This window comes from Mustelus asterias, chromosome 12 (genome assembly GCF_964213995.1).
Source record: "Mustelus asterias chromosome 12, sMusAst1.hap1.1, whole genome shotgun sequence".
Classification (NCBI taxonomy): Eukaryota; Metazoa; Chordata; class Chondrichthyes; order Carcharhiniformes; family Triakidae; genus Mustelus; species Mustelus asterias.
Genome location: NC_135812.1, coordinates 50,806,718 through 50,878,806, shown reverse-complemented (window position 1 = coordinate 50,878,806; position 72,089 = coordinate 50,806,718). Strand labels below are relative to the sequence as shown.

At 45.5% G+C, this 72,089-nt stretch overlaps 2 protein-coding genes across 4 annotated transcripts in view; one reads left to right on the top strand and one right to left on the bottom strand.

Annotated features, from left to right (window-relative positions):
* The window catches only part of rabep1 (rabaptin, RAB GTPase binding effector protein 1), a 122,841-nt gene extending 93,784 nt beyond the window's left edge, over positions 1-29,057 (top strand). The window contains exons 14-18 of the mRNA XM_078226029.1: positions 183-372; positions 23,699-23,754; positions 25,011-25,109; positions 26,443-26,559; positions 27,210-29,057. Coding sequence (XP_078082155.1) covers positions 183-372; positions 23,699-23,754; positions 25,011-25,109; positions 26,443-26,559; positions 27,210-27,311 — 564 coding nt within the window. The 3' untranslated portion in view covers positions 27,312-29,057. The remainder of the gene's footprint in view (positions 1-182; positions 373-23,698; positions 23,755-25,010; positions 25,110-26,442; positions 26,560-27,209) is intronic.
* Positions 29,058-44,556: 15,499 nt separating this feature from the next.
* aurkb (aurora kinase B) lies at positions 44,557-65,314 on the bottom strand. 3 transcript variants are annotated; one of them, XM_078225201.1, is made up of 9 exons: positions 63,914-64,144; positions 61,097-61,232; positions 54,042-54,102; positions 52,942-53,130; positions 52,292-52,430; positions 47,563-47,711; positions 45,891-46,065; positions 45,489-45,654; positions 44,557-44,877 (listed from the first exon to the last, which is right to left on the bottom strand). In XM_078225201.1, exons 1-9 carry the CDS (start codon positions 63,962-63,964, stop codon positions 44,864-44,866), a joined length of 1,080 nt encoding a protein of 359 aa, XP_078081327.1. In that variant the 5' UTR covers positions 63,965-64,144; the 3' UTR covers positions 44,557-44,863. The 3 variants fall into 3 exon arrangements, with proteins under 3 accessions (XP_078081327.1, XP_078081328.1, XP_078081326.1); XM_078225202.1 differs by lacking the exons at positions 44,557-44,877; positions 63,914-64,144 and adding an exon at positions 65,232-65,314 and having other exon boundaries at positions 45,336-45,654; XM_078225200.1 differs by lacking the exon at positions 44,557-44,877 and having other exon boundaries at positions 45,336-45,654.
* Between the last annotated feature and the right edge of the window lie 6,775 nt (positions 65,315-72,089).

Below are 72,089 nucleotides of genomic sequence, written 5' to 3'. Positions count from 1 at the left end.
GTGGAGCCCAGAGTAAGTGACAAGAGCTTAAGTTGTCTTCAAGATGCTTGCCGTATGACAATGGCGGCCATCTCTGAATGGGGCTGGACTGGTGGTAATAGGTCTGCCTTCTCAGCCATTTGCTGATGGGATCTATTAGTGAGTGCTGCACTGCTAAAATTACACCTGCCACTTTATTTCAGGAACTGCATGAATTAGTACAGAAGTATCGTGAAAATATAATAAGTGTTCGGACGGCAGCTGATCACCTTGAGGAGAAACTAAAGGCAGAAATCCTTTTCCTGAAGGAGCAGATTCAGGCAGAGCAATGTCTGAAGGAGAACATTGAAGAAACGCTACAACTGGAAATAGATAATTGTAAAGAGGAGATTGGTAAGTGAGAAGAAAGAAAATGTGCTGTGCATCACTAATAATAGTTAATATTTGCACTATCTATTATCTGGGTGTATCAGTATTTTGCAGACAGATTTTTAATGTCCATTGTAAACTAATTCAGCAATGACTTTACTTGAAGTGGGGGATTTATCAAGTGATTAATTTTAAACACCATTGGGAGCTGGATAGTTTGCTAGGCCATTTCAGAGGGGTTTTAAAAGTCAAACATATGTCTTTGAGCCTGAAGTCTCTCTCAGGCTAGGTTGGGTAAGCACAGCAGAGGACATTAGTGAACCTGATGAGTTTTTAATGACACTCTGGTAGTACCATGGTCACCGTTACTTATACTACATTTTAATTCCAGATGAACTGAATTTAAATTGCCCAGCAGTTGTGGGGAGAAATTTTAATTCCTACCTCTAGGTCAATATAATGATGTTATGATAGAGCTGTATAAAACACTTGTTAGGCCATAGCTAGAGTACTGTGTGCAGTTCCGGTTGCCACACTATAGGAAGGATGTGATTACACTGGAGGAGTTCAGAGAGGATTCACCAGGATGTTGCCTAGGCTGGAGTGTTTCAGCTATGAAGAGAGACTGGATAGGCCGGGGCTGATTTCCTTAGAGAAGACTGAGGGGGGAGGGGGGCGGGGGGGGGAACCTGATTGAGTCATAGAGGTTTACAGCATGGAAACAGGCCCTTCGGCCCAACTTGTCCATGCCGCCCTTATTTTTTTTTAAAAACCCCTAAGCTAATCCCAATGGCCTGCATTTGACCCATATCCCTCTACACCCATCGTACCCATGTAACTATCTAAATGTTTTTTAAAAGATAAAATTGTACCCGCCTCTACTACTACCTCTGGCAGCTTGTTCCAGACACTCACCACCCTCTGTGTGAAAAACTTGCCCTTCTGGACACTTTTGTATCTCTCCCCTCTCACCTTAAACCTATGCCCTCTAGTTTTAGACTCCCCTACCTTTGGGAAAAGATATTGACTACCTTGTCTATGCCCCTCATTATTTTATAGACCTCTATAAGGTCACCCCTCAGCCTCCTATGCTCCAGAGAAAAAAGTCCCAGTCTATTCAGCCTATCCTTATAACTCAATCTATCAAGTCCCGGTAGCATCCTAGTAAATCTTTTCTGCACCCTTTCTACTTAAATAATATCCTTTCTATAATAGGGTGACCAGAATTGCACACAGTATTCCAAGTGTGGCCTTACTAATGTCTTGTACAACTTCAACAAGACATCCCAACTCCTGTATTCAATGTTCTGACCGATGAAACCAAGCATGTCGAATGCCTTCTTCACCACTCTGTCCACCTGTGACTCCACTTTCAAGGAGCTATGAACCTGTACCCCTAGATCTCTTTGTTCTGTAACTCTCCCCAACGCCCTACCATTAACTAAGTCCTACCCTGGTTCAATCTACCAAAATGCATTACCTTGCATTTGTCTAAATTAAACTCCATCTGCCATTCGTCAGCCCACTGGCTCAATTGATCAAGATCCCATTGCAATTGGAGATAACCTCCTTCACTGTCCACCATGCCACCAATCTTGGTGTCATCTGCATTGAAGTGAATAAAATTATGAAAGACATAAATAACATAGATAGGAAGAAACGTTTCCCCTTGGTTGAGGGGTCAATACCAGGGGGCATAGATTTAAGGTAAGGGGCAGGAGATTTAGAGGGAATTTGAGAAAAAAACATTTTCACCCAGAAATTTGGAATTCAATGCCTGAAAGGGTGGTAGAGGCAGAAATCCTCGCAACATTTAAGAAGCATTTAGATGAGCAGTTGAAACACCATAGCCTACAAGATTACGAACTAAGTGCTGGAAAATGGGATTAGAATAGATAGGTGCTTGATGGCCGGTGCGGGCACGATGGGCCAAAAGGCCTCTTTCTGTGTTGTAAAACTCTGACTATTATTCAAGGCCTTTCGATAACTGGGCCAAGAACTGTTACTGTTATTATAATATTTAAACATACATGGAATTTATATTTTCTTTGACAGATGGTGTTAGGAAATAGGCCTCTTTTATATTCCGTTACCAAGAGCAGGTAACTTGAGTTTATAGAATTTCAGTTTGGCTCACTGAGTTAATGTGAGCTTAGAATCCTGTTCTGCAGTTGATTAGTTTGAATCTATTGCTGTGAGGGTTTTTCTCAAGATGTGGGCTAGTGATGTAACATTACCACATCATGGGATAAATTAGACGATGGAGTGACTTCTGCTTACTCAGCCTGTGCCCTCTGACGTGTGATTTTTGCTGTAGAATCAGAACCAAGGTCGTTTGGTTGGTTTTATGCAGTACTGTAAAGTGAAAAGTCTGTCTGCAGTCAGCAACATCAGTCAACAGGAGTAATAAATGAATGCCCAGCCTGAGTTTTTCTCCATCTTGTTTTGCACATTTGATCCCAGTGTATTGAATCCACAAGTGTCTTGTACTGGGTCAGACCCCTCTTTAAAACAAAAAGCAATACCACTTTTGGATTTGACCATGTTTGATGTGGAGAGTGTGTACTTCAGTAAGTTAAAGGCCTCTTTGGGCTTTTTTGCACGATAGCAGCTTGGCATGTCTGATAAAAGGTAACTTTTAAAGGTAGTCGTGCCAGGTGAATAATAGCTGTTGCACTCCAATATCCCATTGATAAGTCATGGTAGTAGAGGATATCATCAAAAACAATTGGAGAATTTGAAGCATTATTAACTATTGGGGAATTGATTATCATTGAGACATGGTTTAGGTTTTAACAGGTCTGGGAAACTGCTATTCCTGGTTATAATATTTTCAGGAGTGGCGGCGGGTGGTGGGGAGGGATTGGGGTGGTAATGCTAATGGATTCCAGCACAGCATTAGATCATCAAATTTGGAATATCCTTGCATGGTCAAGTTTTTAGATGTGGAGATGCCGGCGTTGGACTGGGGTGAACACAGTAAGAGTATTAACAACACCAGGTTAAAGTCCAACAGGTTTATTTGGTAGCAAATGCCATTAGCTTTCGGAGCGCTGCTCCTTCGTCAGATGGAGTGGAAATCTGCTCTCAAACAGGGCACAGAGACACAAAATCAAGTTACAGAATACTGATTAGAATGCGAATCCCTACAACCAAACCCTACATGGGAATGGGAAGGGAACCCTACATACGAATCCCTACAGCCGTGTAGGTTTTGGCTGTAGGGATTCGCATTCTAATCAGTATTCTGTAACTTGATTTTGTGTCTCTGTGCCCTGTTTGAGAGCAGATTTCCACTCCATCTGACGAAGGAGCAGCGCTCTGAAAGCTAATGGTATTTGCTACCAAATAAACCTGTTGGACATTAACCTGGTGTTGTTAATACTCTTATCAAGTTTTTAGAGACAAGATGGGAGTTAGAGCAGATCCAAGGAGAGTAAAATGTTTTCCCTGTCCTCTATCCTGCCCTCCTTGCCTCCCTGCCTGCCACCACCCTGTCATCAGCTCTGACAGTCATATCTGGGGTCTCCTTGCACAGCTCCAGCTGGCCACTTGATGTGTCACAGTGGCAAGAGACCAGTCCAAGAGAAATGGTGAACAAAATGGAAATGCTATCTTGTGGCCTGAAGAGGTGTTAGATTCCATTGACCTTAGTCAAACATACACAGATTCTGCAGCTAAAAATCCAAAGAAATGTTACAAATAAAGAATTTCTAATAAAGGCAAGAGTAAGGATCTGATCTACATCCTCGCCACAGGAACTGGGTTAAATATTAACAGGAACCTTGAAGTAAATATGATATTTTGAAAATGTAACCTGTTATGTTGTGTTTTGTGTTTATGTCTCTAATATCTTTCCTGTATCTGTTCCTATTATTGACTGTCTCAACTTCTAGACATCTTGGAAGGTATGAAGCCTATGAATGCTGCCTTTCACTTTATCTCTCAGCTAACTTTGCCTGCTAAAGACTTGCTTAGCTGGCTAACTAACTATAGTTAACAAGTCACGATACAGTGTGCAAAACCTGCAAAGCTCACAGTGCTATTGTCATTTTCATCATAAAGCATAATGCACAGACAGCAAAGGGTGAATCAAAAGACCAGAAAAAAAAACATTGGACATTAAGTTTGTGCCAAATAGCCAATGCCTCTAGTCTTCAACCTTTCTTACATTATCAATAAGGAAGAAAAGAAAGATGATAATATTAAGTGTCTCACTGAATTTCACATTCATTCTAAATTTCAGAGAAATGAACTCATTCTCTCCAAGTCTTCATGGGGTTAAAGTCAATGTCTTCCCATTTTTCATACTAACTTGCTCTTCAGTTCTCCTTGTAGAGGGGACTGTGTTCTCAGTTGTTTCTTCCTCCTGAAATCTTTACGGTTTCGAACCATGAACTTTCTCATTATTTAATCACTTTCTATTCTTTATTCCTTTTCAACATTGGCCATACCTTGTCCCTCCCTAGTCAAAACATTGTGCATGATGCACAATATTGAGCCATTAAACAAATATTGAGCTTAAAATGGAATACCTTACTGACTAATGTTAGATCGTAAGCTTACAGAATTGACTTGCCCAACACTATTACTTGTCTTGATCTCCACATTATCCTACTTGATAGATCTTTTTCCTCAGCAGTGGTTTAATTTCAGGTTTTTCCATTTCTTTACTGAAGTAATTGAAAGTTGGGTGTTTGTATTTGTGATAAAGCAGACTTTATAAAGGTTAGTAACCTAAGGCCAACGAACAATGAACGTTCTGCTGCCTTTTTAGTAGTGATTAATGAATATTTACACAGCTTGTGATGTATGCCTACAGTATCCATCTTACAATACTGGCCATGCTGCCTTTAAAATGTCATCATCTGTAGGTTAATCACCTCCCAAGTCATAGTCATACAGCACAGAAACAGGCCCTTTGGTCCACCATGTCTCTGCCGACCATCAAATACCAATCTGTACTAATCCCATTTACTAGCACTTGGACCATAGCCTACTATGTTTGGTGATTTAAGTGCTCATCCAGATACCTCTTAAATGTTGTGAGAGTACCTGCCTCCACCACCTCACAAGGCAATGTCTTCCATATTTCCATCACCCTCTGGGTAAAAATAACTTTTCCTTAGATCCCGTCTAAATCACTTATCCACTTTAAACCTATGCCCTGTGGTCTTAGACACCTCTGTCATGGGCAGTTCCTGACAGCTGGCTTCAGGGCAGGTTTAATAGACACTGGGGAATAGATTAGCAGTGTTTCCTCTTGGCTCAAAGCGATGCATGGCATAGAGAGTAAAATATAACACAAGTTCATCGATTGCCAGTGAGGTGGCATTGAATTTATTTCAAGGTCAGGCAGCTATGATTTACATAATGCTGAGAGTTGTGCCATTTATTTGCCAGGAACAATATATCCTGCTTGGCATGGAGCTAAGTTTGCAGAAGCACCTGAATTTGAGGTGTTAATCTCTGTGTGACTGCATCGTGATACAAGTGACTTAAAGTAAAGCACAAGTTTCAGACATAAAAACAGAAAATGCTGGAAAGACTCAGCAGGTCTATGGAGAGAGAAACAGATAACGTTTCGATTCCAAGTGACTGTTTTGAGCTGAGGATGGGTAGAAAGTGATGGATTATATAGTTGGAGAGTGGGTGGAGAAGGCAAAGCAGAATAAAAAGTCAGGGACAGGTGGGAGCTAAAGAGAGATTGACAAAGATGTCATGGACACAAGACAAAGGGAATATTAATGGTCATGTTAAAGACTAAAGAAGGTGCTAATAGTGATATAAAGGTAAGGTGTGTTAATAAATCTGTTAATAGCAGAACAAAGGTCAGCACTCTCTGAAAACAAAATAAGTTACAGATGGCCCTGTGGGGGAGGGGGAAGAGTAGAAACTTTAAAATGGAGGAGAGGGTTTATGGTCTGAAGTTGTTGAACACAACATTAGGTTCAAAAGGAATGTAAACTGCCTAATCGGAGGATGAGGTGTTGTTCCTCCAGTTTGCGTTGGGCTTCACTAGAATATTGCAGAAAGCCAAGGACGGAAATACAGGATCAAGATGGTGAGTTAAAATGGCAAGCGACAGGGCGGCTGAGGTCATGCTTGTGGTCTAAGTAAATGTGTTCCACAAAGAGTTCACTCAATTTGCATTTAGTCTTAAGGGAGACGATGGCGCAATGGTATTGTCGCTTAATTAGTAATCCAGTGACTCAGGATAATGCTCTGGGGACTTGGGTTCGAATCCCAACATGGCAAATGATGGAATTTAGAAGTTCACTAAAATATCTGGAATTAAATGTTTTACGATGATCATAAGACCATTGCCAATTGTTATAAAAACCCATCTGGTTCACTAATGTCCTTTGGGGAAGGAAACCTGCTGTCCTTACCTGGTCTGGCCTACAGGTGACTCCAGACCCACAGCAATGTGGTTGAATGTCTGTATGGAGTTCATATGTTCTCCCCATGTCTGCATGTGTTTCATCCTGGTGCTCCGGTTTCCTCCCACAATCCAATGATGTGCAGGTTAGGTGAATTGGCCATGCTAAATCACCCCTTAGTGTCCAAAGATGTGTAGGTTGGGGTGGGTTAGCGGGGTAAATGCATGGGGTTAGATGGAGTTGCTCTGGCAATCCTTTACATTGACTCTGGACGGAGACTTACAGCACCATGTCAAACATTGGCAAGAAAATCTCCTGCTGATTACCACATACCATCCCTCCTCAACTGCTGAATCGGTGCTCCTCCATGTTGAACACCACTTTGAGGAAGTGGCAAGGGCACAAAATGTACTCTGGGTGGGGACTTCAATCTCCATCATCAAGTGTGGCTCAGTAGTGCTATCACAGACCAAGCCAGCCGGGTTCGAAAGGACGTAGCTGCTCAATCCACATCAGTGCAAAAGATAAGGCTGAAGCATGTGCCACAATCTTCAGGAAGTGCTGAGTGGATGATCCGTCGCGGCCTCCTCCAGAGATCCCCAGCATCACAGTTGTCAGTCTTCAGCCAATTCAGTTCACTCCATGTGATATTAATAAACGGATGAAGGCACTAGATATTGCAAAGTCTATGGGTTCTGACTATATTCCAGCAATATTACTAAAGAATTGTGCTCTCGAACTTGCCGTGCCCCTAGCCAATCTGTTCCAGCACAGCTACAACACTGGCATCTATGAAACAATGTAGAAAATTGCCCAGTTATGTCTTGCCCTCAAGAAACAGGGCAAATCCAACCCAGCTAATAACTGCCCCATCAGTCTATTCTTGATTGAAGGGGTCATCAAAAATGCTATCAAGTGGCACTTACTCAACAATAACCTGCTCACGATGTGCGGTTTTGGTTCCACCGACCTTGGTTCAAACATGGATAAAAGAGCTGAATGCCAGAGGTGAGAGGAAAGTGATTGTCCTTGATATCAAGGCCTCGTTTGAGCGAGTATGGCATCAAGGAGCCCTAGCAAAACTGAAGTCAATGGGAATCGGAAGAACCCCCCCACTGGTTGGGGCATACCTGCCACAAAGGAAGATGGTTGTGCTGGTTGGAGGTCAATCATCTCAGCTCTAGGACATCACTGCAGGAGTTCCTTCGGGTAGTGTCCTCGGCCCGACCACTTTCAGGTGCTTCACCAATGACTCTCCTTCCATCATAAGGTCAGAAGTGGGATGTTCATTGATGACTGCACAATGTTCAGTATCTGAATCGTCACGAATGATACTGAAGAGGTTCATGTCCAAATGCAGCAAGACCTGGACAATATCCAGCCTTGGGCTGACTAAAGTGGCAAGTAACATTCATGCCACATAAGTGCCAGGCAATGGCCATCTCCAACAAGAGAGGATCTAACCATCATCCCATGACATTCAATGGTATTACCATCACTGAATATAAGAACATAAGAAATAGGAGCAGGAGTAGGCCATCTAGCCCCTCGAGCCTGCCCCGCCATTCAATAAGATCATGGCTGATCTGACGTGGATCAGTACCACTTACCCGCCTGATCCCCATAACCCTTAATTCCCTTACCGATCAGGAATCCATCCATCCGCGCTTTAAACATATTCAGCGAGGTAGCCTCCACCACCTCAGTGGGCAGAGAATTCCAGAGATTCACCACCCTCTGGGAGAAGAAGTTCCTCCTCAACTCTGTCCTAAACCGACCCCCCTTTATTTTGAGGCTATGTCCTCTAGTTTTAACTTCCTTACTAAGTGGAAAGAATCTCTCCGCCTCCACCCTATCCAGCCCCCGCATTATCTTATAAGTCTCCATTAGATCCCCCCTCATCCTTCTAAACTCCAACGAGTACAAACCCAATCTCCTCAGCCTCTCCTCATAATCCAAACCCCTCATCTCCGGTATCAACCTGGTGAACCTTCTCTGCACTCCCTCCAATGCCAATATATCCTTCCTCATATAAGGGGACCAATACTGCACACAGTATTCCAGCTGCGGCCTCACCAATGCCCTGTACAGGTGCATCAAGACATCCCTGCTTTTATATTCTATCCCCTCGCGATATAGGCCAACATCCCATTTGCCTTCTTGATCACCTGTTGTACCTGCAGACTGGGCTTTTGCGTCTCATGCACAAGGACCCCCAGGTCCCTTTGCACGGTAGCATGTTTTAATTTGTTTCCATTGAGATAGTAATCCCATTTGTTATTATTTCCTCCAAAGTGTATAACCTCGCATTTATCAACGTTATACTCCATTTGCCATATCCTCGCCCACTCACTCAGCCTGTCCAAATCTCTCTGCAGATCTTCTCCGTCCTCCACACGATTCACTTTTCCACTTATCTTTGTGTCGTCTGCAAACTTCGTTACCCTACACTCCGTCCCCTCCTCCAGATCATCTATATAAATGGTAAATAGTTGCGGCCCGAGTACCGATCCCTGCGGCACGCCACTAGTTACCTTCCTCCAACCGGAAAATCACCCATTTATTCCGACTCTTTGCTTCCTGTCGGATAGCCAGTCCCCAATCCACTTTAACACACTACCCCCAACTCCGTGTGCCCTAATCTTCTTCAGCAGCCTTTTATGGGGCACCTTATCAAACGCCTTTTGGAAATCCAAAAACACCGCATCCACCGGTTCTCCTCCATCAACCGCCCTAGTCACATCTTCATAAAAATCCAACATGTTCGTCAAGCACGACTTTCCCCTCATGAATCCATGCTGCGTCTGATTGATCGAACCATTTCTATCCAGATGCCCTGCTATCTCCTCTTTAATAATGGATTCCAGCATTTTCCCTACTACAGACGTTAAGCTGACCGGCCTATAGTTACCCGCCTTTTGTCTCCTTCCCTCACTATTAACATCCTGATGTTACCATTGACCAGCAACTGAGCTGGATTAACCAAAATAAAACTGGCTACCAGAGCAAGTCAAAGGCTAGGAATCCTGCAGCGAGTAACTCACTGCCTGACTCCCCAAAGCCTGTTCACCATTTACAAGGCACACGTCAGGAGTGTCATGGAATACTCTCCATTTACCTGGATGGGTGCAGCTCCAACAACACTCAAGAAGCTCGACACCATCCAGGACAAAGCAGCCCGCATGATTGCCACCCCTTCCACAAACATCAATCCCTCCACCACCAACGCAGTAGCAGCAGTGTGTACCATCTATAAGATGCACTGCAGGAACTCACCAAGGTTCCTTGGGCAGCATCTTCCAAACCCAAGACCACTACCATCTAGAAGGACAAGAGCAGCAGATACCTGGGAACATCACCACCTGGAGGTTCCCCTCCAAGTCACTCACCATCCTGACTTGGAAATATATCACCGTTCCTTCACTGTCGCTGGGTCAAAATCATAGAACCCCCCTCCCTAACAGCACTTACCACCACCTTCTCAAGGGCAACTAGGGATGGGCAATAAATGCTGGCCTAGCCAGCAACACCCACATCTCATGAATGAATTTTTAAAAATATACAGGAGACCACATTTTGACAGCAAATACAGTAGGCTAAACTGAAGGAGATGCAGTTGAAACACTGTTTCACCTGAAAGGTGGTTTTGGGGCCTTGGACACTGAAATGGTAAAGGGGCAGGGGTTACACCTTCTGCGATTGCATGGGAAGGTTCCGTCAAAAGGGGATAAGGAGTTGGGTGTGATGGAGGAAGGGACCAAGGTTTCCAGGATGTGGAGGCTGGTGAGGTGGAAAGTGAAGATAAAAGGGGAACCTTTCATGGTACTGGAGGGTCGGGAAAGAAATGAGAGCAGAGGTGCAGGTGACAGGTTGGACACGGTCAACATCAGTGGCGGGAAAAGGGGAACCTTGACTCAGATAAAAGGAAAATGTCATAAGTGCAGTTTTGGACAGAGCATCAGAACAGATGCAACAGAGGCAGAGAAACTGGGAGAGTGGAATGGAGTCCTTACAGGAATGGGTGTGAAGAGCTGTAGTCTAGATAGCTTCTGGAGTCAGTGGACTTGTAATGAATATTTGTAGACAGTCAATCACCGGAAATGGAGATAGGGTAGTGTCAGAGATAGATTATGTGAAGCATACACAATCTCCCTCTCTCCAGCAACCTCACTTTTACATGAGGCACCAACATAATGGGAAGTGAGAGTTTTATGTTGGTACGCAAGTGCTGTTCCTGTTACTAAAAAATGAAACACCACAATCAAAATTCAGGAAATTAACCCTACATTGACTGCATGTGGCATCTTAAAATGTTGATCTCTAACAACAGCCATTGCCCTGTGGTCCCCAAACAGTCACACTGAATCATTCCTGGTCTAGCTTACACACCTGCCACATTTTAACCTCTGGACTCAGCTGTGCTTATTTACAGCTGCAGTCTGCATCTGGAGTCTCTCTGGTTAATGCTGCCCAGACTGATATAACCTCAGTCTCTCTCTCTCTCTCTCTCCTTCACTCACATATGCAGCAAGGGTTCCTGGATGTGCTCGAAATAGTTAAAGCTGTAGTTCAAGATCCGTCACATCCTCAGTAGAAGGACGATGTGACCCAGGCTATGATTCATGGTTGGCTGCTGCTCCTTCAGAAGCTCACTTCTCTGGACTCTGCCCATTAGTTTAAAGTTAACTCCTCTGGTTCTACTTTAATTCCACTTCTGGGTTTATCCTTACTCAACCATTTTTATTTGTACTTCAAAACGTGTTTTTTGCACTTTTCTTCCTCTTTCCAGTGTGATGCACATCTTTTTATAGCTAGTATCTTGCACTCAAGAACAAAGAACAAAGAACAATACAGCACAGGAACAGGCCCTTCGGCCCTCCAAGCCCGCGCCGCTCCCCGGTCCAGGATTGAATCCTGAATCCAGGATCCCCGCCCAATTTTCCAGCCTATCTACATACCAATATCCTATCCACCGAGCTGTCCCTCACAGCTACGATGCTTTGTTCATTACAACCTATTAACTTACCCCCACCCCCCCATTCCAGACCATGTGATCTCCAGGGAGAGGCGAAAACCCAGAGTGAAAAACCCCAGGGCCAATATGGGGAAAAAAAAATCTGGGAAATTCCTCTCCGACCCCCTGAGGCGATCGAAACGAGTCCAGGAGATCACAATGGCCCCGATCGGAAAATGCTTCCCAACCCTAGTCATTTCCACTTCCACAAACACCATATGAATTCCCTGCCCCCGAGACAGGTTCCCAACTATCCGCAGTCTCACTCTGTACTGGCACCAGTCATGATCAGAGAATGAAGCCTTGAAACGAGAAACCAGGAACAATTAGCCCGCGCCGCTCCCTGGTCCAAACTAGACCACTCTTTTGTATCCCTCCATTCCCACTCCGTTCATATAGCTGTCTAGATAAGTCTTAAACGTTCCCAGTGTGTCCGCCTCCACCACCTTGCCCGGCAACACATTCCAGGCCCCCACGACCCTCTGTGTGAAATATGTCCTTCTGATATCTGTGTTAAACCTCCCCCCCTTCACCTTGAACCTATGACCCCTCGTAAACGTCACCACCGACCCGGGGAAAAGCTTCCCACCGTTCACCCTATCTATGCCTTTCATAATTTTATACACCTCTATTAAGTCTCCCCTCATCCTCCGTCTTTCCAAGGAGAACAACCCCAGTTTCCCCAATCTCTCCTCATAACCAAGCCCCTCCATACCAGGCAACATCCTGGTAAACCTCCTCTGTACTCTCTCCAAAGCCTCCACGTCCTTCTGGTAGTGTGGCGACCAGAACTGGACGCAGTATTCCAAATGTGGCCGAACCAACGTTCTATACATCTGCAACATCAGACCCCAACTTTTATACTCTATGCCCCGTCCTATAAAGGCAAGCATGCCATATGCCTTCTTCACCACCTTCTCCACCTGTGACGTCACCTTCAAAGATCTGTGGACTTGCACACCCAGGTCCCTCTGCGTCTCTACACCCTTTATGGTTCTTCCATTTATCGTGTAGCTCCTCCCTACATTATTCCCACCAAAATGCATCACTTCGCATTTATCAGGATTGAACTCCATCTGCCATTTCCTTGCCCAAATTTCCAGCCTATCTATATCCTTCTGTAGCCTCTGACAATGTTCCTCACTATCTGCAAGTCCTGCCAGTTTTGTGTCGTCCGCAAACTTACTGATCACCCCAGTTACTCCTTCTTCCAGATCATTTATATAAATCACAAACAGCAGAGGTCCCAATACAGAGCCCTGCGGTACACCACTAGTCACAGGCCTCCAGCCGGAAAAAGACCCTTCCACTACCACCCTCTGTCTTCTATGACCAAGCCAGTTCTCCACCCATCTAGCCACCTCCCCCTTTATCCCATGGGATCCAACCTTTTTCACTAGCCTACCATGAGGGACTTTGTCAAATGCTTTACTAAAGTCCATATAGACAACATCCACGGCCCTTCCTTCGTCAACCATTTTGGTCACTTCTTCAAAAAACACCACCAGGTTCGTGAGGCATGACCTCCCTCTCACAAAACCATGTTGACTATCGTTAATGAGTTTATTCCTTTCTAAATGCGCATACATCCTATCTTTAAGAATCTTCTCCAACAACTTCCCCACCACGGACGTCAAGCTCACCGGCCTATAATTACCCGGGTTATCCTTCCTACCCTTCTTAAATAACGGGACCACATTGGCTATCCTCCAATCCTCTGGGACCTCACCTGTGTCCAGTGACGAGACAAAGATTTGCGTCAGAGGCCCAACTATTTCACCTCTCGTCTCCCTGAGCAGCCTTGGATAGATTCCATCAGGCCCTGGGGATTTGTCAGTCTTTATATTCTCTAACAAACCTAACACTTCCTCCTTTGTAATGGAGATTTTCTCCAACGGTTCAACACTCCCCTCCGAGACACTCCCAGTCAACACATCCCTCTCCTTAGTGAATACCGACGCAAAGTATTCATTTAGGATCTCCCCTACCTCTTTGGGCTCCAAGCATAAGTCCCCACTTTTGTCCCTGAGAGGTCCGATTTTTTCCCTTACAACCCTTTTGTTCCTAACGTATGAATAAAATGCCTTGGGATTCTCCTTAATCCTGTCTGCCAAGATCATTTCGTGACCCCTTTTTGCTCTTCTAATTCCCCGTTTGAGTATTTTCCTACTTTCATTATACTCCTCCAGAGCTCCCTCCGTTTTTAGCTGCTTGGACCTAACATACGCCTCTCTTTTCCTTTTGACCAGTCCCTCAATTTCCCTGGTTATCCACGGTTCTCTAATCCTACCCTTCCTATCCTTCTTTTTTACAGGCACATGCTTGTCCTGTAGCCCTAACAACCGTTCCTTAAAAGACTGCCACATACCAGATGTGGATTTACCCTCAAACAGCCTCTCCCAATCAAGAGCTGCCAATTTCTGCCTGATCCCAATAAAGTTAGCCTTCCCCCAATCCAACACCTTACCCTTGGGACACCACTCATCCTTTTCCATCACTATCCTAAAGCTAACAGAATTGTGGTCACTATTTGCCACATGTTCCCCGACCAAAACTTTGAAGACCTGACCGGGCTCATTCCCCAGCACCAGGTCCAGTATAGCCCCCTCTCTAGTTGGGCTGTCCACATATTGTTCCAACGAACCCTCCTGTACACATTTTACAAATGCCTCACCATCCAGAGTCCCTGCCCTCAGCGATTTCCAGTCTATACCAGGGAAATTGAAGTCTCCCACTACAACAACCCTATTTTTCCTGCACCTATCCAGTATCTCCTGACATATCCATTCTTCCACTTCCCTTGGGCTGTTGGGGGGCCTGTAGTACACCCCCAACATAGTGACTGCGCCTTTTCTGTTTCTAAGCTCCACCCAGAGTGACTCGCTACACGACTCCTCCGAATTGTCCTCCCTCTGCACCGCTGTAATATGCTCTCCAACCAATACCGCTACTCCCCCACCTCTTTTGGCCCCTCCTCTGTCTCGCCTAAAACACTTGTACCCTGGAATATTCAGCTGCCAGTCCTGTCCCTCTTTCAACCAAGTCTCTGTCACCGCAACCACATCCAAATTCCTCGTGCGCATTAAGGCCCCAAGTTCGTCTGTTTTACCTGCTACGCTCCTTGCATTGAAGTATAAGCACTCCAGACCCCCAGGCTCAGTGAGGTCGTCCTCCCCCAGAGTGCTCTTCTTCTTTGCCAGCCTTGTCCCAGCCCCAAGCTCGTCCCCAGCCACCACACTTATAGACCTAATAGTTTGATCCCCACCCCCCTGCCATACTAGTTTAAACCCCCCCGAACTGCATTAGCAAAGCTCCCAGCCAGGATATTTGTGCCCTTCCAACTTAGTTGTGACCCCTCCCTCTTGTACAGGTGCCATCCTCTCCTGAAAACCTCCCATTCTCAAGTAAGGTTTGGCCAGTATTTTGTGAAGCCAAAATGTAATCTCTGTAGAATTTGTTCTACAGTTCTGGTTACAAGTCCTGGCATGAACAGTTCAACTTTACTTAACGATAGTGTTGTCGCTTCTGAATAGCGGTTGAGGACTCTGGGTCTGTACTCGTTGAAGTTTGGAAGGATGAGGGGGAGATCTTATTGAAACTTACAGGATACTGCGAGGCCTGGATAGAGTGGACGTGGAGAGGATGTTTCCACTAGTAGGAAAAACTAGAGCCAGAGGGCACAACCTCAGGCTAAAGGGACGATCCTTTAAAACAAAGCTGAGGAGGAATTCTTTCAGCCAGGGAGTGGTGAATCTGTGGAACTCTTTGCCGCAGAAGGCTGTGGAGGCCAGGTCATTGATTGTCTTTAAGACAGAGATAGATAAGTTCTTGATTAATAAGAGGATCAGGGGTTATGGGGAAAAGGCAGGAGAATGGGGATGAGAAAAATATCAGCCATGATTGAATGGCGGAGCAGACCCGACGGGCCAAGTGGTCTAATTCTGCTCCTGTGTCTTATGGTCTTATGAATAAGCCCGCATTCTAAGACTTAAATTTATAATCTAGGCTGACATCCAGTGCAGTACTGAGGGAGTGCTGCACCATTGGAGGTGCTGTCCTTCGGAAGAGACAAAACCTGTTCCATTGTTCAGTGGATATTAAGGATCCGGCAGCCTTACTGAAAGAATCAATAGATTGACTAATAGCCAGCTCATTGCTACTCTGAGGACCACAGAACGTCATCGCCGCAAAACTCATGAAACACTTGAGAAATGTGGCACCTTTATGTCTATTTGTTTACCAAACACTGCTCAGTTTACTCATTAAGTTCCCTGGTAATTTAACCAATATTGTACAGCACATTTTTTTCAACTAAAACCCAGTACTTTCATTTGTCACATAATTGATCCATTTTCTTAGTTGTACCTAATATTTCTATCACTTTTATTAGATAATTTAAGTAACTGACTGTCAGAAATGCAAAAAATGTTGACTCCTTTGGGCCTCCAATCAAAAACTCCCAAGTCCAGTCTTATATCTCGCACTGATATCCTGTTTCCTATTCTCTGGTGAATTTCTTTGCTGTGTCATTTGGTTGAATTTGAAGTCTTTCATGTAGAACTTTGAAGAAAGCATTCTGAAGGATTTAAAAACTGGGAGGTTCCACCACTAGTTTCACCACTAATGTAATTAAAGAAGTTGAGGAATTTAGTCCGGGAGGATGTTCCCCTTCTAAAATGCACACTGGAGATTAAGTTATTGCTCTATAGACACCCCTCCAATCTATCCCTTAGAATGAATTCCATTCTCTCAATTGATATCATCCCATGGTTATTTGATTCATTTATTAGTCTATAGTTGTATAAATGCCACTTAATTTGGTTAATAAGTGATAAAACACATCTCTTGGAGTACTGATAAAATTAATTATTATCTGTAAAAGCTTTCCCACTGATCTCAGGCAAATGGCCTGCTAGGTTCATATCTCTCCTTTTTATTTAAACTAGGGTAATATTTGCAAACAGCCAGTCCTCTGGCATCACCCAATTACATGAGAGTGTTGGGAAAATGTGGCCAGTATCTCCACAATTTCCATATTTATTTCCATCTTTATCCAGGATGCATTCCATCTGGACCTGGTGACTTTTCTACTTTGAGAACTGCTGACAATTTTAATACGTCGTCTTCAGTTAGTTTTATCATAGCTAATATCACATCTGCTTCCTCTGTTACTGCCACATTGGCAGCAGCCTCTACTCTGATGAAGATCAGAGTAAAGTACACAAAGTGCCTCAGTCATTCTTTCTGCCTGTATGAGGTTGTCTTTTTTGATCCCTAATCAGCTTACTATTTACCCTGATAAAAGACTTTCAGGAGCTAAACTATTCTCATTCTGTCTCATTGCCCCTCTTATTCTCTGTTTTAGATTTCCAATGTGCTTTATTTGTTTAGACTGGTTTCTTTCTGTTAGGAGCCACATAATATAGGGTTAATTTTCAATCTCTTTTTCCTTAGACATCCAAGGAACTCTAGCTATTCCAGAAGGTTGAGCCACTCACAGACTTTGTCAAAGAGAACCTGTCCCTTTGCACGCTCTCAATTTCACCAATTTCTCCTTGAACAATTTAAGTAGTCCTTACCTCATAACCAAAAATCAATTCAGATGAACTGAACTCTAGCCTTTTCCCCCAACCTAGATCCCTGCCTCCCCCCCACTTCATCTTCAGCCACCCTAGGAAATTATTTTTATCTTGTACCCAAACTTCTTTGTCTTTGAAGATCTCACGTTATTCAAATAACTGTTGTGCCTACCTATTGTTCCTTAATTCTAACTATATAGACTGACTATGACCTTCAATTAAATCAGTCCCCTGCAGTGCTGTGTTAATTTCTTTGACCAACACTGTGAGGGCCTCCATGGACACCGATACCAAACCAAAGATGTGCTGGTTAGGTTGATTGGCCATGCTAAAATTGCCCCTAGTGTCCTGAGATGCATAGGTTAGAGGGATTAGTGGGTAAATATGTATGGATATGGGGGTAGGGCCTGGGTGGGATTGTGGTCGGTGCAGACTCGATGGGCCGAATGGCCTCTTTCTGTGCTGTAGGGTTTCTATGATTCTATGGAAACCCATCTCAAACTGCTTCGCATTTGCCCCGTGTCTGACCCTGAGTGTGTGAAATAACTGATGATTATAGAACACCATTGATTTCAAATCCTTTGTGCAAAGTCAGAGTATAAGTGTGGAGTTAAATGAACTGGAAATCAAAAAGGATCACAAAATTGAAACCATTCAAACACTGAATTCCAGGTGTCTTTTTAATGTACCTGGTGTCAGTTACCTGCCACCTAACACCGAGTAGTGTGGTCATGTGGCAAAGTCGTGTGACAGAGTGAAAGCCAGCTATTCAGTAACTACTGTGAGAGTGAACAACACATGATGCTAACAGTTTAAAATATTTCTGATGTTTTTCCCTAAACCTGTGCTATTCTGTGATCAGTTGGGCCCTGTGTTTTTACAACATTTAACTTTTAAAATTTGAATTTGAGATACTTATCTTGCAAGGGCTGACCCCTCATGGGGCTCCCCAGAAGGCTCACCTCTGACACTTGGACGTGATTCTCACCACCCCCAGGGGGTATACTTACCTGTATGCCCCTGGCATGGCCATAACGACTTGGTGCAAATCCCATTTTTGGCCCCTCGTGATATTAAGCAGCCATTACGGGGTTTGCACCCAAGGTTAGCACAGCCACTGAATCATGGCCATCAACTGTTTCTTTCTTTCTTTGCCTTTCTTGTTAAAGACAAATACAAAGTATTCATGTAATATCTCAGCCCTGTGCTCCACCTCCATGTGTAAGTCTTGATCACTATTCAGCCCCCCGGCTTCTTTTACAACACTTTTACTGTAAAAGACTTTTGAGTTCCCTTTTGTATTAGCTTCCAGTCTCTTTTCATACGCTCTTTGCTGCTCTTATTGTGATTTTTAGTTTTCCGTCTGAACTTTCTGTATTCAGCCTGGTTCTCATTTGTGTTATATCTTTGGCCATTCAGGTCCGCACCTCTCTCCAAAAGAACATCATACCCGGGCCCACCCTGCACTATTTGTGTAACCCTGGGCATTTACCGTGGCTAATCCACCTAACCTACACACCTTTAGACTGTGGGAGGAAACTGGAGCACCCGGAGGAAACCCATGCAGACACGGGGCAAATGTTTCAGGAAGATTAACAGAGTAAATACGTGGGGTTGTGGGGATAGGGCTGGATGGAATTGTTGTCCGCGCAGGCTTGATGGACCCAGGTGGCCTCTCTCTCAACTGTAGGGATTCTATATTCCATGAAATAAAACAGTCCAGTTCAGTTTTTCTCTTCCAACATTGAACATTCCTTATCCTTTCACAGTCGTGATAAAGCATTGACAATCACTTCCTCTCTTCCTTCTTTTCTCGACACACTGCCGTTGTTTAGCTGCTTCCTCTTCCTTTTCAAAACTTCCTCCTTTTTGATCCAAGTCAGAGCTCGATTCCAGTGTCATGATTATAAATTCGTTCTGGTGATGTCCTCAGAGAGCTGGGCAGGATCAGGAGGATAAAACTTTACGTTGAATGAAAACTGGCACAACCCACTTTGATTTGTGTTTTAATGTCCTTCGCTGAGTCCTAACAGTTCTTTTTATTTTCAGTGTCCCGAAATGTCAAAACAAGCAATCTTTTTCCAGAAGGTTGAGCCACTCTCAGACTTTGTCAAAGAGAACCTGTCCCTTTGCACGCTCTCAATTTCACCAATTTCTCCTTGAACAATTTAAGTAGTCCTTCTTACCTCATGACCAAAAATCAATTCGAATGACTGAATTTAGTTGATTGATTAAGTGCATCCCAAATTGCAAAAAATACAAATGGAATTCCTTTATCCTAATGCTCTGGATAATCTTGACTATAGGCACTCAACAGGGTCTTTAAGTTAATGCCAATGTTCCCTACGATTCTGGATGATATACAATTGATTTAAATTGTTTTACTCCTAAGCTATCCATAACTTCCCTGAATAATTTGGACATAAAATTTGACCCTTGATCTCATTGTATTTCTGTGGGCAGTATCTCATTTAAAAAATCAAGTAACTCCTGTACAATTCTTTGAGCTGCAATATTGCATAATGGAATGGCCTCCTGAAATCTATCAGATATTATCCATTATAGTCAACAAATACTAATTCCCACTTTTTGTTTTAGGGAGGGGTCCCACACAACCTATTAGGACCCTTGTAAAAGGTTCTTCAAATGCCAGAATGGGTCTTAAAGGTGCTATTTGATTATTGCTTTGAGTTTTCCTATTAACTGACATGTGAGACGTATAGCAAAATTCTATTATATCCTCATGCAGTCCAGGCCAAATAAAAATGTTTTTGTACTTTTGCTTGCATTTTTCTTACTCTTAAATGACTTCCTACTGGTACCTCATGTGCTATCTGCAACACCTCCTTTCTATAACCCACTGAAAATACAATTTGACGGACTTCTGCCCATTTTTCATTTGCCTGAATATATGAAGGTCTCCACTTCCTCATTAAGTCATCATTAATGTAATAACACTCTGGTATGCACCCAGATTCTTCTTCAGTGTATGCTTTCTGATATAACTGTTTTACCTTTATATCTTTCTGTTGCAATACTGCCAACTTTCCTGAACTAAATATATCTGCTTCATCCTCCAACTGTTCTTGTTTGTTCTCAACCATCTGATTAAATATAGTTTCTGCTAAATTAACCTCAGTCTCTTTCTGTTTATTCTTTGATTTCTCCTCCTGTCTCAACCTCTGGCTTTGTGACCTTGTTATCACACAGTTAGGAAATATCCCAGGATATGCTTCCTGCAACACCTCAGTTGTTTGATTTTCCACTGGCTTTTCAACCACAGTAGGCATCACTCTCACTTGTGATCCAGCTATATCGTCACCCAGGATAAACTGGACAAGACAATTTCTCTATTAGTGCTACCACCACTTTTCACTGGACACTCCAATCTTACTTTATATAATGGAACACTACTCTTTTCACCAGTAATTTCACAGAATTCCACAAAGGTGGCACAGTAGATGGCACTGCTGCCTCACAGAGCCAGGAACTTAGGTTTGATTCCTGTCTTGGGTGACTGTGTGGAGTTTGCATGTTCTCCCCGTGTCTGCATGGGTTTCTTCCGGGTGCTCTGGTTTCGTCCCACACTCCAAAGATGTGTGGGTTAGGTTGATTGGCCATGCTTGGTTGCCCCTTAGTGTCAGAGAGATTAGCAGGGTAAATTTGTAGGGTTACGGGGATAGGGCCTGGGTGGGATTGTTGTCAGTGCAGGCTCGATGGGCCAAATGGCCTCCTGCACTTTAGGGATCCTATGATTATTTTCTGGCAAGTACACATTTTTCCACCTCTCACCATGATCCTGTAACTCTTAAAATCTTAACTTCTTTACTTACTTACTCCTGGTACATGAGTAAACCTTACCCACACAAGTAAATTGGAGAGATCTGGCACTTGCTTACCAAACAAACCCTGATCAGGCTGTAGATTCTTTTGCACCTCTTCAGCTTCAACTATGGTTTCCTTTACCACTTTAACAAACTCCACTAGCTTATTCTGTTATACCTTATCTGCCTTCCTAGTGCTTTTCTTAAACCACCAACTTTGTATGTCCAACTTTATTACAGTGAAAACGTCAGAGGTGAGCTGGCAAGGTGGATACAAACTGGCTCGGTCAAAGACCGAGGGTAGCAGTGGAAGGGTGCGTTTCTGAATGGAAGGCTGTGACAAGTGGTGTTCCTCAGAGATCAGTGCTGGGATCTTTGCTGTTTGTAATATATATATATAAATGGTTTGGAGGAAAATGTAACTGGATTGATTAGTAAGTTTGCGGACGACACAAAGGTTGGTGGATTTGCGGATAGCGATGAGGACCATCAGAGGATACAGCAGGATATAGATCGGTTGGAAACTTGGGCGGAGAGATGGCAGATGGAGTTTAATCCGGACAAATGTGAGGTATTGCATTTTGGAAGGTCTAATACAGATAGGAAATATACAGTAAATGGCAGAACCCTTAAGAGTATTGATAGGCAAAGGGATCTGGGTGTACAGGTACATAGGTCACTGAAAGTGGCATTGCAGGTGGAGAAGGTAGTCAAGAAGGCATACGGCATGCTTGCCATCATCGGCCGGGGTATTGAGTTTAAAAATTGGCAAGTCATGTTGCAGCTTTATAGAATCTTAGTTGGGCCGCACTTGGAATATAGTGTTCAATTCTGGTCACCACACTACCAGAAGGATGTGGAGGCTTTGGAGAAGGTACAGAAAAGATTTACCAGGATGTTGCCTGGTATGGAGGGCATTAGCTATGAGGAGAGATTGGAGAAACTTGGTTTGTTCTCACTGGAGCGACGGAGGTTGAGGGGAGACCTGATAGAAGTCTACAAGATTATGAGAGGCATGGACAGAGTGGATAGTCAGAAGCTTTTTCTCAGGTTGGAAGAGTCAATTACTAGGGGGCATAGGTTTAAGGGGCAAGGTTTAAAGGAGATATACGAGACAGATTCTTTACACAGGGAGTAGTGGGTGCCTGGAACCTGTTACTAGGGGAGGTAGTGGAAGCGGATATGGCAGTGACTTTTAAGGAGTGTCTTGACAAGTACATGAATAGGATGGGAATAGAGGGATATGGTCCCCGGAAGGGTAGGGGGTTTTAGTTCAGTCGGGCAGCAGGGTCGGTGCAGGCTTGGAGGGCCGAAGGCCTGTTCCTGTGCTGTAATTTTCTTTGTTCTTTGTTGTCTTTTATTTCTCTGTCACCCTCATGTTTCCTTTTTAACCTGAGGTGAACTATCTTTACTATCTTCACCACCTGAGGATTTCTCCTTTCCCCAGTATTTATTCCTCACAGATTGGAATTGATGTTGAAAACCAATCCCTGTTTCATAGAACATAGAACAGTACAGCACAGAACAGGCCCTTCGGCCCACGATGTTGTGCCGAGCTTTATCTGAAACCAAGGTCAAGCTATCCCACTCCCTATCATCCTGGTGTGCTCCATGTGCCTATCCAATAACCACTTAAATGTTCCTAAAGTGTCTGACTCCACTATCACTGCAGGCAGTCCATTCCACACCCCAACCACTCTCTGCGTAAAGAACCTACCTCTGATATCCTTCCTATATCTCCCACCATGAACCTTATAGTTATGCCCCCTTGTAATAGCTCCATCCACCCGAACCAGTTCAAATTCAACTGCCCTCTTTGCTGCCACAATCGCAGTTTTATACATTTGCACATCTAACATTTCAAGTTCAAATTGTCTTTCCAATTCCTGAAGTTCTAATTCTGCCTTTTTATTTTTGTTCTGCCAGTGCTAGTCTTTCTTTTCCCGACTTGACCTTCGGACCAGGGTCAGTTGGCGATCCCCAGCTCCGCCCTCTTCTGGCCAAAGCCAGCTCGGACACTGTCTGCAAAGTGACCTTCTCCCAACATATACCCCTGTCCCACAGTCTCAATAAGAAGTCTAACAACACCAGGTTAAAGTCCAACTGTTAGGCTTCTTACTGTGTTTACCCCAGTCCAACACCGCCATCTCCACACCACAGTCTCAATCCAGACAACCTCAATCATTCTGTGCTTAATGTTAGTTAACATTTATCAAAATAATAAGGAATGATATGAATTAAGTAAGAATTTCCAAATACTGGTAAACTAAAATAAAAGCACTGGAGATTAATAGTAGCTTCATCAAGAGCAGCAAAGAGAATAAAGTCTTCCAGGTTTTGCCCTTAGCCTGAGGGTGGGTTAAAATACTAACCCCATGATGGGCCAGCTCTGATTATTGCACTTGCACTATTACATTCTTTATCCATTGTGTTCAAACACTGATTAGCTTAACATGTTTGCTGCTGTAAAGCATTCACAGTAAAATGTGCCATTCTTCACTATTTACAAAAATGTTGGATTAAACAATCTCCTCTTCTTTTGTCTTTCAGCATCTTACTCCAGTTTAAAAACTGAATTGGAGAGAGTGAAAACAGATAAAGATCAGGTGTGGGATTCTTTCTTTTCAATGTTTCTCTGCTGCCGAGTTAACACTGGTCACTGTCATGTGAATGCTTCTCACTGAAATGACCTTGGAATTAGAAAAGCTGCCTTTGTTGTCTTGATTTACTGTGAATCTTCTCCAGGGAACATTAGCTGATGGGGCCCTAACTGAACAAGCAGCTCATCTTGTTCTGTGCTGTCTGCCTTAAACTTTTGTGCATGTACAGAATTTAAATGTAAAGCAGTTAAATTTACAAATTACAAAGTTGGAAATGCAAGAGGAACTTTTTTTGTCACTAAAAAGGATGATTGATATGTGGAACACGTTTTAAGTTTTATCTATTAGTCACAAGGAGGCTTACATTAACACTGCAATGAAGTTACTGTGAAAATCCCCTAGTCGCCACACTCCGGCGCCTGTCTGGGTACACTGAGGGAGAATTTAGCATGGCCAAGACACCTAACCAGCACGTCTTTCGGACTATGGGAGGAAACCCACGCAAACACAGGGAGAACATGTAAACTCCACACAGACAGTGACCCAAGCTAGGAATTGAATCCGAGGGTCCCTGGCGTAGTGCCACCATGTCGCCCCATTGCTGTCATAGATGGTAGAACAGGCAACCGTAACAAGTTTCAAGAAGAAGCGAGGCAAAATTTACTCCACAAAAGGGATTTGACATTTATTAGAAATGGACAGATGGGCTGTTAGTTTTCCCCTCAAACTGTGAATCTTTCAACTCATAAGTGTGTTTTGACTTTGTCAAATGACTAAAGTTTATATTGTGAGTGTTTATGCATAACATTCAGACAGAACATGATCCACACACAGACCTATCTGGCTCCAAATAGTGTAAGTGGCACTTTCCTGATGGTTTGCATGGTTTCCAAGAAATGCCTGGTTGTTTGGCCCTGAGATTAGCTAGCTTTGTCAGCACCACCAGCCACAAACCACAGTTAAGCAGCATTTGCTCCAATGGCTATTGTCTTCAATGTGACCTGTAACTATTCAGAAACCCATGGTTGAAAGAATGACATGGGGGCAGCACATTCTTCAGAGCATGTTCTACCCTCGCCCCGGAGAGCAGAGGTGTGAATGGGGGAAACTTCCTTAAAGACTCTAAACCATAGCTAGCGCTTACTGTTGGTACTTTTATTTTCAATTCCCCTATTTATACTACTTGTTCACTAGTTCTTTCTGGAGGAGGAAATTTCGACACACATTCTGAGCTTGTTTTTGTTTTAAAACTTTGTTTTTAGCTGGAAGCCAGAGTACAAGAGAAGATACAGCATCTCGAGAATCTTGAAGAAGTGAATAACAGCTTGCAAGAACAACTGAAGAGAGAGGGTGATGCAAAGGTGAGACATAAAGAGTGTGAAAGTTCGGATTGGCCTGTAGCTTCCCTCCCTGAATGAGCATTTCTTTCAGGATCGCCATTGTTAATGTGCTATATACAGAAATCTGTTCAAGGTGAATTTAAGGTTAACCATAGCACACTGTGCATTCCTAACATAAATACCAGGCAAAGCCATTGAGTCTGCATTGTTTTTTTATCCCATGTGACTAGATTGGGTCAATTGAAGAATATAATCCTACAGACATGGGGCTAATTAAAACCTATGTGAAACCCCTTCAACTCTCCAGGCTGGTTAAGATTAGGAAAGGATCAGCATCAACGTTGCTAGCATTTCATTTCTGTGTTGTTCTGTGGTTCGGGCCACGTCCCATAGCATGTACTCCAGGCTGGCATTCCAGTGCAATACTGAGTCAGTGCTGCATTGTCAGAGGTGTTATCTTTTGGATGAGAAGTCTCTGCCTTCCCTATTAATTGAACAGAAAGATCCTACACCGCTATTTGAAGACGGGTAGGGGAGTTCTCCACAGTGCCGTGTCCAAATGAATTCCAGTCTCCATGCTCAGTGTAACATTGAGCTGTCAATGATGCTGACTGCTTACCTGCTGAAACCAGCCCCTCTCCGCAATTAGCAGGTAGAACAAGTTAATTTGTAGTGAAGCTTTGCCTGGCCAACTAGATTCATTAGTCTTCCTTTATTTAATTCTCCCGTGTACTGCACTGGGACATTCTATTGCTTATGGAATTGGATCAGCCTCTGGCTGTCTGAAGAATGGTGCTGAGTTGATTCCCATCAGTCTGCTGCTCAGTTCAGTAACATGCTCTGGAAGAGACTGTCATTCCTTACTTACCAGGCTTGGTAAATCCAACTCATGACTGGAAATAGCTGCAACTCCAGGTTTACTCGCCAGGTTTAATCACTATTCCTTTATGTTCAAACATACTGCAGCAAACTGAAAATACAGGTAGTTCCAGAATTTGTTTCATGTGATGTGGATGTTGCTGGTTAAGCCAGCATTTGTTGCCAATTCCCAATTGCCATGGAGAATATGGTGGTGAGCTGTAATTACCAAAGATGGTACAGGGCAGTGTCGCAGTGAGTGTGAAAGACGGGACAGTGTTGCCGTGGTTTTGAACTGTTGTTCTGTAGTCAGAGATGGGAAGTGTAATTTTAACGACAAGAGGACTCTGTGAATACACTATGATTTTACCCAGGTAGCAGGATTAAATGTCTTGGATATAGATAACCAGGACTGACCATGAGAGTAATTCTGGGGTGTACAGGACAATAGTATTTAGAGTTGAAATCAAACAATGGTTTTCTCACTCATTTTCAGACGAGCTTGGAACAGTTGCTGTATGAGGAAAAGAATAAAGGTCAGAGGTTACAGACCGAACTCGATGTTAGTGAACAAGTTCAGAGAGACTTTGTTAAACTCTCCCAGACTTTGCAGGTAAGGAATTGCTTTCTCTACCAATTCCAGAGTGGGGTAGAAATGTCCCCCATAGAGCTGAAGCTGCACGGGAGGTAAAACCTCTAGCATTGAATACTATAGTTTACTGAGACTTCCATTGAGACACAGACACATTTTGTGTCTCTGTGCCCTGTTTGAGAGCAGATATCCACTCCATCTGACGAAGGAGCAGCGCTCCGAAAGCTAATGGCATTTGCTGCCAAATAAACCTGTTGGACTTTAACCTGGTGTTAAAACTCTTACTGTGATTTCCCCAGTCCAACGCCGGCATCTCCACATCGGGTCTGGCCAGGCCAGGCCTGTGCCTTCAGAAATGGGGGCGAATATCAATCTGAACCCTTATTGATCACTGATTGCAGGGACCTGCTTCCAGTTTCAGCTCCTCTCTTTTTGTCAGCTCCATGTGTACAAATGGTCATATTATAAACCTGGAGCCTCAAAGCCACAAACACATGCATGGCTGCTGTTACATTATCGAGCAATTGCTCGGAGGTGTAATTGATGGAAATGAAATGACTGTTCGGTGGTGTTTGTGTTCATTGTTACTGAGAGGTCTGGCAGAGATTATTTTTACTGAGGACAGTGTGGACATTACCAATCGTCATTTTCTTTTCACTTTCTCCCATTAGGTGCAGTTGGAGAGAATTCGTCAGGCAGAATCATTGGAAAATGTCCGTGTGATCCTAAATGACACAAAACTTACAGATATTAACCAACTCCCAGAAACATGACATTGACCCCTGGAGATTGAAGCTACATGGTTTTTACTCAACCAGACATTTTTCTTTGTAGAAACATGTTAATTCTTATTTAACTCTGAAGGATCAGAGCCTATGGATTAATAGAATGCAGTAATTGAGGTGTAAATGTTTCTAGATTGACTTTGTACAGGACGCCTGACTGCAGTTAGAGCTTCCCAATTCATGAAATTGCAACAGGGGAACACTACTGAAATTTTAAATTTAACATATGATGAGAAGAGATCACCGAGTGTGTGCCGTACGCAAACTTTGAAAAATCATTGATACAAGAATTCCCACTCTTGCTGGAGTAGACAGATCCAATCGGGTGCTCTGTGTTGATTTAGTCCTTTCTCATCTGTTTCATGTACATTCATTAAAACAGCATCAGGCAGTCAAAACCTTTAGCTCACACTTTTACTCGTGAAGTTTAAATGTTTAGTGCTCAGAAAAGTGTGAACATTTTGCTTTAACCGGTCTTTTTTCTCCCAAAGGAATCTGCTTGTCTTCCCAGAGTCCTGTCAACTCCTCCCAACAGCAGGCAAAGCTTCACTAGAGTGTGTATTTATTGTACTTGCTATCCCTGCCAGTTTTGTATTACTCTCACCTGCAGTGAATTATGTGTCCTGTATCTCACTGAACAGCAAGTTAAATGAAAGGGAAATTTTAAAAAACCCACTTCCTTAACTTCCATTGATTAAAAATTGCTGACATGTTGTAGATGTGAGGCAGAGCAATTAAACCTTTTTTAATGATGTAAGAAGAAGGACATTTGGTTAACCAGTTTTAAATTTAATTATAATTCTCAAGATTTAATACTTTTTCAAATAAGTGCACTCAGATGAATATTGGAGCTAAATATTACCGGTTGAACCCTTACTCAGCGTGAAATTGTTGCTGTTGAATTGGTTATGTTGGGGATGTAGTTGGTGTCTAAAGGTATTAAGCTGTTTTAGGATGGGATGATGTTGTGACCTCTCTCACTTGATTTAGCCCTTCCTTTCTGACTTTTGAAGAGTGAAACTGGAGTTTTGAAGTAATCAAATCGGAACACTCGGACTGCTCTGCAGACTTTATACCTAATTTCTCTTTGTTCTTTATATACACGTGGACACTCATTTAAGTTTCTAACACTTTTGGCCAGGTCACATTTAAAAGGAAAAGTTCAGGCAATTAAAGTTTGGCCAGCGATTCTGCACGATCATATGTATTCTGTATGTCTGGACCATGAAATCCATGCTCCAGACATACAATTTGAACAGCAGCACAGTGAGGATAGCTACTGCAGCACTGCGAGAGAAGATGGCTGCTCACCACTAATAGGGAGCAGTTCTTGTAGCATTGTGCTGAATTTGCTGTGTCGGGGTCTGAGGCTTTCTGCAATTGTAAGCTGTTAAAAGACCCACAGCACAGAACGGCATTTTAAAATATGTATTGGTAAGGTTTAGCAATGGCATTTTCACAGCAGTGTACCTAGGCAGCAGTAAATGCAGAGTAATGAGGTTTCACACCATCTCATTGAATCATGATGTGAAGCTCTGTGGAGAGGTGAAGGAAACAGTTGACAGAGTGAAAGACATTTTGCAACTTCAGGTGCATTTTACATTTTATCCTCCCAAAAATATTTGTAGAAAATGGCTGTTTATTTAAGGAAATAATTATGCAACATTTTAACACTTGGATATGAAAGTTTTTCCTTTAAGCCTTTTAAAATTAAACTTACCATAACTTCCTCAGCACTTGCTTCAAATAGAAACATGGTATAGAATTAAAAAGCATGGCACTTCAGTCCTTTCCATTACAGCTCTCTGATTTAAACATGATGTATGTGTGACATGACTGGCTAGTGAATTCAGAAGATGCTCTCTGCAGTTTTTTAATATATGTATATATATTATATATATATTACTTCCTCTTACATGAATTGACTTTAAAGCTTTCACCAGCTATAGCTGATTTAGCAATATCCAAATCCTGGCAACTATAAACACAGTACAAGAAAGCAGAGGTAAGGGGTAATGTTTCATGTGTTCCCTAGTCCATTGTTAGGAACTTACATGTGCAGTTTCCCTTCATCATAGCATGTCTGTATTTATTTAGTCCAGTGGTGGAACCACATTTTAACTGCCTACATCTCCCAGTAAGTTCCTTGGGCACTTTGAGAGAAGAGTCATGTTTGACACAAGCCATCAGTGTCCTGTGCAAGTGTGGATGTACAATTCTGCTGTTTATAGATTTAAAATGTAACCAATTTAACTAGACTGAAGGTGTCCTTATGAAGAAAATGTTTAAAATAAAAGCTGCTGGAGTAAACAGCTGTGTTTGTCGAGTAACGTATAGAATAATAAATCACTTTATCCAGACTTGAAATCCCTCTGTCTGAGATCTTGACAAAAGCAGTTGATAGAGGGCCATGTCACCTAGTCTGCAGCTTTTTCTGAATTTGTGAAGTGCTATATTCTACTCTTGTTATATTACTGATAGTGGGGGCTTGCTAGGGTTTATTAACTCTCTTCACATTCTCTTTATTTGATCTGATTTATTACTGTCACATGTCTTAGTATACAGTGAAAAGTATTGTTTACATAAGAACATAAGAAATAGGAGCAGGAGTAGGCCATCTAGCCCCTCGAGCCTGCCCCGCCATTCAATAAGATCATGGCTGATCTGACGTGGATCAGTACCACTTACCCGCCTGATCCCCATAACCCTTAATTCCCTTACCGATCAGGAATCCATCCATCCGCGCTTTAACATATTCAGCGAGGTAGCCTCCACCACCTCAGTGGGCAGAGAATTCCAGAGATTCACCACCCTCTGGGAGAAGAAGTTCCTCCTCAACTCTGTCTTAAACCGACCCCCCTTTATTTTGAGGCTGTGTCCTCTAGTTTTAACTTCCTTACTAAGTGGAAAGAATCTCTCCGCCTCCACCCTATCCAGCCCCCGCATTATCTTATAAGTCTCCATAAGATCCCCCCTCATCCTTCTAAACTCCAACGAGTACAAACCCAAGCTCCTCAGCCTCTCCTCATAATCCAAACCCCTCATCTCCGGTATCAACCTGGTGAACCTTCTCTGCACTCCCTCCAGTGCCAATATATCCTTCCTCATATAAGGGGACCAATACTGCACACAGTATTCCAGCTGCGGCCTCACCAATGCCCTGTACAGGTGCATCAAGACATCCCTGCTTTTATATTCTATCCCCCTCGCAATATAGGCCAACATCCCATTTGCCTTCTTGATCACCTGTTGTACCTGCAGACTGGGCTTTTGCGTCTCATGCACAAGGACCCCCAGGTCCCTTTGCACGGTAGCATGTTTTAATTTGTTTCCATTGAGGTAGTAATCCCATTTGTTATTATTTCCTCCAAAGTGTATAACCTCGCATTTCTCAACGTTATACTCCATTTGCCATATCCTCGCCCACTCACTCAGCCTGTCCAAATCTCTCTGCAGATCTTCTCCGTCCTCCACACGATTCACTTTTCCACTTATCTTTGCGCACTATACAGACAAAACACCGCTGATAGAGAAGGAAACGAGAGAGAGCAGAATGTAGTGTTACAGTCATAACTAGGGTGTAGAGAAAGATCAACTTAATGCGTGGTAGGTCCATTCAAAGGTCTGATGGCAGCAAGGAGGAAGCTGTTCTCGAGTCAGCTGGTACGTGACCTCAGACTTTGTATCTTTTTCCCGACGGAGGAAGGTGGAGGATAAAGGGACACACTTTGAGACCAGCAGCGAAGACTCGACGAAGGAGGCGGCCTTGCCCAATCGGAAGACTGACCGAAGGAAGGAAGGAAGAAGCTGCCATCGAGACTCACCTTCGTGACAATGGACCAGAGAGACTCAGAGAATCGGGCCTGCAATTCAACCAAACCATCTTTACGGGTAGTATAGAGGTCCTTAATTATGCTGGCTGCTTTGCCAAGGCAGCGGGAAGTGTAGACAGTCAATGGATGGGAGGCTGGTTTGCGTGATGGATTGGACTACATTGTTGTATCTGTTAATTCTCAGATACTTTCGACCAGTTTGCTTACTCCAGGGTTTTACCCCGGTGTCCTTATTTGCAAGATGGACAAAGGACAAACACAAGTAAAGGTTCAACAAGTTTATTAATAATAACACTATTAACCCTTAAATTACCCACATAAAACAAGAGGATACCCCAGCAGATTCAAGTATACTACCCGTAAAGATTCAAGTATACTACCCGTAAAGATGGTTTGGTTGAATTGCAGGCCCGATTCTCTGAGTCCCTCTGGTCCATTGTCACGAAGGTGAGTCTCGATGGCAGCTTCTTCCTTCCTTCGGTCAGTCTTCCGATTGGGCAAGGCCGCCTCCTTCGTCGAATCTTCGCTGCTGGTCTCAAAGTGTGTCCCTTTATCCCGCAGCCTGCTTACCTTTCCAGAAACTTCTCTGGCTTCCGGCCAATGAGGTCCCAGGAGGGGGTTCCAATACCCAGTGGGTTTCTTGATGTCTGCCTGACAGGACACTAGGGTCCGCCCCCCAGGTGTCCCATCTCCCAGGAACTTTCATTGACGAAACGTCTGGCCCGATCTGGGCTTCTAACAATGGGTCGGTGCATTTCAATGGGGTGCAATGATCTCCTGCTAAGTATCAAGTAGAGTGTAACGACCTTTGATGGGTGGTTGATGGGTCAGGCCCAGACACGTTTGTGCATTTGCATAATTGGCCTGCCTGAGGTGTGACTGTGTTTGATTTTAATCTGCCCAATTCTTTAATTTAGGATATCCAATTTTATCAGACTTAAAACTAGGCCCTGTTTATATCACCACATTCCCCCCTCTTGATCCAATGAGCGTCAGCAAACCGCATCTCACAATTCTCACCAAACCATCTCAACAAGCAAGTACCCCGAATCTGGGGTTGACAGTATCGTCCCTAACCCACAATAGTACCAACAAATTTAAATGAAGTAAAATAATTTAAAAAACAATAAGAAACAATACGTCAATCGGGTATATACAAAACAAAGCAATAAACAGTACAAAATGACAAGTGACTGTACATATTAAATACAGATGGGACAGTATCAAGGCTCTTGATTGTAGAGCCTCTCCCGGTGTCGGATGGCCCTTGCTGAGTCGAAGTTTTTGCAGAAATTCCTTAGGACGATAGGGAAGCCGGAGCAGTCTGATTGTTGTTGGAAGAAAACGTGGTTGGAAAACTTCCAAGTTGCTTCTGTAAATCAACCATATACTGGTAACACTGAGCGTAGTAGGTCAACTGGGCATCAACATAGTCATGCAGGCAACGAAGGTGATGAGCATGTGTACTGCTAATTCTTTCAAACAAAAGTCTTGTGATCTCTGCCTGGCGATCAAATTCACTTTGTGTAATTCGCATTTCCTGTTCTGCTGCTGAACGGGCCTCTGACGCCTTTGCCTTCTCCAGTCTTGCTTTTGCTGCATCTAAATCAAGTCTTTTATTCTGCAAGAGTTTACGTTCTTTAGATATTGTTCTATAGTCCCCTTCCAGAAAGTTTCTAAGGGGTGCCAAAAGGTTGACTTCTGACGAGTGTACTTCCATCGGGTGTGGGGTGAACCACATATATCCGGGGTATCGTAGGCTGATTTTCTGGTCTTTGGTTGATGTGGTGTCTGTGGTTCGGTCTGAGACGAGGAGTCCCAGATAACAGGGAAGTATGTAGTTCATTCTGGGGAAGATCAAGGTAGCACCTGTTAATTCTTATTAATACCTGATTCTCTTTTCCTTTTCTTTACTAGAATGTCGTATGACTCTTTTTTAAAAAAAAACAAAGAAATAAGTAAAGGAATAATAAAGGCCCAATAGTGTCATACGAAGGGTTGGTTGACCATCAGCGTTGATGGGGTTGAGTGGGGTAAGGAGTTTGCAGAGCGTGAAAATAAAATGTTGGGTATGTGACATGTGTCCTTGTTGTTGGAGGACTATGGCACAGTATAACAATAGATTCTTCATCCCACAACCAAACTGTGGTGTGTCGGAAAATTATGACGTGGGCAGATAAAAACCCTTTTCAATTGCGTGATGCGTGGAGTGGACAGATAAAGCTATTTACAATTTGGACTGTGATGTCCTGATTCTTTCTTAGTGGAGGGAACCTATGTGAGCGGGCTTTGGCTGCCAGGTACCCACTGCATTACCACCTCTGGTAGTGAGCGCTGGGTCAAATGGTTCTGGGAGTCCCGGTACCAGGGGCGCCATCGGGGGTAAGTTTTGCGGGTTCCCCATCCTTTCCGTCGGGGTCCCCTGGGCCGGGGTTTGGCTGAGTCCCCTGGCTCCTCCCACCTTTTGTTTTGGCAAAAATGGCCCCTTGGGGTCTTTTATTGCCGGAACCTGGCATTCATGGGGCTCCCCGCCGTAGGTTAGGTTGTCTGCCAGGAATGTGGGGGTTATAGCTGCTTGTCGGGCCGGTCCTTCAAGGGGCATGGGTCGGGGTCCATCGTCGGGGAACCGCTGAGATGGTTGTGTGGGGCAGTTGGGTGGTGCCCTACAGTTCCGGGCGAAATGTTTGGGTTGCCCGCAGGTACAACACTGTGCTTGTGGGCGTGGGCCTCTGGGCTCAGCTCTATATCGTTCTCGGTGTTGGGGGTTGGGCCTATGTCCTGTGCGGCCTTGTGGTTCCCTGTGTCGGCGATCAGCAATACTGTATGGGTGTGCGGGGTTTGCTGGTCCCCTGAAATTTGGTGGTGCCCTACAGTCCCGGGCAAAATGGTTGGGTTGCCCACAGTTATAACACTGTGCTTGTGGGGTTGGTTTTATCTTGTTCCCTGTACCTGGGGTTGGGAATATATCGGGGTTCTGCGCGGGGCTGTGGTTATCTGTATCGATGATTGGCACGGGTATGTGGGGGTGAGTTTCCCAGTCCCCTGTTTCCACCTCCCCCTTCGTTACGCCAAACCGCGGCCAGGTCTGTGTGGATCGGGTTCATCATTCCGTGTTTTGTGGACTTGGGGGTGTCTGTTTGTCTGACTTCCCGTTCCCCCACACAAGTCATTTTGCGGATGGCCCAGGCTTCTGTATGTGTATTATCATCAGGGTCAAAATTCTCACAAGCTTTCCGACTCCCCTCGGTGGTGTGTGCTATCAGGGTCCAGATCCATGTGGGCCGGTGGTGTGCATTTAATTGGACTCGGTTTAATTGGCCAAAAACCGCAACAAATTGGTTCCATAGTCGGCCAGCATAGGCTGTCGGGTGCTCCCCTCTCTTTTGTTGGCAGCTGTTTAAGCCTTGTACCGGGTCATCCCTATTGTAGCCTATGGCGGCCAGAACGGCCGCCTTCATTTCTGGTAGGGTTCTCCCGGCCACCTTCTGGGGTTCGGGTAGGGCGGAACGGATGGCAGGACTTAAACATAACAGAATAAGTTTAACCTCTTCTGCCTCGTCTAGGCCGTTTAAAACACAATATTCGGTGACCTGGTCAAAGAGAGCACGTGGATCCCTGGAGGGCTCAAATACTCCAATCGCTTTAGCTATGTCAGTGAGCTGTGTCATGGTGTATGGAGTTACATAAATCACATTGTGGTTCTGTCCGTCCTGTTGTCGGGTGGTGACCGGATTCATCGGTACAGGAACCGGATTAGTGACTGGGCTTATTGGGATGGTAAAACGACTAGGAGCTGAGACTGAGTTTCCCCAGATGGGGGCCGGATTAGGTGGTGCCGTTGGTTCCACTACTGGGAAGGGAGGTGGGGGTCCCCAGTCGGCAGTGACGCTAGCTGTTGCATAATGGCAGACATCCTCTTCTAAATCCCCCCACTCTACCCCGGGGTCACTATCCCCTGTTTCGGTCGTGTATGCACACATTACACCCTTTTTTTATGGCTAGTTGTGCTTTTAAGTCTTTAATCTCATAGAAACCCTACAGTGTAGAAAGAGGCCATTCGGCCCATCGAGTCTAGCCCAGGGGACCCCGAAGGAAAGGATGGGGAACCCGCAAACCTTACCCCCGATGGCGCCCCTGGTACCGGGACTCCCAGAACCATTTGACCCAGCGCTCACTACCAGAGGTGGTAATGCAGTGGGTAACTGGCAGCCAAAGTCCGCTCACATAGGTTCCCTATGTGACCACAATCCCACCCAGGTTCTAGAACATAGAACATAGAAAGCCACAGCACAAACAGGCCCTTCGGCCCACAAGTTGCGCCGATCACATCCCCACCTCTAGGCCTATCTATAGCCCTCAATCCCATTAAATCCCATGTACTCATCCAGAAGTCTCTTAAAAGACCCCAACGAGTTTGCCTCCACCACCACCGACGTCAGCCGATTCCACTCACCCACCACCCTCTGAGTGAAAAACTTACCCCTGACATCTCCTCTGTACCTACCCCCCAGCACCTTAAACCTGTGTCCTCTCGTAGCAACCATTTCAGCCCTTGGAAATAGCCTCTGAGAGTCTACCCTATCCAGACCTCTCAACATCTTGTAAACCTCTATCAGGTCACCTCTCATCCTTCGTCTCTCCAGGGAGAAGAGACCAAGCTCCCTCAACCTATCCTCATAAGGCATGCCCCCCAATCCAGGCAACATCCTTGTAAATCTCCTCTGCACCCTTTCAATGGCTTCAACATCTTTCCTGTAATGAGGTGACCAGAACTGCGCGCAGTACTCCAAGTGGGGTCTAACCAGGGTCCTATAAAGCTGCAGCATTATCTCCCGACTCCTAAACTCAATCCCTCGATTAATGAAGGCCAGTACGCCGTACGCCTTCTTGACCGCATCCTCCACCTGCGAGGCCGATTTAAGAGTCCTATGGACCCGGACCCCAAGGTCCTTCTGATCCTCTACACTGCTAAGAATGGTACCCTTCATATTATACTGCTGCTTCATCCCATTGGATCTGCCAAAATGGATCACTACACACTTATCCGGGTTGAAGTCCATCTGCCACTTCTCCGCCCAGTCTTGCATTCTATCTATGTCTCGCTGCAACTTCTGACATCCCTCCAAACTATCCACAACACCACCTACCTTGGTGTCGTCAGCAAACTTACCAACCCATCCCTCCACTTCCTCATCCAGGTCATTTATGAAAATGACAAACAGCAAGGGTCCCAGAACAGATCCCTGGGGCACTCCACTGGTCACTGACCTCCATGCAGAGAAAGACCCCTCCACAGCCACTCTCTGCCTTCTGCAGGCAAGCCAGTTCTGGATCCACAAGGCAACAGCCCCTTGGATCCCATGCCCTCTCACTTTCTCAAGAAGTCTTGCATGGGGGACCTTATCGAACGCCTTGCTGAAGTCCATATAGACCACATCCACCGCTCTTCCTTCGTCAATGTGTTTGGTCACATTTTCAAAGAACTCAACCAGGCTCGTAAGGCATGACCTGCCCTTGACAAAGCCGTGCTGACTACTTTTGATCATACTAAACTTCTCTAGATGATCATAAATCCTGTCTCTCAGGATCCTCTCCATCAACTTACCAACCACTGAGGTTAGACTCACCGGTCGGTAATTTCCCGAGCTGTCCCTGTTCCCTTTCTTGAATATAGGGACCACATCTGCAATCCTCCGGAACCTCTCCCGTCTCCATCGACGATGCAAAGATCATCGCCAAAGGCTCCGCAATCTCCTCCCTCGCCTCCCACAGTAACCTGGGGTACATCCCATCCAGTCCCGGCGACTTACCAACCTTGATGCCATTCAATAGTTCCAACACATCCTCTTTCTTTATGTCCACATGCTCGATCCTTTCTGTCCACCGCAAACCAGCAGTACAACCACCCAGATCCCTTTCCACCGTGAATACCGAGGTAAAGTATTCATTAAGCAGCTCCGCCATTTCTAACGGTTCCGCACAAACTTTTCCCCCTTCACCTTTTAAGGGTCCTATGCCTTCACATCTCATCCTTTTACTCTTGACATATTTGTAGAAAGCCTTGGGATTCTCCTTAATCTTACCCGCCAAGGCCTTCTCATGACCCCTTCTCGCTCTCCTAATTTCTTTCTTAAGCTCCTTCCTACATCCCGTATACTCCTCTAAATCCTTAACACCTCCTAGCTCTCTGAACCTTCTGTACGCCTCTCTTTTCTTATTCACCAGGTTCATCACAACCTTCGTGCACCACGGTTCCCGTACCCTACCAACACCCCCCTGTCTCATCGGAACGTTGTCATGCAGAGCTCCAGACAAACATTCCTTGAAAATCCTCCACTTTCCTTCGGTACTTTTCCCCAAGAATGCCTCCTTCCAATTTACCCGTCTAATTTCCTCCCTGATGACACTGTATTTCCCTTTACTCCAGAGAAACACTTTCCTAGCCTGCCTGATCCTATCTCTTTCCAATGCTATCGTGAAGGAGATAGAATTATGATCGCTATCCCCAAGATGCTCACCCACCGAGAGATCCTCCACCTGTCCAGGTTCATTAGCCAGCACCAGATCAAGTACAGCCTCTCCTCTAGTAGGCTTATCCACATACTGTGTCAGGAAACTCTCCTGGACACACCTAACAAACTCCTCTCCATCCAAACCCCTAGCCCTAGGGATATTCCAATCTATGTTTGGGAAATTAAAATCTCCCATCACGACAACTCTGTTATTCCTACATCTCTCCAGGATCTGTTTCCCCATCTGCTCCTCAACATCTCTGTTACTATTGGGCGGCCTATAGAAAACACCCAGCAACGTTACCGACCCCTTCCTGTTCCTAACCTCCACCCACAGAGACTCCGTCGTCAATCCCTCCACGGCGTCCACCTTCTCTACAGCCGTGACACTATCCCTGATCAACAGTGCCACTCCCCCCCCCTCTCTTGCCTCCCTCCCTGTCCTTCCTGAAACATCTAAAACCCGGCACCTGAAGCACCCAGTCCTGTCCCTGAGACATCCAAGTCTCCGTAATGGCCACCACATCACAATTCGAAGCAGCAATCCACGCTCTAAGCTCATCCACTTTATTCACTACACTCCTGGCATTAAAATAGACACATCTCAGACCTTCAGCCTGAGCACTTCCCTTCTCCATCACTCGTCTAACCTCCCTCTTACCCTGTTTACATTCCTTATCTATTTGCGAGCTAACCTCCTCGCTCAGTCCCCTCATTTCGATTCCCTCCCCCCAACCTTTCTAGTTTAAAGTCTCTCCAGTAGCCTTAGCCAACCTTCCCGCCAGGATATTGGTCCCCCTGGGATTCAAGTGCCACCCGTCTTTTTTAAACAGGTCACACCTGCCCCTAAAGAGGTCCCAATGATCCAAGTACCCAAATCCTTGTCCCTTGCTCCAGTCCCTCAGCCACGCATTCATTCTCCACCGATTCCTGTTCTCACTCTCCCGTGGCACAGGCAGCAATCCCGAGATTACTACCTTTGCATTCCTCTTTCTCAGCTGTCTACCTAACTCCCTATATTCTCTTTTCATGACCCCTTCCCTCTTCCTACCTATGTCAGCAGTACCTATATGCATCACGACCTTCGGCTCCTCTCCCTCCCCCTTCAGGATTTCTGGGACTCGACCAGAGACATCCCGGACCCCTGCACCAGGGAGGCAAACCACCATCCGAGAGTCCTGTCTGTGTCCGCAAAAACGCCTATCTGACCCCCTCACCGTAGAGTCCCCAATTAACACTACCCTCCTTTCCTTACCTTTTTGCACTCCTGGGCCAGGCTCAGCTCCAGAGACACTGCCACCGCTGCTTCCCCCAGGTGGGCTGTCCACCCCAGTAGTACTCAGACAGGAGTACTTATTATTAAGGGGCACATCCACCGGGGTGCTCACCATCAACCGAGCTTTCTCCTTCCTCACTGTTACCCAGTTACCCTCCTCCCGTGGTCCCGGTGTGACCACCTGCCGATAGCTCCTGTCAATGACCTCCTCACTATCCCTAACCCGGCGAAGGTCCTCGAGCTGCAATTCCAGTTCCCTAACATGGTCCCTTAGGAACCGCAGCTCAACACACCCAGCACAGATATGGTCGTCCGGGAGGCTAGGAGCCTCCAGGACCTCCCACATCCTACATTGGGAACAACATACTGGCCTCACACTCATAATTGCCCCTTTAAACACACAGGGGAAAAAAAAAGTGAATGAAAATTTTACCCGCATATCCCTCCATATTTACCCGCTAATCCCTCTAACCTACCCATCTCCGGACACTAAGGGGCAATTTTAGCACGGCCAATCAACCTAACCCGCACATCTTTGGACTGTGGGAGGAAAGGGCGGCACGGTAGCACAGTGGTTAGCACTGCTGCTTCACAGCTCCAGGGTCCCGGGTTCGATTCCCGGCTCGGGTCACTGTCTGTGTGGAGTTTGCACATTCTCCTCGTGTCTGGGTGGGTTTCCTCCGGGTGCTCCGGTTTCCTCCCACAGTCCAAAGATGTGCGGGTTAGGTTGATTGGCCAGGTTAAAAAAAAAAATTGCCCCTTAGAGTCCTGGGTTGCGTAGGTTAGAGGGATTAGCGGGTAAAATATGTGGGGGTAGGGCCTGGGTGGGATTGTGGTCGGTGCAGACTCGATGGGCCGAATGGCCTCCTTCTGCACTAGGGTTTCTATGATTTCTATGAAACAGGAGCACCCGGAGGAAACCCACTCAGACACGAGGAGAATGTGCAAACTTCACACAGACAGTGACTCAAGCCGGGAATCGAACCCAGGTCCCTAGAGCTGTGAAGCAGCCGTGCTAACCACTGTGCTACCGTGCCGTCCCAGGCATTTGGAGTGGTCCATTGCGCGGGCTGTATTTATTTTTCCTGCTTGGTGCAAAACTTTTACTGCAGCCTGTAGGTCGCTGCATTTACGTTTAACTTCCTCTACCTGTTGCAGCGCAGCCTCTCTCTCACGGACAGCACGCTGCGCCTTTAGGTAGGCTTTATCACATTGAGCCTGGAATTGGCTCATGTGTATCATATTGATTTGGTTCCTTTCCTCTCGTGTGTTTACCTCCGCTTCCAATTGTTGTATGCGTGCGGTCTCCCATCGGGCGCACTTAAATGTGAGGATGGTTAGGTACACTGCCATAAATAGGATTCCTATTATGGCCACTTATGACAGAATGCGGACCCATGGGTGGATTTGGGCATTTGAATCCCAATCCCAGAGGTCCCCCCATTCAGCATGACTGGCCATAATTATTTCCTTTTAGGATTCGTCACTTGAGTATAGGTAAGGGATCGGGGTAGGGGTCCGGTTTTCACTAAATTCCCTCCCCGTAGATTTTACCCAAATTCCCTAGACTGTTCTAGTTCTAACTACATAGTTTGTCCACCTTGAGTTACAGACACCGGGTTTATGGCCCAATTTAGTGTTTGAATCTGTATTAGTCCTTCACTCGCGTAAGACTGGCCGTCACGTGGGGCAGCTGCCCTCTTAATTCAGGCTCAGACGGAGTGTCGGAGAATACCGGGTTAAAGGTTTGACTTCGGAGCAACGTATCACTTCTTATTGAAGTCCCATCTGGGTCGCCACTGTTGTATCTGTTAATTGTCAGATACTTTCAACCAGTTTACTTACTCCAAGGTTTTAGCCCGGTGTCCTTATTTGCAAGATAGACAAACACAAGTAAAGGTTCAACAAGTTTATTAATAATAACACCATTAACCCTTAAATTACCCACATAAAACAAGAGGATACCCCAGATTCAAGTATACTACCCGTAAAGATGGTTTGGTTGAACTGCAGGCCCGATTCTCTGAGTCCCTCTGGTCCGTTGTCACGAAGGTGAGTCTCGATGGCAGCTTCTTCCTTCGGTCAGTCTTCCGATTGGGCAAGGCCGCCTCCTTCGTCGAATCTTCGCTGCTGGTCTCAAAGTGTGTCCCTTTATCCCCAGCCTGCTTGCCTTTCCAGAAACTTCTCTGGCTTCCGGCCAATGAGGTCCCAGGAGGGGGTTCCGATACCCAGTGGGTTTCTTGATGTCTGCCTGACAGGACACCAGGGTCCGCCCCCCAGGTGTCCCATCTCCCAGGAACTTTCAGTGACGAAAAGTCTGGCCTGATCTGGGCTTCTAACAATGGGTCGGCGCATTTCAGTGGGGTGCAATGATCTCCTGCTAAGTATCAAGTAGAGTGTAACGACCTTTGATAGGTGGTTGATGGGTCAGGCCCAGACACGTTTGTGTATTTGTATAATTGGCCTGCCTGAGGTTTGACTGTTTGATTTTAATATGCCCAATTCTTTAATTTAGGATATCCAATTTTATCAGCCTTAAAACTAGGTCCTGTTTTTATCACCACAACATTCACAACCTTTTGTAGTTTCTTGTGGTCTTGGTCAGAGCAGGAGCCATAACAAGCTGTGACACAACCAGAATGTTTTCTGTAGTGCATCTGTAAAAGTTGGTGAGAGTCGTAGCTGACATGCCAAATTTCCTTAGTCTCCTGCGAAGGTAAAGGCATTGATAGGTTTTCTTAACTGTAGTGTTGGCATGGGGGGACCAGGACAGGTTGTTGGTGATCTGGACACCTAATAACTTTATTCAGTTATGTTAGAATATGCAATACTTATCCAGATCGGCAGGTGGAATTTATGCTTTGTCTGTCTGCTTCTGTGCTGTGGTTGTGCAGACCTGATACTAGAATCAATGGGAATCATGGTCTTATTCAACTTTTCTACAGAAAAGGTCAATTGTGTCCCCAAGTTGTCTTTTAGTGTAATCTCACCTCAAGAAGTTTCTTTTCCATGATCAGATAATTTTAGTGGTGTGATTGGGTTTAGGATTTAAGGTTTATGCATTTGCATCTTCATGATCAGTGTCCCAAAGAACGTTTATTAAGCATTGTGCAATGTAGGAAACACAGTAACTAGTTTGTAAAACAATAATACAACCAGATAATTTGTTGGTTGGGGATAAATCGGGGTTACTAACTTCTGGCAAAAACCTTGAGGGGCACTTTGACATGATGGTGAGCTTGAGATCTGAGGTGGTAGGATGGTTGCTGTTTCTGCAGATCTGTAGGAATGGGTTAGGAGGGTACTGTAGACTGTGAAATAACAGTTCAGTGCCCCCTGGACACTGAGAACCCGCAAGCACAAATACAAATGGACAGGTATATGCAAAAAGAAGAAACATAAGCAAAGACTACCAGAGACAGATGAATTCCAGGACAAAAAGGCATCATTTAAAAAACAGCACTTGTGAGAATGCAGCACTTTCTGGTACCAATAATCCTGTTAATTTTTTATACTGGGTGGGTTACAATCTCCCCTGAATACGGCTAGGTTGTCTAATGGGCAGTTTGCATTGTAAACATCACAGCTTTCAGAAGTTGAGCAGCCCATTTATTTCAATTCACAGTACATTATAGATTGTTGCATGGCAGTGCACGCTCACACCTTCGAGAGAACTTTGCTCTCCTCCTTTCAATCTCATTGTACTCTGCTGAATGGTCCCATTCTATATCTGCCCAACACCTATTTATAATCTCATGTCCTTATCTACATCTCCTCCTGGTCCCATTCTTCCCCCCTGCATCCATCCCCCTCCTCGTGCACACCTTTTGTTTGTCCCATTCCACTTCTACTTTGACATCTTCCATTCTAACTGCACTTCTGGTCTTTCCACCGATCCTACACAAGAATTTGTACTTGCAGATTAGATGAAATGCAGAAACATGGCTTTAAGCCTAGATTTAGATCATAACCTTTTGTTTTTCTGAAGCTTACACTGACTGGATCCAAGGCCTTGTCCAGCTTCTGCTCTTCTCCCCACACAATGCAGACCTCAGGACACACATCCTGCTCCCTCCAATCATAGCCACATCTTTTCCACATTCACCTTTTCTCCAATCTCAGAACTGGAAGTACCTCAACTCAGATAGCTGTACACCCAAGCACTGTCACACTGAGGGAAAATTGCTCAGTACTGCATTGAAGTGTCTGACTAGATAATGTAGTCAAGCTTTGAGTGGGGCCTGAACCCACAAATTCTGACTCCAGGTGAAGGCAATGAGGATCAGCATCTCTTTCTGCACTTGAAGCCTCTGTCATCTGTGTTCTCATACTATTGGGTTGACATCTGGTGTCATGAAGAGCAGAAATTTCCTCCAATTAAAGATTATGAAGATGGATACCGTAAACTACAACATAATATAAATATCAATTACTGCAGATGCTGGAATCAAACAAAAACACTGGAAAATCTCAGCAGGTTTGGATGACTGAGCTCAAACTACCTAACCCCTGTCTGGCCACCATCACTAGTCACACCAAGTTGTTTGCAAACTCATCATCCTAATTAATTTGGAGTTGTTTCCAACTCCATATCCTCACATTCCTAGTGCACAAAAATTAAAACACTAACAAAGGGCTGGATACTATCCTATTTGTGGAAAGCTCTAGACCAGTACTGCATTCCATTCTGGCATCCAAGCTAATATTACCCCCTACAGCCTACACTATGAGCTTTTATTGTCCACAATAACCTTTGATGTGGCAACTTATCAAAGCCTCTGGAAATCTAAGTACCGTACATTCACTGGTTCACCTTTATCCACAGTATGTGAAACCTTCAAAGAACTCCCAATAAATTGGTTAAAGATGATTTACCTTGCAGAAAACCATATTCATGCTGCCTGATTGGCTTGAAGTTTTCCAAGTGTCCTGCTATAATGGCTGGAATTTTCAGACTGTTCACACCAGTGGGATTCTCTGGTCCTGCTGGCAGCGCATCCCCATCCGTAGGTTTCCCACTGGTGTGGAGTGACGTCAATGGGAATTCCCATCGACAGTGGCAGGACCAGAGAATCCCGCCACTAGCAAACATGCCACCTCCTGCCAGCAGGAAACACACAGCTGGAAGGCCGAAGAATCTCATGACAAATGTTAGGTTAAATGGCCTATAGTTTTCTGCTTCCTGTCTCCCTTTTTGAATAAAGGAGTTACATTTGCTATCTTTTAATCTAATGGAACCTTCCCCAAATCTACAGAAGTTTTGAAAATTAAAATCAATGCATCAACTATGTCCCTAGCCACTTCTGTCAAGTCCTCAGGATGAAGTCCATCTGCACCTGGGGATTTGTCAGCCCACAGACCCAACAATTTACTCAATACCACTGCCCCAGTGATTGTAATTTTCCTGAGTTCCTCCCTCCCGTCTGCTTCCTGATTTATAGCTATTTCTGGGATGTTACTTGTGCCCTCTATAGTAAAGATGGGTGCAGAATACAAATTCAGTAAACTGATACGATAGATAGGTAATGTCTATACTGACATTACCCAAGCAGCCCAGCTCATGTAAAAGTATTTTCTGTGGAAGATCAATTTATGAAGGCCAGTCATTTTAGGACTTTTGAGTTTGAGTATTTTTATTTGCAAATAAAACCAGCAGAAAATACACCATATTTTAATGGTCATGTCTGTTTTCAGAAGGAAGTGCCACATGCACCATTGACTCAAAACTTCACAATGTTTTCTTGATAACGTGTGAAGTTTATATAACTGGTGGCAAAAAGAAACTATTTTGAAAATAGTTGAGCTGTCAGTTCCTTTGAAGCAGCACTTGCAGTCCTGAGGGTTTAAATACACGTTCCATATCCACTAGAGGCTTCAGAATCTGACTGAATAATTCTCCTTGTAGCATTTGCACTAAGATCAAGATTGAAACACTGGTAGGGAGAACATGATTGATATTAAAGTACTCATTACAATCAATGGCCAAAACAAGTGTTAAAATCCGCTGAATTTGAAATGACCGAATAATGTCTTTTCAGCAATATGGAAATGTTGCTGAAGGTTTCCATCTTGCACTTTAGGACAAACACAAGAATGCCAAATTTTAAACAATCACAATTTATACCGTAGGGAAAATGACTTGTTGGCAAGTTGACTCTGATTAGCCTCTCTGTGGCAACATCTCAGCCACTATCAGCACACCAATCAACCAGCAGTCTCTCATGCAGTACAAATTATTGCTCTTTGAAATTTGGCATTCTTGTATCTGTCCTGATGAGTGCAAGATGAAAAGCTTCAATATTCAAGACCTGGATTACCAAGTGACTGAATCTTTTCTATAAAAATCTGACTATCAGTACTAAATTCTGGGAGACTTCCAACACTAAGGTAAACAGGTGAGTGCGCAGCGAGGAGGATCAGGGATGGAGGAATAAGAAAATGGAGTATAAAATACAAAGTATTTACAGATAGTGACTACAAATTACAGGGCTTGGATACAATGCAGCAATCGCCAGAGTTTAGCGAGGTGGCTCTTCATTCTCACCGTTGCCTGCACATTCTGGCGGAAGGAGCCTCCGGGCATTGGATTTCACCCATGGATGTTCCATCACACCCTTGAGAGGAAGTCTCAGTGTTGGATTATGTCGAAGCAATTGGCGGATTAGAGTCTTGGCACCCTCGGACATGCTGGCTGGAAAATGGATGTCAACCTGAAAAATTGATAATCTGGATTTTGATTCTGTTTGAGAAATAGTTAAAGATGCAATAATATTGAGTTTGTAAAAAGTTGATTCAAAGACAATTCTAAATTAGGCTTACTGATGACAAGCAGATTTCATCACAATCTAGACCAGTGTGTTCAGAAGTGAGTACCAAATGTATTACTGGACACAGGCCAGGGTTCAATTAAAAACTTTAAATCACAACTCCACCTATAGCTGCTCACCTTACAGATCTTCCTATATGTCTCCTGGTGAGAGGGTGATTCGAAGGGAGGGTGTCCTACCAAGAACTCGTAGCACAGAATTCCCAGGCACCACAAGTCCACTTTTTCATCATGCAAGCGCCCTTCCACCATCTCTGGAGGCAGGTAATCCAAAGTGCCACACAAAGTCTTTCTTCTGCAAAGGATTTGATATGTAGGATCAGATAAAACTTAAAATGCCTGGAAGCAGCTCACCAATCACCCACCCCAATATTGATACTAGTAAAACCCAATGTCTGATTCACTGAAGTACAGCAACGCACATGTTCTAAACCACAGGTGGGAACTATAAGCAAAAGACTGATTTTCTTACATCTGCCATATCACTCTCAGGTTATACCTCATGCTGAGCAAAGAAAGCCTCAGATGTACTCACAATAGCAGATCAAAGTAAGTATACTTTGAAATTTCCACCCACACCTGGCTCACTCCAGGAAACAAGCAAGAGTGAAATCAAAAGCAGAAAAGAGGCTTTGGAAAGCAGGGAAGGGAGATGATGTGGCACAAGGGTTGAGTGAGTTCCAGATTGTGAATATATAACAGTTCAAATGCCGGTAGGGCAGAGAACAGGTAGATATGTGTTCTCTGACCGCACACATCAGACCCAGGACATTGTTTAAAGAAACATTTGGATGCAGGACACCAGCAGAGCTTGACAGGCATAAAAATGACAGGAAAGCAAAATAGTTAATAAATAATAAATAAATAGTTAAAAGGTGTGGCAGCATCTGCAGAGAGAAAAGAACAGAGTTAACGTTTCAGGTTTCCCAGTTTGGATCAAAGGCCGAAGACTTGAAAAATTAATTCTGTTTTTCCCTGCAGATGCTGCCAGACCCGTGAATATTTCCAGCATGTTATTTGTGTTACAGGAAAAGCGGCAATGCAGATTAGTGTACTGGAGAATCTGGGATGCTGTGATTTGGTAAATTATAAGTTGTGGAGCAGGCAGTCAGTGATGAACAGTCATGTACTTGAGTCACTGAATGAAAGTTTGAATTAGGATCAGGGAAAGGTGGAGTTAGAGGAGATATTTGAAGTGGATGTCAGTGATCCAGGTGACAAATTAGGATAGGAACTGAGCTCAGAAATAGGGCACCAAAGATTTGTATCCACATCACAATGGAGATTTTACTGTGAACCAGAGGTGATGATCCCAGTCTGACCAACGTTAATCGAGCAGAAAGTACAACTTGTTGATCCTCCTGTCGGGCACTGAATTAGGCTCACTAATCTATTGCCCATTGTAAGCTACTTTCAAATTCCAATGAGCAACATATGAAAGACTGGCTAATTCCCAACTGTAGGATTAGATCTGAATTTTGTACACTCTTCAATTGGTATTTTTCCAAAGAAAATTATAAATTCCAACCCCATTTGCTTGAATCTCATCCAGCGTTCTCTCTCATTTTGATTTGCTGCGCCTGGCCTGTGTTACATTGTGTAGTTCCTTTACGATTGTCAAATTGTGACCATCACTAAAGGAGATGGCTTGGGCAAGGTGTTTGCTCCTTACACAGTATATTCCTGATCACCGTGCACCTTAGTGGAAACATTCTTCTAGATCAGGCATCAAAGTGACAGGTTTTCTGCTACTTGTGCAGACAGGTCATTGCAATTGATGATTGTTACAAACCTTGATGATGGAGCATGCACAGACCACCCAAAGTCAGCTATTTTCAGCTCCCCACGCAGGCCCAGCAGCAAGTTCTCCGGTTTGATGTCTCTGTGAATCACCTTCTTTAAATGACAATAATGCAGTGCGTCTGCCAGCTCTAACATGTACTGCAATATTCAAACAACAAAAACATCTTCAGTATCACTTTCTACTCTGTAAATTCAAATTAAATACATTTTAAATGGTCATGTTAGGAACACCATCAGAACCAGTGTCAAATTCAGCCATCTTTTGGAAAGTCATTTATACAAGGTGGGTTAAGAGTGTCATAGAAACCCTACAGTGCAGAAGGAGGCCATTCATGTCTGCACCGACAACAATTCCACCCATGCCCTATCTCCGTAACCCCACCTATTTATCCCGCTAATCCCTCTAACCTATGCACCCCGGGACACCAAGGGCAAGTTAGCATGGCCAATCCACCTAACCCACACATAGAATCATAGAATCCTGCAGTGCAGAAAGAGGCCATTCGGCCCATCGAGTCTGCACCAACCACAATCCCACCCAGGCCCTATCCCCATATATTTACCCACTAATCCCTCGAGCCTATGCACCCCGGGACACTAAGGGCAATTTAGAATGGCCAATCCCCACGCAGACACGGGGAGAATGTGCAAACTCCACACAGACAGTGACCCAAGCCGGGAATTGAACCCAGGTCCCTGGAGCTGTGAGACAACAGTGCTAACCAGAGTGTCACCGTGCCATGTCAGTAATCTAGTGAATCTCCTGTGCAGCATTAAAGAAAAACTAATGGGTTTCAGTCAGTAGTAGTGTACGCGAAGCCTGAGGCAGATACAGTCATAGAAATCAATGATAGAATCATAGAAACCCTACAGTACAGAAGGCGGCCATTCGACCCATCGCGTCTGCACCGACAATAATCCCACCCCAGGCCCTATCCCCACAACCCCGCTAATCCCTCTAACCTACATATCCCGGGACACTAAGGGGCAATTTAGCGTGGCCAATGCAACTAACCCACACATTTTTGGACTGTGTGGGGGAAACTGGAGCACCCAGAGGAAACCCACGCAGACATGGGGAGAACGTGCAAACTCCACACAGACATTGACCCAAGCCGGGAATCGAACCCAGGCCCCTGGAGCTGTGAGGTAGCAGTGCTAACCACTGTACCACCTTGCCACCCCACAGTGCCCATGGATAATGCTTGGCAGTCTGAGGAATCTGGTCTGACAATCAGAGGTCATCTTCTTACAGTTAAACTTCACTGATCTAACAAGCCAGATAAACCTCATTATATTTTAGTCACAATTAGCACTCTATTCATTTCAAAGCAGATTTATAAATTAACCTTTCTCCATACTATTTAGATTTCTAAATAATCACAAAAAATACTATACCCTGGAGAGAATTAGCTGGCGTCAACAGTTGAATTAATGAGATCACCAATAAAAAAAACTAAAATTTAAAAGCTCAACTATTGAGGAGGAACGACAGAAATCCTCTGGAGGAGGGATCCTTGGGAGGGGGACAAAATATAGGAAATTACAGACTAGTTAGTTTAACATCTGTTGTTGAGAAAGTGTTAGAATCAATTATCAAGGAAGCATTATCGGGACATTTGGAAAGTCAAAACACTATCCATCAGAGTCAGCATGGTTTTAAGAAAGGCAAATCATGTTTGACTAATTTGCTGGAGTTCTTGGGGATTCTGTAGATATAGTATGTCTGGACTTCCAGAAGGTGCCACACCAACGGTTAATTCACAAGGTTAGGTCACATGGGAATTAGGGGTAATTTATTAGCTTGGATTGGTGACTGTCTTCTGTCCATCTTGATGTGGAGATGCCGAGGTTGGACTGGGGTAAGCACAGTAAGAAGTCTCAGAACACCAGGTTAAAGTCCAACAGGTTTATTTGATAGCTTGTGGCTTGTGCTACCACATAAACCTGTTGGACTTTAACCTGGTGTTGTGAGACTTCTTACTGTTCAGTCCATCAGCCAGTCGGGATAAATGGGCTTTTCTCTGGATGGCAAGAATTAGTGGGGTGCCACAGGGTTCGGTCCTTGGGCCCCAGCTATTTACAATCTATATTGACTTGATTTGGATCTATAGCCAAATTTGCAGATGATACAAAAATAGGCGGGACAGTAAGTTGCAATGAGGAAATAAGAACCGTACAAATGAATATAGATAAGAGGGTGGGCCAAAATGTGGAAGATGGAGTTTAACATGGGTAAGTTTGAAGTTATGCATTTTGGTCGCAAAGACGGGAAGGCGACTTATCTAAATGGGGAGAGACTTCGGGGTGCAACGTGCAGAGGGATCTGGGTGTCCTCGTTCATGAGCCACAGAGAACTATCATGCAAGTATAGCAGATAATAAAGAAAGCGAATGGAATGTTGACATTTATAGCTAAAGGAATAGAATATAAAGGTAAGGAAGTATTGTTGCAACCATACAAGGCATTGGTGAGGCAACACCTGGAGTATTGTGCACAGTTTTGGTCTGTGTATCTGAGGAAAGATGTAGTGGCATTGGAGGCAGTTCAGAGGAGGTTCACCAGATTGATTCCAGAGATGAGGGGTTTGTCGTATGAAAAGAGATTGAATAGTTTAGGCCGATACTCTCTGGAATTTAGAAGAATGAGGAGAGATCAAATTGAGGTATACAAGATGATAAAAGGTGTGGATAAAGTAGACGTGGAGCAGATGCTTCCGCTGGTGGGGCATTCTAGGACGAGAGGTCATAGTCTTAGACGCAGCATGGGTTCATGAAGGGAAGGTCATGTTTGACTAATTTGGTGGAATTCTTTGAGAACATTACATGTGCAGTGGACAATGGGAAACCTGTGGATGTGGTGTATCTGGATTTCCAGAAGGCATTTGACAAGGTGCCGCACCAAAGACTGCTACATAAGATAAAGATGCACGGTGTTACGGGTAATGTATTAGCATGGATGGAGGATTGGTTAACTAACAGAGAGCAAAGAGTGGGGGTAAATGGGTGTTTCTCTGGTTAGCGATCAGTGACTAGTGGTGTGCCTCAGGGATCAGTGTTGGGACCGCAATTGTTTACAATTTACATAGATGATTTAGATTTGGGGACCAAGACTAGTGTATCAAAATTCGCAGATGACACTAAGATGAGTGGCAGAGCAAAGTTTGCAGAGGATGCTGAAAGTCTGCAAAGGGATATAGATAGTCTAAGTGAATGGGCGAGGCTCTGGCAGATGGAGTACAATGTTGGTAAATGTGAGGTCGGAATGATAGGAATGACAGCAAAATGGACTATTATTTAAATGGTAAAAAATTGCAGCATCTGCGGTGCAGAGGGACCTGGGTGTCCTTGTGCATGAATCACAAGGAGTTGGTTTGCAGGTGCAGCAGGTAATTAAGAAGGCAAATGGAATTTTGTCCTTCATTACTAGAGGGATGGAGTTTAAAAACAGCGAGGTTATGTTGCAGGTGTATAAGGTGCTGGTGAGGCCACACCTGGAGTACTGTGTACAGTTTTGGTCTCTTTACCTGAAAAAGGATATACTGGCACTGGAGAGGGTGCAGAGGAGATTCATTAAGTTGATTCCAGAGTTGAGAGGGTTGGCTTATGAGGAGAGACTGATTAGACTGGGGCTATACTCATTGGAATTCAGAAGAATGAGGGGAGATCTTATAGAAACATATAAGATTATGAAGGGGATAAAAGCAGAGAAGTTGTTTCCACTGGCGGGTGAAACTTGAACTAGGGGACATAACCTCAAAGTAAGGGGAAGCAGATTTAGGACTGAGTTGAGGAGGAACGCCTTCACCCAAAGGGTTGTGAATCTGTGGAACTCCTTGCCCAGTGAAGCAACTGAGAATACCTCATTGAATGATTTTAAGGCAAGGATAGATAAATGTTTGAACAGTAAAGGAATTAAGGGTTATGGTGAGCGGGCGGGTAAGTGGATCGGAGTCCATGAAAAGATCAGCCATGATGTTATTGAATAGCGGAGCAGGCTTGAGGGGTCAAATGGCCTACTCCTGCTCCTAGTTCTTATAAGAGGTAGCAAATTTGAAAAAGAGTTGAGGAGAAACTACTCCCAAAGGGTTGTGAATCTGGAATTCGCTACCCCAAAGTGCGGTGGATGTTGGGACAGTGATTAAATTTGAGAAGTTAGACAGATTTTTAATTGGTAATGGGTTGAAAGGTTAGGAGGGAAGGCAGGAAAGTGGGGATGAGAAGCATATCAGCCATGATCGAATGGAAGAGTGGACTCGATGGGTTGAATGGCCTAATTCTGCTCTTCCATCTTATGAATTTATGAACTAAATCTCAGTCAATTCAGCAGTTCAACAGCCCAGTTCCATATTCAATCCCTAAATCCAGCACTGCCACTCTCACACATCTTTGGAACACCCATGCACTGCATCTACACGAGAGATATTGATTTCCGGCCGATAGCTGCAGTACGAGACTGGGCCAGGGCAAGCAACTTGCAATTTCCATTAGCAGTTTTTTACATGCCAAGTCCACAACCTCAAACCGGTTGCTGCAGTTAGACACTTCACTAGGAAATGTTAGAAGACACACACCTTGTTCCCTCCCAGGAATGTCATTAGTGGAAGTTAGAGGTGCAAAGCACAAGGTGACAGGATAGAACTAACAATAACCATAATACAGTTATGCATCACTTTACAGTTGGCAATGAATGTACATCATTTATTGATCTTTACTCACAGTGGCACTCTGCTGCTCAGTGAAGCATCCACGTTTCTGCAACTCTTTGTACAGCTCTCCTCGAGGGGCATATTCTAACATGAGATAAATTCTTGTCCGATCAAAGAAATAGTTGTAAAGCCTCAAAATATTTGGATGCCTGAAATTTAAATAGTAGTGCATCATGGATGCTGTTAGCAATGAACAATCAGAAACCATCGGTTCTGGAATCATTTGTCCTCAAATCATTTGTCAGGGAGAACTGTGGATCAAATTCCGTTGAGATTGTGAAACAAACTTACTCAGAAGTTCACAAGTGGATTTGAGTGAAAGCATTTTTGCGAACTGACTTTAGGGGAGAGAGGGTTTACATGATAGAAATGAAACACTCACTTTTATAGAAAAGAAACAAATCATTATCCCAGCCGTATGATTTTTCCACTCATGCCACTGTGGATAAATGAGACTATAGACATTTAAGTAAGTTGCAAATTCTTACATGGCCAGGAACAGAAACCAGTGTACAGAGATAAAAGACACAAGTTTGAAGTAGAGAATGAATCCCTCAAAGGCTACAGCCAAGAAATGCACATAAAAAATAAGATGTGAAAATAATTTCCCCAATGGCCTAGAGGTGTGCGGGGACAAATTAAGAAAAATAAAACACTTACTTGAGATGAGACTGAATTTCAATCTCTCTTCGGAGTTGATGCTCAACATTCTCTCTCTCAAGATGGGACTTGAAGAGCACTTTCAGTGCCAGGATAAACTTTGTATTCCGTTCACGAGCCAGGTACACATTTCCAAATTTGCCTTTTCCAAGAGGGCGACCAATGTCAAAGTTATCAATGGACCAGTTTCTGATTTCAAAAACAACATTCATTTAGTGAGTGCAAATGTAATATTCAAAACAGTCTCAGAAAGCAAAGGAGCAAGAGTTGAAGGGACAGAAAAACTTAGGAGCAAAGATTCAAACTGGGGACACAGCACATTTTTATGTACAATTCCTGTATTAAGGATTTTTCCCATGCACAGACATGAGATATTTTGACTTGATAACTACCAAGATTTATTGGTGCATAACATGCACCTACCTGTACTGACAGATAATGGTGGCATTTCTTATGCTATGAATCTTGATCTATAGGGATGTCTGTATCTTCCAAATGTCACCACATTCTGACTGAAGCCACAGAACAAGGGCTTTGACCACCTGCAAAATTGTAAGCCATTTCAAACTAGTCATATAGCTAATAACTGGCTCAGGAGGAAGATGAACCTAACCAGCGCCCCATTCATTTAGATCCACCTGCCACACAATGCCCAATCTTGGAGCTGGCCAGAAACATGAATGTTACACAGTTCCATTTTTAAAAGCTTTGTGCAGACAAGTCAAAGTAGAAGGCCCAACTTAAGCAACCATTTTAACTGATTTCTGCAGTTTTGGCTGAGAGAGAAAGACTGGACTGGGACTGGGCTGCTGTATTGCTATTCAAAACACCCTCTGCTGGATAAATATAGCACAACCCCTAAAGTTTTGGTTAATGTGTGAAATACACTACATTGTATGATGCATTACAGGAAGTACATACTATCTGCAACAGATTGCGACTTGTGTCATTAGGGTATCCCAAAACGAGTAACAGCCAATTCTTTGCTTTTTGATCTGAAGTAACTCTTATTCAGTAGGCAAAGGCAACTAGAGAATGAGAAGCGATTAATCACAAATAAACAACAGAATTTACACAGTGAAGAAATAAAAGATACTCACTTAACCAACTGCTGCTGTCTTTCTGGTTCTGTCACCACTCTTTCAACTCCAGATCCCAGAGCTACAGGAAAGATTGAAACTACATAACCTTATTTTCCATTGAATTCTGGTGTAAGAGGACATTGACAATATGTGGACAACCAGTGGCACAATAATTTCAGTTTCCAAAAGTTAAGGCTCCAACCGTAAAAATGTCCATGACGGTGTGGACAGAGCAGATCCCATAATACACTGCAGGAAATAAGGGGTCTGACATTACTGGAGGCAAAAGGGTAAACAAAATGTCTAACGTTCACAGCCCACCTAGAAGTGCCATGCAACATAGCATGGAATTGCGCAGAATGAGACCCCATTGTATATTGCAGGGCTGGTATTACCTGCCAAGACCAAAGGGGGCTTAGTATCATGGAATGATGCAGCACTGGAAGCCAGTCATGCCTTTACCTGCTCTTGGAAAGAGTTATCCAATTATTCCCACACTCCTGTTCATCTCCCACAACCATGGAAGTTTTTTTCTCTTCAGGTATCTTATTTCCTTTTGAAAATATTACTGAATCTATCAAAAGCAGTGCTATCCAGACCACAACATTGTTTACCATCCTTTCTGGAAATAGATTCAATAGCATAAAACTATCAAAACCACCCTTCACTTTGAACATATTAATCAAATCTTCCTTTGACCTGTTCTGCTCCAAGACCAGTTTCCAATCTCTCCACAAAACTATTGTTCCTCTTCTCTGGTACCAGAGTAACAGCGTGAATTCTTGCCAAGGATTCATGTGATGTCTCAAATGCAGTAAAAGTGACAAGCTGACAACAATTCTTAGCCAGCTTGTGCCAATCTACATCCACAAAATACAGCTCATGGCATCAGTTGGTGTCAAGGTGACTCCATTGTCTGGCTGCCTGGAGAGAGAACACTTGCATGATAAAGTGAGGCTGATTTGTCGCATTACTGTGCAGTTGGAACAATCTCATGGAACCAGGTCAAACATGGCCAAGAAAACCTCCTACTGATTATCATGTACTGCACCCCCTCAGCTGGTGAATCAATACTTTTACATTTTGAACACCACTTGGAGGAAGGTGCAGAATGTACACTGGGTGGGAAACTTCAATGTCCATCAGCAAGAGTGGCTCAGCACGACCACTGACCGAGTTGGCCGGGTCCTGAAGGCCATAGCTGCTAGCAGGTGTGGCAGGTGGTGAGGAAACCAACAAGAGGGAAAGAAAAAACCTGATCTCATGTACCTGTCGCAGATTCATCTATCCATGACAGTGTCAGTAGAAGTGACCACTTTATAGTCCTTGTGGGGACAAAGTCCCACTGTCACTCGAAGATACCCTTGTTTGTGTTGTGTGGCACTACCACCATGCTAAATGGGACAGACTTCGAACAGAGCTAGCAACTCAAGACCGGGCAGCAGAATTGTACTCAACCACAATCTGTAAGCGGATGGCCTAGCATATCCCCCACGTTACCATTACTGACATGCCAGGGAATCAACCCTGGGTCAATACAAAAATGCAGAAGGGCATGCCAGGAGCGGACCCAGGAATACCAAAAAAAATGAGGTGTCAACCTGGTGACACTACAATATATGACTACTTGTGTGTCAAACAGCATAAACAACAAACAACAGACAGAGCTAAGCAGTCCCACAACCAACAGGTCAGATCCAAGATCCTGCCGCATCAAGTCATAAATGGTGCCGGACAATTAAACAACTCACTGGAAGAAGAGGTTCCACAAATATCCCCATCCTCAATGATGGAGGAGCCCAATTCATCAGTACAAAGCATTCACAACAATCTTCAGCTAGAAGTGCCGAGCGGATGATCCATCTCGGCTTCCTCCGGAGGTTCCTAGTCTCACAGATGTCAGTCTTCAGCCAAATCGATTCACTCCTGGTGATAACAACAAATGGCTGAAGACATTGGATACTGCAAAGGCAATGGGCCCTGGCAATATTCCGGCAATAGTACTAAAGACCTGTGCTCCAGAACTTGCCATGCCCCTAGCCAAGCTCTTCCACTACAGTTACAAAACTGACATCTACCTGGCAATGTAGAAAATTGCCAATGTACGTCCTGTACACAACAGCACAGATCCAACCTGGCCAATTACTGCCCATCAGTCTACTATTGATCATCAGTAAAGTGATAGAAGGATCATCGACAGTGATATCAAGCAGCACTTACTCAGCAATAACCTGCTTACTGAAGTTCAGTTTGCATTCTGCCAGGGTCACTCAGCCTCTGCCCTCATTACAGCTTTGATTCAAATATGGACAAAACAGCTCAAATCCAAAGGTGAGGTGAGAATAACTGCCCTTGATATCAAGGCAGCATTTGACAAGAACATATCAGCAGTCCTGAATGATGAGCTGAGAAATATCAGCAAATGTGGCACTCTATTATAACAAGTTTTGGAAAGAGATGGAGTGGTGTCAGAAGACTGGAGAATTGCAAATATTACACACACAAAAAAAAATGCAAACACAAGCTGAACAACTGCAGGCCAGTCAGTTTAAAATCAGTGATGGGGAAGCTTTTAGAAACTAGAATTGAGGATTAAGGACCAAGACTGCAAGAAACTACAGAACACAGCCCAGTCCATCCCGCAAACCAGCCTCCCACCCATTGATTCTGCCAACACTCAGTTAAGCAGTCAGCAGAATCAAGGACCTCACGCACTCTAGACATACTCTCTTCCACCTTCTTCTGTTGGGAAAAAGATACAAAAGTCTGAGAATACATGCCAACCGACTCAAGAATAGCTTCTCTGCTGCCATCAGACTTCTGAATGGCCACACCATATATTAAGCTGATCTTTCTCTTCACCATATCTGTAGCTTCAACACTCTATTCTACATCCTTTCCTTTTCCCCTATGTATTTCATGAACAGTATGAACTGCCTTTATAGCATGTAAGAAACAATACTTTTCACTGTATCCCAAAATATGTGACAATAATAAATCAAATAACTTGGGCAAACGCAGATTAATTAAATAAAGCCAACACAGATTTGTTAAGGGAAAATCATGCACAACTAATTTGCTTGAACTTTTTGATAATACAAAGGATGGATTTTAAAAAAAATTCATTCGTGGGACATGGACGTTGCTGGCTGGCCCGCATTTATTGCTCATCCCTAGTTGCCCTTGAGAAGGTGGTGGTGAGCTGCCTTCTTGAATCGCTGCAGTCCATATTCTGTGGGTTGACCCACTATGCCGTTCGGGAGGGAATTCCAGGATTTTGACCCAGCGACTGTGAAGGAATGGCGATATATTTCCAAGTCAAGGTGGTGAGTGGCTTGGAGGAGCACTTGCAGGTGTGGTGTTCCCATTTATCTGCTGCCCATGTCCTTCTAGATGGAAGTGGTCATGGGTTTGGAAGGTGCTAAGGACCTTTGGTGAATTGCTGCAGTGCATCTTGTAGATAGTACACACTGCTACTACTGAGCCTCGGTGGTGGAAGGATTGAATGTTTGTAGATGTGGTGCCAATTAAGCGGGCTGCTTTGTCCTGGAAGGTGTCAAGCTTCTTGAGTGTTGTTGGAGTTGCACCCATCCAGGTAAGTGGGGAGTATTCCATCACTCCTGACTTGTGCCTTGTAAATAATGGATAGGCTCTGGGAGTCAGGAAGTGAGTTACTCACCGCGGTATTCCTAGCCTCTGACCTGCTCTTGTAGCCACTGTGTTTATGTGGTGAGTCCAGTTGAGTTTCTGGTCAATGGTAACCCCAAGGATGTTGACAGTGAGGGATTCAGTGATGGTTACACCATTGAATGTCATAGGGCAGTGGTTAGAGTGTCTCTTATTGGTGATGATCATTGCCTGGCATTTGTGTGGCGCGAATGTTACTTGCCACTTGTCTAGATATTGTCCAGATCTTGTTGCATTTGAACACGGACTGCTTCAGTATCTGAGAAGTCATGAATGGCGCTGAACATTGCACAATCATAAGAACATAAGAAATAGGAGCAGGAGTAGACCATCTAGCCCCTCGAGCCTGCCCCGCCATTCAATAAGATCATGGCTGATCTGACGTGGATCAGTACCACCTACCCGCCTGATCCCCATAACCCTTAATTCCCTTACCGATCAGGAATCCATCCATCCGCGCTTTAAACATATTCAGCGAGGTAGCCTCCACCACCTCAGTGGGCAGAGAATTCCAGAGATTCACCACCCTCTGGGAGAAGAAGTTCCTCCTCAACTGTCTTAAACCGACCCCCCTTTATTTTGAGGCTGTGTCCTCTAGTTTTAACTTCCTTACTAAGTGGAAAGAATCTCTCCGCCTCCACCCTATCCAGCCCCCGCATTATCTTATAAGTCTCCATAAGATCCCCCCTCATCCTTCTAAACTCCAACGAGTACAAACCCAATCTCCTCAGCCTCTCCTCATAATCCAAACCCCTCATCTCCGGTATCAACCTGGTGAACCTTCTCTGCACTCCCTCCAATGCCAATATATCCTTCCTCATATAAGGGGACCAATACTGCACACAGTATTCCAGCTGCGGCCTCACCAATGCCCTGTACAGGTGCATCAAGACATCCCTGCTTTTATATTCTATCCCCCTCGCGATATAGGCCAACATCCCATTTGCCTTCTTGATCACCTGTTGTACCTGCAGACTGGACTTTTGCGTCTCATGCACAAGGACCCCCAGGTCCCTTTGCACGGTAGCATGTTTTAATTTGTTTCCATTGAGATAGTAATCCCATTTGTTATTATTTCCTCCAAAGTGTATAACCTCGCATTTATCAACGTTATACTCCATTTGCCATATCCTCGCCCACTCACTCAGCCTGTCCAAATCTCTCTGCAGATCTTCTCCGTCCTCCACACGATTCACTTTTCCACTTATCTTTGTGTCGTCTGCAAACTTCGTTACCCTATCAACGGCTAACATCCCCACTTCTGACCTTATGATGGAGGGAAGGTCATTGATGAAGCAGCTGAAGATTGTTGAGCCTAGGACACTACCCTGAGGGACTCCTGCAGAGATGTCCTGGAGCTGAGATGACTGACTCTCCACAACCTGCTCTGGATGTGGTGTACATGGACTTCCTAAAGGCATTTGATCAAATGTCACACAACAGACTTGGGAGCAAAGTTAGAGCTCAGGGTATAAAAAAAATAATAGTACATTGGTTTGATGACAAAGACCGGTTTTGAATCACTGTTTTTCAGAATGGAGGAAGATTTACAATGGAATCCCCCCACAGGTTGGTTTTGGGACCTCTGCTTTTCCTGATATATAGTAATGGCCTAGACTTCTGTGTATGGGCACAACTTCAAAATATGTGGATAATACTCACGTACAAACCATTGAAGGTTGACATATGGCACCATGGGTTTTATCAAAGAGATATGGGGTGGGATCTTCCGGCTGCGCTCGTCCCAAGGTTGGAAAATGCTACCCGAGGTCAACGGACCTCTGTATGGTCCATAGAATCCTTACATTGCAGAAGGAGGCCATTCAGCTCATTGAGTCTGCGCCGACAACAATCCCATCCAGGCCCCTATTCCCGTAACCCCACAAATTTACCATACTAATCCTGGACACTAGGGTCAATTTGGCATGGCCAATCAACCTAACCCGCATATCTTTGGACTGTGGGAGGAAACCGGAGCAACCAGAGGAATCCCACGCAGACATTGGGGGGATGTGCAAGCTCCGCATTCAGACAGTGATATGAGGCCAAATTGAACCCGGGTCCCTGGGGCTGTGGAGCAGCATTGCTAACCACTGTGCCACCATGTCCCATGTGGGGACAATTCCTGTGGCAGGCGGGACAGTAAAATTCCACCCATAGAGTACAAAAGCAATGAAGTTCTGATAAATCTATATAAAACACTATCTCAGCCTCCAATTGAGTATTGCACCTAGTTCTGTGCGGCACATTTTAGAAAGGATGTGAAGGCATTAGAGGATGCAGAAAAGATTCACGAGAATAGTTCTGGATGTTGTGAATTTCTATTATGTAGAAAGATTGGAGAAGACAGGACTGTTCTCGGAGATGGTTGACAGATTTAATAGGTGTGTTCAAAATCATGAGGGATCTGGGCAGAGAGGATTGGGAGAAACTGTTCCCATTGATGGATGGGGAACAAGGAGACACTGGTTATTATTGGCAAAAAAGGCAACAGCAACATGAAGAAAAACTTTTTATGCAGCAAGTGGCTAGGATGTGCAATCCACTGCCTGAGAATGTGGTGGGAGGCAGATTTAATTGTGGCTTTTAAAAGTGAATTTGACAAATATTCCAAGGGGAAAGAAACGTGTTGGCTATGGGGAAAATCAGGAGAGTAGAACTAGTGAATTGCTCCTTTAGTAGGCCAGCATAGACACAAGAGGGCTGAATGGCCTCCTGTGCTGTAACCATACTATAATTTCAAAAAGGTTTTCCGACTAGAGGTTACACTGATTGGTCTATATCCCTCTTTCAGTATAACTTTGGCAGCATGTTTTTGCCTTGGTAAAGACATATGCAAAATATTCAATTAGTACAGCAGCCTCCATATGGCACAGAATTCATATTTATGGTCAGCCATGTGACTCACCTGAAGAAGGGGCTTAGAGCTCCGAAAGCTTGTGTGGCTTTTGTTACCAAATAAACCTGTTGGACTTTAACCTGGTGTTGTTAAACTTCTTACTGGAGAGAAAACCAGAGCTTTTCATTGTTCTGTGTCATATATCCTATAAAAGTAATGTTTATTACTCACAAGCAAGGCTTACATTAACACTGCAATGAAGTCACTGTGAAATTTCTCTAGTCACCACACTTCGGCACCTGTTCGGGTCAATGCACCTAACCAGTACATCTTTCGGACTGTGGGAGGAAACCCATGCAGACCTGGGGAGAATGTGCAAACTCCACACAGACAGTGACCCAGCCTGGAAATCGAATCTGGGTCTCTGGCGCTGTGAGGCAACAGTGCTAACCACTGTGACACCCATATGTAGAAGTATCCCAACATCAGTAACCATGATCAGAGTAATTGATAGATTAGGTGAAGGCTAGTAAATCAGTTACAGTACCTGCTGTCTGTGGAACTGCAGTGGAAACTTTAGACATGGCTTTTGAGAAGAGGGCAGTTGGTGACACTGGAATGGAGGATCCACTCAACTGTTTCTTCAGACAAGGCTTTGGACTCAACCTATTTGGAGTTAATGGCTGTGGAAAAGGCAGGAAACTATAAGGAACATTCACCAACGCTGCCAAAAACCAGAACACACTGCCCTCCTCCCATCATGCCCACACACTGCAACCCCCTCCCCCACCTCCCCATCCCATACCTCACCCATACACACACTGTACCCCCCTTTCTAACCCCCCCACACACCATACCCCCCCGTTCCTAACCCCTCCACACGCTGTATCCCACTCCCTTATGCCCCCCCCACACACTGTACCCCCCTCCCCCCACACACGCACTGTGCCCCCCTCCCCCCACACACACTGTGCCCCCCACACACTGCGTCCCACTCCCACACACACTGCGCCCCACTCCCACACACACTGCGCCCTCCCCCAGTTCCCCCCCCTCAGTTTCCTCCCCCTGTACCCCCTTCTCCCTCCCCCCTGACTGACACCCCCCCACCGTACCCCCATCCCCCCCGCACCGTACCCCCCTCTCCCCTGCACCGTACCCCTGCTCACCTCCCCACTGTACCACCCCTTCCCCCCCACTGTACCCCCCTCTCCCCCCCACTGTACCCCACCTCACCACCCCCCTCTCCCCCCCACCGGACCCTCCCCCCTCTCCTCCCCACCGTACCCTCCCCCCTCCGTACCCTCCCCCCCACCGTACCCTCCCCCCCACCGTACCCTCCCCCCTCTCCCCCCCATACCACCCTCCCCCATACGCCCCTCACCCCCACCGTACCACCCTCCCCTTAACCCCCACCGTACCCCCCCTCCCCGTACCCCCTCTCTCCCCGCACCGTACCCCCCGCCCCCTCACCGCACCCCTTCACCGTACACCCTCTCCCCCCTCACCGTACACCACCCTACCCCCTCACCGTACACCACCCTACCCCCTCACCTCTTCCTCCACCATACCCCACCTCTCCCCCCCGCACTGTACCCCCCCCACACCATACCCCCCCACTCCCGGACCATCCCCCCCCCCACCCCCGGACCATACCCTGTCTCCCCCCGCACCATATACCCCCACCCCCGGACCATCCCCCCCCCCCCCACCCCCTCCCCGTACCCCCTCTCCCCCCCATCCCATACCCCCTCCCCACCCCGTACCCCCTCTCCACCCCGTACCCCCTCTCCCCCCCATCCCATACCCCCTCCCCCCCACCCCATAACCCCTCTCCCCCCCCCCACCCCTGGACCGTACCCCCTCTGCCCCCCACCCCTGGACCGTACCCCCTCTGCCCCCACCGTACCCCCTCTCCCCCCACCCCCAGACCGTACCCCTTCTCCCACCCACCCCCGGATCGTACCCCCGCTCCCCGGATCGCACCCCCTCTCTCCCCGCACCGTACCCCCCGCCCCCTCACCGTACCACCCCCTCCCCCTCACCGTACCACCCCCTCCCCCTCACCGTACCACCCCCTCCCCCTCACCGTACCACCCCCTCCCCCTCACCGTACCCCCCTCTGCCCCCTCACCGTGCCCCCCCCTGCCCCCTCACCGTACCCCCCCGCCCCCTCACCGTACCCCCCCGCCCCCTCACCGTACCCCCCCCCGCCCCCTCACCGTACCCCCCCCCGCCCCCTCACCGTACCCCCCCCGCCCCCTCACCGTACCCCCCCGCCCCCTCACCGTACCCCCCCGCCCCCTCACCGTACCCCCCCCGCCCCCTCACCGTACCCCCCCCGCCCCCTCACCGTACCCCCCCCCCGCCCCCTCACCGTACCCCCCCGCCCCCTCACCGTACCCCCCCGCCCCCTCACCGTACCCCCCCAGCCCCCTCACCGAACCCCCCCCGCCCCCTCACCGTACCCCCCCTCTGACCCCTCACCGTACCCCCCCCTCTGACCCCTCACCGTACCCCCCCTCTGACCCCTCACCGTACCCCCCCCTGACCCCTCACCGTACCCCCCCCTCTGACCCCTCACCGTACCCCCCCTCTGACCCCTCACCGTACCCCCCCTCTGACCCCTCACCGTACCCCCCCCTGACCCCTCACCGTACCCCCCCCTCTGACCCCTCACCGTACCCCCCCCCTCTGACCCCTCACCGTACCCCCCCCGACCCCTCACCGTACCCCCCCCCCTGACCCCTCACCGTACCCCCCCCTCTGACCCCTCACCGTACCCCCCCCCTGACCCCTCACCGTACCTCCCCCCCCCCGACCCCTCACCGTACCTCCCCCCCCCCTCTGACCCCTCACCGTACCCCCCCCCTCTGACCCCTCACCGTACCCCCCCCCTCTGACCCCTCACCGTACCCCCCCCCCTCTGACCCCTCACCGTACCCCCCCCCCCTCTGACCCCTCACCGTACCCCCCCCCTCTGACCCCTCACCGTACCCCCCCCCCTCTGACCCCTCACCGTACCCCCCCCCTCTGACCCCTCACCGTACCCCCCCCTCTGACCCCTCACCGTACCCCCCCCCTCTGACCCCTCACCGTACCCCCCCCTCTGACCCCTCACCGTACCCCCCCCCTCTGACCCCTCACCGTACCCCCCCCCCTCTGACCCCTCACCGTACCCCCCTCTGCCCCCTCACCTTACCCCCCTCTCCCCCCTCACCTTACCCCCCTCTCCCCCCTCACCTTACCCCCCTCTCCCCCCTCACCTTACCCCCCTCTCCCCCCTCACCTTACCCCCCTCTCCCCCTTCCCACATGCATGCGCGCGCACACACTGTAGCCCTCCAAACCCCTATCTCTCGCACCTTCTTGCTGCTCCCCAGCCGCTGCGGGTCCCAGTTTTCCTTCGTGGTCATTCCGGATCAGATTGCCGGATCCCGCGGGGGGGTTCGGGGTAATCACTCTCTTGGGGAGTGGCGGGGGGTGAGTCTCTGTCCCTCTGGGGGTGGGGGTGAGTCTCTGTCCCTCTGGGGGTGGGGGTGAGTCTCTGTCCCTCTGTTTGTGGGGTCCCTCCAACGGTTGCCGCTCGCGCTCTCAGTTCAAACTGCGGCAGCTGCCAGCTGATTGGCTGATCAGGAAATACAACAGCACCCGGGATTGGCTGAATCTAAAGGCGGCTGTGATTGCCAGCTGGAGCCGCGCTGCTCATTGGCTGAAGGAAATACAACGCACCCGATTGGTGGAACTGTCAGAGTAGTTGATTGGATGAGGGGGTACAGCGCAGCGTGTGATTGGTGAATGCAGTTTGGCGCGAGACTGGCTAATGGATTGGCGAATCAGAAGGAGAGGCTGTGGAGTGAGGGCGGAGAGTGCGGCAGATGCTCACAGCTCAGGGAGCGGGTGTGGGGAGGGAGAAGAGCTCATATCCCAGCTCCATCAGCATCAGCGGGGCAGGGCAGGGCAGGCTGGCAGGCATGCTCACAGGGTTGCTATGGTCAGTAAGAGCTCAAACAACACCAGGTTAAAGTCCAACAGATTTATTTGGTAGCAAATGCCATTAGCTTTCGGAGCGCTGCTCCTTCGTCAGATGGAGTGGAAATGTGACCAGGCCCAGGGTATGGAAGGTTAGAATCATAGAATCCCTACCGTGCAGAAAAAGGCCATTCAGCCCATCAAGCCCCCACCCCCAGGATTTACCCTGCTTATCCCCCTGACACTAAGGGGCAATTCAGCATAGCCAATCAACCTAACCTGCACATCTTTGGAGTGTGGGAGGAAACTGGAGCACCCAGAGGAAACCCACACAGACACAGGGAGAATGTGCAAACTCCACACAGACAATGACCCAAGGCTGGAATTGAACCCGGGACCCTGGCACTGTGAGGCAGCAGTGCTAATCACTGTGCCACCCATTGACGTTTCTATTACTGCCAGGAAAGGAAAGCACCCACAATTATTGCAAGAAACTGGAGAGGCTGAGAATCTCCCCTTCAAAGAGTAGGGTTGCCAAGTGTGACTAAATGTATTCCTGGAGGTTTCATCACTTGACTTGCCCCCCCAAGTCTCCACCCCCATCCCACTCCCACCCCAGCAACATTCCAGCCATTAGTCAACCAACACATCCCATTCTTGTGACACACTGCCTTCCAGGTAGTCTCCATATCTAAGAAAGGATATACTTGCCAAAGAAGGAATGCAGCGAACGTTCACCAGACTAATTCCTGGGATGACCAGATGAGGAGAGACTGGGTTGACTGATCCTGTATTCACTGGAATTTAGAAGAATGAGAAGGGATCTCATTGAAACATATAACATTTCGGACAGGGTTGGACAGAATGGATGCAGGGATGTTGTTTCCCCACTAAGTCAGGATGGTGAGTGAATTGCAGGGGGAACCTCCAAGTGGTGGTGTTCCCATACATCTGCTGCCTCTGTCCTTCTCGGTGATAAAGGTCATGGGTTTGGTAAGTGCTGTCGAAGGAACCGTGGTGAATTGCTGCAGTGCATTTTGTGGATTGTACACACAGCTGCCACTGTGTGAATGTTAAAGGTGGTGGATGGGGTACCAATGAAGTGGGCTGCTTTGTTCGTGATGGTGTCAAGAAGTTGGAGCTGCACTCATCCAGATATACGTGGCAATTAAGCAATGTAAATGAAAGTATAGTGTTACAAAGTGAAATTGATAGGCTAAGTGCATGGGAAAACGTGGCAAATGAATTTCAATGTAGGCAAGTGTGAGGTCATCCACTTTAGATCTAAAAAAGATAGAACAGGATAATTTCAAAATAGTGAAAAGTTAGAAACAATGGAGGTTCAAAGATGAGGGCAGTGAGAACATAAGAACTAGGAGCAGGAGTAAGTAATCTGGCCCCTCAAGCCTGCTCTGCCATTCAATAAGATCATGGCTGATCTTTTCCTGGACTCAGCTCCACTTACCCGCCAGCTCACCATAACCCTTAACTCCTTTACTGTTCAAAAATTTATCCTTGCCTTACAAACATTCAATGAGGTAGCCTCAACTGCTTCACTGGGCAGGGAATTCCACAGATTCACAACCCTTTGTGTGAAGAAGTTCCTCCACAACTCAGTCCTAAATCTACTCCCCCTTATTTTGAGGCCATGCCCCCTAGTTCTAGTTTCACCTGCCAGTGGAAACAACTTCCCTGCTTCTATCTTATCTATTCCCTTCATACACTTATATATTTTTGTAAGATTTCCCCTCATTCTTCTGAATTCCAATGAGTATAGCCCCAGTCTACTCAGTCTCTCATAAGCCAACTCTCAACTCCGGAATCAACCTAGTGAATCTCCTCTGCACCCCCTCCAGTGGCAGTATATCCTTTCTCAAGTAAGGAGACCAAAACTGTACACAGTACTCTGGGTGTGGCCTCACCAGCACCTTATGCAGCTGCAACATAACCTCACTGTTTTTAAACTCCATCTCTCTAGCAATGAAGGAAAAAATTTCATTTGCTTTCATAAATACCTGCTGCACCTGCAAACCAACTCCTTGTGATTCTTGCACAAGGACACCCAGGTCCCTCTGCACAGCAGCATGCTGCAATTTTTTACCATTTAAATAATAGTCCATTTTGCTGTCATTCCTACCAAAATAGATGACCTCACATTTACCAACATTGTACTCCATCTGCCAGACCCTCGCCCACTCACTTAGATTATCTATATCCCTTTGCAGACTTCTAGCGTCCTCTGCTCACTTTGCTCTGCCACTCATCTTAGTGTCATCTGCGAATTTTGACACACTACACTTAGTCCCCAACTCCAAATCATCTAGGTAAACCGTAAACAATTGCAGTCCCAACACTGATCCCTGAGGCACCCCACTAGTCACTGATTGCCAACCAGAAAAGCACCCATTTACCCCCACTCTTTGCTTTCTGTTAGTTAACCAATCCTCTATCCATGCTAATACATTACCCATAACACCGTGCACCTTTGTCTTATGTAGCAGTCTTTGGTGCGGTACCTTGTCAAATGCCTTCTGGAAATCCAGATACACCACATCCACAGGTTCCCCATTGTCCACTGCACATGTAATGTTCTCAAAGAATTCCACCAAATTAGTCAAACATGACCTGCCCTTCATGAACCCATGCTGCGTCTTACCAATGGGACAATTTATATCCAGATGTCTCTCTATTTCTTCCTTGATGATAGATTCAAGGGTTTTCCCTACTACAGAAGTTAAGCTAACTGGTCTATAGTTACCCGCCTTTTGTCTACCTCCTTTTTTAAACAGTGGCGTCACATTTGCTGTTTTCCAATCTGTGGGAACCCCCCTAGAGTCCAGCGAATTTTGGTAAATTACCACTAGTGCATTTGCTATTTCCCCTGCCATCTCTTTTAGTACTCTGGGATGCATTCCATCAGGGTCAGGAGACTTGTCTACCTTTAGCCCCATTAACTTGCCCAACACTACCTCTTTCATGATAATGATAGTTTCTAGGTCCTCACCTGTCATAGCATTCCATCAATTTTTGGCATGTTATTTGTGTCTTTCACTGTGAAGACCGACACAAAATACCTATTCAATGCCTCAGCCGTTTTCTCATTTCCAGTTATTACATCTCCCTTCTCATCCTGTAAAGGAACAATGTTTACCTTAGCCACTGTTTTTCGTTTTATGTATTTGTAGAAACTTTTGCTATCTGTTTTTATATTGTAGATGAGCATCGTGCGTTTGATGTAGTCAATATAGATTTCAGCAAAGTCTTTGACAAGGCCCCACATGGGAGACTTGCAAAGAAGGCAAATTCACATGGGATATAGGGTAATTTGATAAGATGAATTCGAAATTGGCCTAGTTGTAGGAGATAGAGGGTGATGACAGAAGGCTGCTTGAAGGATCTGTGCTGGGTCCCCTATTGTTTGTCATTTATATAAATGACATAGGTGACTGCGTGGGGGTAAGGTTAGTAAGTTTGTGGATGACACAAAGATTGGCTGGATGGTTAACAGTGAGCTTGAGTGTCTAGGGCTACAGGAAGACATAGATGGGATGGTCAAATGGGCAGATAAGTGGCAGATGGAATTTAAGCCTGAAAAATGTGAGGTGATACACTTTGGAAGTAGTAATCTGACAAGGAAGTATTCAATAAATGCTATGACACTAGAAAGTTCTTTGGAACAAAGGATCTTTGTTTGTCCATAAATGTTTGTCCATAAATCTCAGAAGGCAGAAGGGCATGTTAATTGGGTGGTGAAAAGGGCATACTTACCTTTATCAATCGAGGCATAGATTACAAAAGCAGAAAAGTCATATTGGAGTTGTATGTAACTTTGGTGGGGCCACAGCTAGAGTACTGTGTGCAGTTCTGGTCGCCACATTATAGGAAGGATATGATCGCACTGGAAGGGATGCAGAGGAGATTCATCAGGATGCTGCCTGGGATGGAACATTTAAATTATGAAGAGCTGTGGCCCCACCAAAGTTAAATACAACTCCAATATGACTTTTCTGCTTTTGTAATCTATGCCTCGATTGATAAAGGTAAGTATGCCCTTTTCACCACCCAATTAACATGCCCTTCTGCCTTCTGAGATTTATGGACAAACATTTATGGACAAACAAAGATCCTTTGTTCCAAAGAACTTTCTAGTGTCATAGCATTTATTGAATACTTCCTTGTCAGATTACTACTTCCAAAGTGTATCACCTCACATTTTTCAGGCTTAAATTATGGATATCATAGAAATCATAGAAACCCTACAGTGCAGAAGGAGGCCATTCGGCCCATCGAGTCTGCACCGACCACAATCCCACCCAGGCCTATTTACCCGCTAATCCCTCTAACCTACGCATCCCAGGACTCTAAGGGTCAATTTTTAACCTGGCCAATCAACCTAACCCGCACATCTTTGGACTTGGGATAGACTTGGGTTGTTTCCGTTGGAGCAGAAAAAACTAAGGGGGGGGCGACCTGATCGTGGTTTACAAGATTATGAGGGGCATGGAAGAGTGGATAAGGAGCAGCTGTTTCCTTTAGTTGAAGGGTCAGTCACAAAGGGACAGAAGTTCAAGGTGAGGGGCAGGAGATTTAGAAGGGATGCGAGGAAACACATTTTTACCCAGAGGGTGGTGACAGTCTGGAATGCGCCTCGGAGGGTGGTGGAGGAGGGTTACCTTAAAAAAGTACCTGGATGAGCACTTGGCACGTCATAACATTCAAGGCTATGGGCCAAGTGCTGGTAAATGGGATTAAGTGGGTAGGTTAAGAGGTTCTCGTGTTGGTGAACACTTGATGGGCTGAAAGCCTCTTCTGCAGTGTGTCATTCTGTGAAACCTGAGAGTCCAGGTACATAGATCATTAAGATAAGTGACTGACAGGAAACAGAGGATAGCAGTGAACGGTTGTTTTCTGGACTAAAGGAAGGTATATAGTGGGGTTCTGCACCAGTCGGTACTAGGATCACTGCTTTTTGTGAAATCTATTAATGATTTTGACTTGTGTGCACAGATCACAGTTTCAAAATTTCGGATGACAAAAAACTTTGAAGCATTCTGAACTCTGAGGAAAGTGATACAATTTTGCAGTAAGAATGAAGAGAGGACTGTAAAATAAAAGGTATAATTCCAAAGGGAGTGCAGAAACAGAGATCCTTGGGGCACGTGTGTGCAAATCATTGAAGGTGGCAGAACAAGTTGCAAAAAGATGCATGGGGTGCTGGGCTTTCTCAATGGTGGCATAGAGTACAATTAAAAAGTGGGGAAGTTGTGATGAAACTTTATAAAATGTGGACTTAGGCTTAACTGGAGTACTTTGCCCAATTCTGCCTGCCCCATTTTAGGAAGGATGTGAAGGCTCTAGAGGGTTAAAAATAGATTTAAATGAATGGTTCCATGCTTGAGGGACTTCGGTTATGTGGATAAATTGGCAAACCTTGGACTGGTCTGTTCATAGACAAGATGGTTGAGAGAAGATTTGATAGAGGAGTCTAGACAGCAGACCAAGTGAAATTGTTCCCACTGGTGGAACCAGAGGACACAGATTTAATGTGATTGACAAAAGAAGCACTGGTGACAGGAAAATTCTTTATGCAGCGAGTGGTTAGGACCTGGAATGCACTGTCTCAGAGCTTGGGACAGGGAGATTCAATTGAGGCTTTTGAAGAACAGGAACAGGCCCTTCGGTCTGCCAAGTCTGTGCTGACACAGATGCCTCTCCAATCTAATATTTTCTTGCCTTTATGTGGTCCATATCCCTCTATTCCCTGCCTATCCAGATGCCTCTTGAACATTATTATAGAATCTGCTTCCACCACCTCCTCCAGCAGCACATTCCAGGCATTCACCACCCTCTGTGTGAAAAACTTGCCCCTTACATCTCTTTTAAACTTCCTCCATCTTACTTTCAACCTATGCCCCTGAGTAATTGAACCTTCGACCTTGGGAAAAGACTCTGACTATCCACTCTATCCAAGCCTGTCGTAATCTTGTAAACCTCTATCAGGTCCCTCCTTCATCCTCTGACCCTTCAATGAAAACAATCCAAGTTTGTTCAACCTTTTGCATAGTCCATATCCTCCAAATCAGGCAACATCCTGGTAAATATCTTCTGCACCCTTTCCAATGCATCAACATCCTTCTGGTAGTGTGGCTACCAGAATTGTACACAATACTTCAAATGCAGCCTAACCAAAGTCTTATACAGCTGCAACATGATTTTCCAATTCCTGTACTCAACGCCCCGACCGATGAAGGCCAGCATGCCATACGTCTTCTTGACCACCTTGTCCACCTGAGTTGCCACCTTCAGGGAACTGTGGATCTGCATGCCTAGATCCCTCTGTATGCTAATATTCTAAGGCCTCTACCATTTACTGTAAACTTTCCTTCTGCAGTAGACCTACCAAATCGCATCACCTCACATTTGTCCAGGTTAAATTCCATCTTTCGGCCCAGGTCTCCAGCGATTTATATCCTGCTGTATCCTCTGACAATCCTCCTCACTATCCGCTACTCCCCCAATTTTTGTATCATCTGCAAATTTACTAATCAGACCACCTACATTTTCCTCCAAAACATTTATATATATATTACAAACAACAGAAGTCCCAGCATTGATCCTTGTGGAACATCGCTTGTTACAGACCTCCAGTTAGAAAAGTATCCTTCCACTGCTACTCTCTGCTTTCTATGCCCAAGCCAGTTTTGTATTCATCTTACCAGCTCACCTCGGGTCCCATTCGATTTCACCTTCTGTATCAGCCTGCCACGAGGAACCTTATCGAAGGCTTTACTAAAGTCCATATATACAACATCCACTGCCCTGCCCTGGTCAATTTTTATTATCACTTCCTCAAAGAACTCAACCAAGTTTGTGAGACACGACCTCCCTTTCACAAAACCATGTTGCCTATCGCTAATAAGCCTATTCTCTTCCAGATGTGAGTACATCCTGTCCCTAAGAATCTTCTCCACTAATTTCCACACCACTGATGTAAGGCTCACAGGCCTGTAATTTTCCGGATTGTCTCTTCTGCCCTTCTTATACAGAGGAACAGTGTTAGCTACTCTCTGAGCGGCACGGTGGTTAGCACTGCTACCTCGGGGACCTGGATTCAATTCCCGGCTTGGGTCTCTGTCTTGTGGAGTTTGCACATTCTCCCCGTGTCTGTGTGGGTTTTCTCTGGGTGCTCCAATTTCCTCCCATAGTCCAAAAATGTGCGAGTTGGTTGATTGGCCATGCTAAATTGCCCATAGTATCTCGGGATGTGTAGGTTAGAGGGATTAATGGGGTAAATGTGTAGGGTTGTGGGGATAGGGCCTGGGGTAGGATTGTTGTCGGTGCAGACTCGATGGGCCAGATGGCTTCTATGATTTCTAATCCTCTGGTACCTCGCCCGTGGCTAAAGAGAATACAAAGATTTTGGCCAAGGCCTCAGCAATTCCTTCCGTCACCTCTCTCAGTATTCTGGGATAGACCGTATCTGGCCCTGGGGTCTTGTTCACCTTATTGTTTTTCAAAACTTCCAATACCTCCTCCCTTTTCATCTCAACATGTCCTAGAATGTCAACG

Coding starts and splice junctions, on each gene's coding strand:
- aurkb (XM_078225200.1), bottom strand. CDS start 63,964: ATGACCACGAAGGAAAACTGGGACCCGCAGCGGCTGGGGAGCAGCAAG. Junction 54,103..61,096: donor TGCAGTTCCACAGACAGCAG/GTACTGTAACTG, acceptor TCTTTCCTGTAG/CTCTGGGATCTGGAGTTGAA. Junction 45,655..45,890: donor CATATAGGAAGATCTGTAAG/GTGAGCAGCTAT, acceptor TCAATTTTTCAG/GTTGACATCCATTTTCCAGC.